General features: G+C 33.2%; 5 protein-coding genes across 18 annotated transcripts in view; 3 read left to right on the top strand and 2 right to left on the bottom strand.

The window, feature by feature from the left end:
- The window catches only part of LOC127241775 (uncharacterized), a 9,074-nt gene extending 2,329 nt beyond the window's left edge, over nt 1-6,745 (top strand). For 2 of the 3 annotated variants that reach the window (XM_051260983.1, XM_051260984.1), the window contains exons 6-11: nt 500-561; nt 1,592-1,655; nt 3,944-4,001; nt 4,095-4,181; nt 5,384-5,477; nt 6,383-6,745. In XM_051260983.1, coding sequence (XP_051116940.1) covers nt 500-561; nt 1,592-1,655; nt 3,944-4,001; nt 4,095-4,181; nt 5,384-5,477; nt 6,383-6,475 — 458 coding nt within the window. In that variant the 3' untranslated portion in view covers nt 6,476-6,745. The remainder of the gene's footprint in view (nt 1-499; nt 562-1,591; nt 1,656-3,943; nt 4,002-4,094; nt 4,182-5,383; nt 5,478-6,382) is intronic. The other variant, XR_007836622.1, reaches the window with a different exon arrangement.
- Nucleotides 6,746-16,357: 9,612 nt separating this feature from the next.
- On the top strand, nt 16,358-46,608 carry LOC127241669 (eIF-2-alpha kinase GCN2). 2 transcript variants are annotated; one of them, XM_051260824.1, is made up of 31 exons: nt 16,358-16,771; nt 17,322-17,390; nt 17,478-17,537; nt 17,621-17,726; nt 18,600-18,704; nt 19,379-19,774; nt 21,439-21,567; nt 21,641-21,727; nt 21,809-21,895; nt 21,985-22,096; nt 28,103-28,220; nt 31,063-31,117; nt 31,268-31,437; nt 32,513-32,697; nt 34,507-34,652; nt 34,752-35,001; nt 36,050-36,332; nt 36,449-36,542; nt 37,408-37,488; nt 37,568-37,624; nt 38,543-38,674; nt 38,747-38,830; nt 39,355-39,463; nt 39,544-39,680; nt 40,703-40,810; nt 41,627-41,712; nt 41,814-41,916; nt 41,998-42,120; nt 43,084-43,213; nt 45,706-45,821; nt 46,136-46,608. In XM_051260824.1, the coding sequence occupies exons 1-29, from the start codon at nt 16,644-16,646 to the stop codon at nt 43,192-43,194; spliced, it is 3,711 nt and encodes a 1,236-aa protein (XP_051116781.1). In that variant the 5' UTR covers nt 16,358-16,643; the 3' UTR covers nt 43,195-43,213; nt 45,706-45,821; nt 46,136-46,608. The 2 variants fall into 2 exon arrangements, with proteins under 2 accessions (XP_051116781.1, XP_051116780.1); XM_051260823.1 differs by having other exon boundaries at nt 16,359-16,771; nt 45,689-45,821.
- Nucleotides 46,609-48,517: 1,909 nt separating this feature from the next.
- On the top strand, nt 48,518-49,709 carry LOC127241830 (uncharacterized). 2 transcript variants are annotated; one of them, XM_051261052.1, is made up of 3 exons: nt 48,518-48,864; nt 49,047-49,340; nt 49,418-49,709. In XM_051261052.1, exons 2-3 carry the CDS (start codon nt 49,101-49,103, stop codon nt 49,706-49,708), a joined length of 531 nt encoding a protein of 176 aa, XP_051117009.1. In that variant the 5' UTR covers nt 48,518-48,864; nt 49,047-49,100; the 3' UTR covers nt 49,709. The 2 variants fall into 2 exon arrangements, with proteins under 2 accessions (XP_051117009.1, XP_051117008.1); XM_051261051.1 differs by having other exon boundaries at nt 48,518-49,340.
- Nucleotides 49,710-51,733: 2,024 nt separating this feature from the next.
- Nucleotides 51,734-53,798, bottom strand: LOC127241610 (pentatricopeptide repeat-containing protein At1g34160). Its single transcript, XM_051260752.1, has one exon. It carries the CDS (start codon nt 53,688-53,690, stop codon nt 51,936-51,938), a length of 1,755 nt encoding a protein of 584 aa, XP_051116709.1. The 5' UTR covers nt 53,691-53,798; the 3' UTR covers nt 51,734-51,935.
- A 7,268-nt stretch (nt 53,799-61,066) lies between these two features.
- Nucleotides 61,067-72,089, bottom strand: part of LOC127241601 (inositol transporter 1) — a 16,652-nt gene continuing 5,629 nt past the window's right edge. For 2 of the 10 annotated variants that reach the window (XM_051260740.1, XM_051260741.1), the window contains exons 2-8: nt 66,870-66,940; nt 66,415-66,540; nt 65,969-66,304; nt 63,926-64,024; nt 63,086-63,193; nt 62,815-63,000; nt 61,067-61,977 (exon numbers count right to left, since the gene is read on the bottom strand). In XM_051260740.1, the coding sequence (XP_051116697.1) occupies nt 61,306-61,977; nt 62,815-63,000; nt 63,086-63,193; nt 63,926-64,024; nt 65,969-66,289 (1,386 nt within the window). In that variant the 5' untranslated portion in view covers nt 66,290-66,304; nt 66,415-66,540; nt 66,870-66,940 and the 3' untranslated portion in view covers nt 61,067-61,305. Of the gene's footprint in view, nt 61,978-62,814; nt 63,001-63,085; nt 63,194-63,925; nt 64,025-65,968; nt 66,305-66,414; nt 66,541-66,869; nt 66,941-67,261; nt 67,402-71,315; nt 71,496-71,762; nt 71,800-72,089 lie in introns of those variants that run through there. The other 8 variants (XM_051260735.1, XM_051260738.1, XM_051260733.1 and 5 more) reach the window with 7 other exon arrangements.

Here is a 72,089-nt window from a genome sequence, read left to right as displayed (position 1 = left end):
AGCTGACAAAAATATTTCTAAGTCAATTACGGTTGTTGTGCTTAACTTGGTTGAATTCTGAGGCAAATTTTTGTCTATTTAAGGTGTGATTACTTGTTATTTTATTGTGTGCGCTTTTTTTTTTTTTTTTTTGTGTGTGTGTGTATGTTTGTGTTATTTTTGTTTTATTTTTATTTGTTTTGTTGATGTTTATTGAAATAAAACAGTTTTTATATCTATGTTTTGAATAAAAAGATTAGTTTTGGATGTGATATTTTTGGAGGGAGATTGCTAAATTTAATAGTAAAAAATTGTGATAAAAATCACAAGCACACACACCCTAAACTATCAACTCTTCATTTATGTATTTAATCTGTCTGTACTATACAGTCTTCCTCCCTCTGAGGTGTAAATGTTCCACTTGATTCTGCATATGCTGGACGCATGTTTACAATATCTTCGTTGTCAGTTTCTAATTGATTGCTCATTAGTATTTACTGAGATGATCTATTCATGACAGGAACCTATGGAAGTATTTTTGATTTTTGTGCTGGCAGGTGTCGCCATAATTCTGAGAGTGTGGTATGCTTTTGTGCTTTCATTCTTAGTTTCTTTGGTGACTCTAATATGAATTAATTAAATTGTTGTAATATAGTAAATGAAATTTTCCATATGTAGAATGAAGTTTGGGAATTTTTTTGTTCGTTGTTGCTTTTGGGAAGGATCTAATCTTATTTTTGACTTAATACGAAGGCTGAATGGCCATTACTAAATATGTTCTTATGAATTAAAAATTAGCAAACAAGATTTACAAATTTTATCTCATAAACAACTTCCTGATAGACAATCTATTTGTGTATAGAAATATTTTGAAATTGTTCTTGTTGAAGTTTAATTTTGTTTATTAGTTTTGGTTTTTTTTTGAATAAAGGTTTGGTGGTGATATTTTATCAGTGGAAATAATATGTTTTTATAGGTAATCGCGATGGTTGCATAAGTAAAAAAAATTGAAACCAGATTCCAAAGTGACAGAGCCTTCTTGTTTCGATGATTGGACTACTAATAATTTGAACAAGTATCATTGTATAAGAAAATGTGATCTGTATATTAGTTCCTCCACAAACTTGCCCATCGCAGTATTTGGTTGAGAATGTATGCATTAGCATTGATCAGGATAAAATATTATAGTATTATGTGAGAGAATGATTTATATTTGCATATACATGACAGCTCACTTCAATATTTCCTTGATGTCTGCTTTGGATATGGATATATCCCAAAATAGTGAGTTTACTGTGCTGCTGCCTGAAAATCTATTGTAACTGTGAAAGGCTATGATATTCAATCTGTTATATATCGTGAATTGCGAGCTATACTATCCATAGTCCAATTTTCCTTGTCTTTGCCAAAGCCTCTCATGTTTTTATATCGATTGTTCAATGGAGCTTTTTGTACTTGCTATTATTGCCTTAATTCAATGTTTCTATAACATGTATTGCCTCAGATCAGTTTTACAACCTTTTATCGATTAAAATATCTTTTATGCTACTGATGTGCATAATGGTGTTTAATATATGTATATATATTTTTTTATTTATTTATTTTTTTTCAGGTTCACGAAAATGCCTATCTAAGTGAATTTCATCATTGTTTTTCCATACCATCTAACACTTCAGGTTAGTGTATGAAAATTTTTGCCACTCATTTGGGTGTAACAATGAACTTAGCTGCTAGTGAGTGGTAGAATTATTGTTCTGTTAACATTAACAGCCCATCTTCTTGGGAAATACTTATTTTAGTTTTTCCATTTGTTCTCTATTTGTAAACATTTTTCTAACAAGTTCCCTCAGAAGATTCCTTTTATTTTACAAAAAAGAAAAAAGAAAAAATCAATTATCCTTTTGGTTTTATCATCGGCACTATATACTTCTCCCTGAAATAGACATGCGTACTAGTAGTAACTAGTAAATTATTCCTGTTTCAGTTAGGAAAATAATCCTGTTTCCACGCAATCATTGCTAAGTTAGGTCACCATCACCATCAAAACTAAGTGTACTTAAATTGCACATGCTTGCCTATGGATTAAAGTTCCCATGCTGGGGCATTAGAAGATATTGTGTTATGACGATTAGAAATCTTCTTCAAATGACCTAACTTGATATATGATGGGTATGTTTCTTTCTTTGTACTGGGAATTAGTGTGTTCGGATTGTAATCAGTTACTTCCAACTTGGAGTTATATATCTGCGTGATTTTCCAGATAAGGCCAATATAATCACGAATGTGCAGTGTCAATCTTTTGTGCTCCATACATGCAGCCATGGCCTCATGAGAAATGCTAATTAACAAAGTTCTGTGTGTTGTATTTGTTTTACCTGTTGAAACATATATATGCAATTTGAGTGCTTGATTCATGTTGTTCTCAAAATCTCTCTGTAGTTAATTTGGTAGTATTAGTAAGTTTAACAAACCAATCCTTGTTTTTAGTTTACTTACTACTACATATGTAGCGTATACTAGTGTCCTTGTGTTGAATTTGCAGGTTGTATAAAATGCTTAATTTGGGTATGCGATAAAAGTAACACAGATTTGCCATCATCACTAGATTAAAGTATCCAATCTAGCTCTAGTAGGGCTTTGAACCATTGACAACATAGCTTTGAGGTCAATCTTGTATTGCCTTTTCCTCCTTGCCATCTGTATTTTCAAGCAAAATTTCACTTTCTCAAACCTCTTGAACACAAAACATAGACTTAGTTGTATCTTGTCTGTACTGTCGTTAGTTGACTCACACGTGCGAGGTTCTGTTCAATTCATTAACAATAATCCTGAATTCTAACTCACCCACTTTGCAAACATGTAAGAATGGCATATAACTCCAAAGTCTATAACTAAGGTATTTGCTTTTACCATTAAACTAATAATTGAAACTCTATTTATTGAGTGTATTACAATGATAAATATGAATAGAATTTATATTCTAACATAATTAGTTTTACATATTCCACCAATTTGATAAGAACCTACTTTTACTTATTTATTTTTTGTAAGAGCCTACTTACTATCTCATTATATATGAAAACATGATATATTATTATTATTATTATTATTTTGAGTTCCTTCTTTAGTTGAACCTAGCAACAACCTAAATTGTTCTATTCGGATCATCCAATTTGTGGTTCTGTGAAAATGACAATCATAATGAATACTAATTGCATTCTAAAACTATGAGAATATCACCAACACCTTTAGTCAATTTCTTCAACTTGAAATCATATAGATACATATTGACCAAAAGTTCCAAGAACGGTGGACTATGGTATCTCTTGGCGGATGCAAAACTACTCTTTGATGCGGATGGTGACATTGATCTCACTATTGCATATGATGGCTTCAACACCTTTATTTTTGTAGTGATTATGGCTTCTCTTCCATCACTGGATGGCCTGCAACAATTGAAAACATCCTGGATTTTAGTTATTTATGTTAGGATAAAAATTTTGTTCCCATAATGAATATTGTAATTACACCATAAAGAAAATGTGAATTTTATTTGTTCAATTAAAAAAAAAAGAAACACATTTGACTTTTACAGTAGTCTTCCTTCACGTGAGATAATAATACTTAAAAGAAACACTTGGGGTACGTTTGTTTATGTTTTTTCTCATTTTTTTAATATTTAATCTTTTATTTTCGTACGGAAAGCATCACAACTTTGCATCATTTGCAATATGTATGTGGAAGAATCAACAACTGAAAACATGTAGAAAATTTGTTTTGTTTTTCAAATTTATCCATACGTGGAAATGGTTATTGATCTATAAAGTTGACAATTGGGATTCAAAGATGCAGAATGAGGAGATATCTTCTTTTAGATCTAGGCCAGACAGTTATATAATATTATTCTTACATAATGGTTCTGATAAACTATAACAGATTTTGCTTAACTGTATTTTGATGACAGGGTCTTCAAGTTCTCTGCTGGAAGCAAGGTTGGCTGGCATCAATGTCACTGTTGGACGGTACATTTTATCCCAAATGTTGTTTAAGTTGAAAGTTTAGAATGCCTGATAGTTGGCAAATGTTAATAAAAATTAATCTTCTCTATGTAATAGACAAGGGGAATCGTGTGACTCAGTTTGCAAGTCAAATGGGCAGTCTTGTGTTCCCAACAAGCTTCAACTGCTTAATCAGTGTGAAATGTAAGATGAATCCACTCTAGTGTAGAGCTCATTATTCTATCATTAGACGTGTATTATCTATGATTTTGCATCATCATAACATTTGTGCTTTGGTGAGTTATTTTCCTACATTGTTTTGGTTTTTCCATATATAAAGCTCTGATATTAGCGTGATTATTGATTAAGCTGATCCATCTACATGCTATAAATATGATATTTTTCAACTATCCATTGTAGTATAATTGGTGTTGTACAGGGTATTGGAACAGCACCTGTAATGTTTCTCCAAACAAATTAAAAATGATGAATTTTTTGAATGAGGTTAAGTAGTTAAATTTGGCTACACTTGGAGCCTATTATTTGTCGGAGAAGACTTGCTGACTTTTGGGGCATGTTTCATGAACAGTATAAACATAATGAAGATGTTTTGTTTATTATCTTTGGAAGTTTTTGTATAATTATTGTGTATGAATCATGTACTCTTAAACTTGGAGAAAAGAGGAGTTGGTCCATTGTAAAGTGTGATGCATATATGTGTGTGTGTGTATATTATATATATTAGGTATTGAGTGGACATACAATCGTTTCTAGTATTAATGCATAAAAATTTGTATGATCTAAGTTTGGATTAAATTAATAACCAATACACACATACATACATATGTGAATATTGGTAATAATTTCATTTTGAATATAGGAAAATTCATTATAAATAATGTATGTGTTTTTAGTACGTATAATATAACAAGAAATATCATTTCAGACCATTTCTGTGTCTTTTATGCTTAGCTTGTGTTTGTGGGTTCTTTTGTGATAAAATAGCTGCATCCTAATGAAACATAAATGTTAATGGCATAAAAAAGCTTGGACTTATGGTATCTGTATTCTAACAAATTGTATTAGAGATAGTAATGATTCAGTTGATCATTATTTCAGAAATATTATATTTTATCTCGAGGTTTTGGTTAATAATAGGGTGCTTTCATGATTGCCCTTCTCAAGTAAGAAATTTCATCTTTTTCTTTTTTTTTTGGTCGTTTTTCTTTGTTAATCTCTGTTACTTCTTTTGTTGTCATACTCACGCATTTTGAGTCTCACATCTGACTGCTTAGAATATTGAGAGTGAATTTTGGTAAAATCTTTCCACTTGGTTAGCACATTTCTGCATGGTTGACTGAACTGTTTCTCTAGACTTAAAACTGATTTACTTCTGCTACAATTAGACTTCAAAAATATATGAGCTGCAAAGGGGGGTGCTTGGCTAGTACCGGATCTGACCAACCTGCTGAAGTTGTTGATGATGCCCCTAAACATCTGGTACGATTTCTATTTTGAGCTCATTACACATTCTCTATTTATAGTTTTTTATATTTAATAGTTGAATTGAATGAAGCATGAGTAGTTGTACATGACAGACTGAGTGAATATATAGTGTTTCTGTATAACTACTACTCAAAGAAAATTTGAATGGCGCTTTCTCTCTTTTAGTAATGTATATCAGTAAGTAAAATCCTTTGGTAATGTATGAAAGAATACAATGTTCACCACCATTATCAGCTAAAGTGTGTACTTATGACATGATCATGTAAGTTATGCCACAACCAATTAGTTATAAAAATAGCATCAAGAACCTTGAATTTCAGTTAGGTATAGATGCAAAATTGGTTACAGGATTCACGAGGCAAAAAATGTCTTTGTATCCTGTTACATACCAAATTTTGAGCCAATTGGCTGAGTTAGACTGTTTGGTGGCTAGGATAACCGTTAGGGATAATTTAATCACTCCACTACAGTAAATAGAAGGAACAAATGCTGTGTAAAATGTATACGTGAGGAAACAAAATCATTACCAGCATATTATTTTCACACAAAAATCACATAAGAGATACTATATAAACTCAAGTTCAAATAAAAGAAATTCAAACACAAATCAAACAAACCTCATTAGGTGCACGAAAATCAACACCTATTTGTAAATTTTACCATCATCTTCCAGTTGACTACCTCTATTATAACCTGTGGGGATTGGAGGGATAGTCGATTCTTTATAGTAGTATAACCCGAGAATCTTGCTTTATTTTTATCCTTATGTTCACTTTTCTTAACTAAGTCGCATGTCTGTATCAGACATGTTCCAGATTTCCTTGTTTAGTGCACTTTCCTAATGTGCAAAATTTTGATTATCTTCTCCACGAATTCTGAATGGCTTTCTGAATGATCAGAACCCCGGTGCGTGCTTGTATACGAAAACACAATCTACACTCTCTTGTGATGGTTCGCACAGGCATACGACAAGACTTTGCCCTTGCGCATAAAGATGGCAAACAAATAAGCCTGCATTGTCTTTGCCCCTCCAATGCTAACACCTCTTTAAATTATCCATAAGATTAATGGTTATATTGTCAAGATTGTGCAAACCTGAATTTCCTTTGTAAGTGTAAGCTAAGGTAATGGAATGTCATTGCGTCATTTAGATTAGGCACATTAATGTAGTCTCTTGACAAACGCGTCATTGATTATTGATTTGTTTGGTTGTGGTTTGAAATTGATTTGAAATGAAATATTTATTTGAGTTTTTGTTTAAATAGTATTTCTGGCGTGATGTTTTGTTAGGTAAAATAGTGTATTTTTATTGAAAACTGTGTCAATTGAATAGTATTATGTTTGGTTTGAAATAGTATGTTACTATGGATAGTTGATAGTTTTGCATAACTCTGAGATCTTTTTAGATATACATATTGGCTTCGTTCACGCAGTGTTTTTTTTTTTTTTTTCTGCTAAATTGCATAAAACCTACATGTGGTTTTATGAAATTTCGCCAAATATCTATACTTTTAAAACTGCATCAAACACTCTTATGTTTCATAAACTCTGCGGTTAATCCTCTCGGCGGTTCTTATTTAACGTTGTTTTTTTTTATCTAAATGCGCCTAAAAGAATAAATTTTAAAATCTCAATTTCTAAATTTCTAAAATTACAAATATATTCAATTTTTTATATGAGACTAAATATAAAAAAAATAAATATATTTGTATTTTAGAGCTTTAGAAATTGAGATTTTAAAATTTATTCGCAGTTTAAGTGAATTTAGGTCAAATAGTTGAGGGGTTAGACTTAGAGGGTGTTTAGGAAACAACGTTTTGAAGAATTTTTAGCTTATTGAGCCGCTTTTAACTGTTTGACCAGTCAAAAACCTAATTTAGGTGTTTGGTAAAGCTTTTTTAACCCAAAAAACTAATTTCTGAAAAGCTCATGACGTTTTTTAATTTTAATTTTGATTATTCCTTATTTACCCTTAAAATTTAATTATTTATTTTATACATAAAAATATATTTTTATAGCAGTATTTATTAATTATTTATAATATATTTAATTTATTAAATTATATTTTTATTTTTGAAAATTTAAAATAATTACTATTATTAATTATTACATATAAATTATTTCATTTGTAAAATATATAAATTTTTAAAACTAAATCAAATAGAAAAAACAAAGTTTATTAATTTATTTATATATATTAAAACAATAATTAACATAATAAAAATATTTATACAAAAGATTTATTATTTTATATTTTACATAAATTTAATAAAAATTTATTATTTTTTAATAAAAATAATTTTTTCAGATCTAAATAATAAAAATAAAAATAAAAATAAATATTTAATAATATTTTTATAATTTTCAATAATTAATAACAAAAATTCTCATAAATTTCAAACTAAAATGAACAAAAATAAATATTTTAAAAAATAACGTATCAATGTCCTTAATAATCATTTTATATATAAACAGCTAATGTCAAATAGTTGTTTTACTGGATACTTTAATACAAACCGCTAATTTTTTTTTAAGATAAAATGATTTTTTATGTTTGGTATTGGGGATTGGGGATTGTGTCAAAATATAAAATATAATTATTTTAGGTTGAATATTTGATTTTTTTACTTTTTGTAATGACCTTTTGACTTTTTATAATTAATTGTTTGACTTTTGTATAGCCTATTTTGAATTTATTATTATTATTTTTGAAAATTACAATTGAAAAATAGTGTTAAAAAACCAAATTGAATATTATTTATGTATGTCTAGAGTTTTTTTTTTTTTTTTTCCTTTTTTTTTTCTGAGTTGTTTGTAGCCAACTTTGAAATATTAATAATAATAAAGAAAAAAAAAAAGAATGATGCAGTAGAAGAAAAAAAAAAAAAAGGTACAATTAAAGAACCCCAGTAAGCGAGACTAGAAAGACTTTGATTGTGCTTGTTTAATGTTTACATAATACACAATTTTTTTAAAATATTATTGAAAAATATAACATATATAAATAGAAGTCACCAAAAATATACTTCTTTCATCACATTTAACATAGTTCATTTTATTTGAGATTTTTTATTTAAGGTAACGGTGTTTAATTAGTTAATAATAATGAGTTATGATATTATTTTATTATGTTTTTATATGAATAGTATTGTTAGTAATTTTAAAATAAGAATTGATATGTAATTAAAAATAAATTTGAAATATGTGTTTAAATATTGTAAATATTATATCCTAATAAAATATATGCAATTGATATCATTTTTTAAATAATAAAATTTTAAATAATACAAATAAAGAAAAAAATATATTTATTTATTTATAATTAAGATAAATTAATTTTATAAAAATGATAGAGTCGTAAATATAGCTAAAAATATTTATTTATTGAGGAGAAATATATAAATAAAGGAGTATGGAGTGGATATGCATGGTGTGTGATGTTATATATTATAAAGTTAATTAAGTTGATTTATATATATTAAATATGTTTAGATTTAGTAAAAAAAAAATTTGAAAAAAAAAAGATAAGGAAGATAATTGAAATGGGACTGAAAGAGTATAAAATAGTCTCTTTATAATATATTATAAAATCAATTAATTTGATTTATATTTGTTAAATATATTTAGATAGAAAACTATCAATTGAAATGAGATTTACAAAAAAAAGATAATGAAGATAATTGAAATGGGACTGAAAGAGTATAAAATAGTCTCTTTGTTATTTAATATGTGCTTATTTTTATTTGTCTTACCTAAAATATTTCCATTTATTTTTTTAGTAAAAATATAAATTTAATTTATTACTAATTTTGACAAAATCAACAAATCAATATGTAACTATTGTATTTTATTCAACATTTATCTATAGCTAATACAACTAACTTTATTATATTCTCTCTTTATTTTATTTAATTTTTAACTAAATTTTCAAAAATATTTCAAACTATTTTTTTTTTTTTTGCTTAAATCAGTTTTTGCAATAAAATATTTATTTTTAAAATTTTTATGTTTGGACCCAAATGTTCTAAATTACATGACAAATAACTTTTTTTTATTATTTTACTATAAAAAACAAAAAATAACCAAAAGTACACGTCCACATTAAAACACATATCCATATGTTTGAACATATTTTTAGGTGAATGAGGGTGTTGGGAATTTGTTCTCCTTATGATCAATGATTCGAGTTGTTCCTAGAATCAAATAATTTTCATCTATAATATTAGTAGATTAGTATCAATTAATTAGAATAATAACTAAAGGAATAAAGAAAAAATAGTGCTATAATCAAGGAACCTGTAATCTCACAAAGAATAATTCGATAGGTTCATATCGCAGTTCACTCTGTGCCAATTCCAAGATTTCCAACGTGGCAACACTACAAAAGGGGAGCAATAAAGAGTGTCGACACCAAGGAACTTGTAATCTCACAAAGAACAAAGGGAGCACAAAGTCTAGGAGGGAGGAGAACTCCAACGAGCACAAAGTAAGAAAAAACACAAATGATCGTCACCAAGAGACTAATCTCTTCCTCTCGGCTCCCACACCCCATCCAATAAATTCACCAACTTATATATACAGCCGATGAAGAAATAGGTAAACCCAAGGATTTAAGAACAAACCTTGACGATCAACCACGAAGAAAGAAAATAGAAACGAAACAAGAGGAAGCCAACCTGGTTGAATCACGGGAAGGAAGGAGCAATGTGGTTGAATCATAAAAGAGGCGGAACCGAAAGATAACCTCAATTTTGGGTGAGATTTGATTAAATCAAATCCGACTTAATTTGTGTTGGAACGACGGGTCGGTTTGGGTCCGAGTTAGGTGGGTTTGAGTCGAACCGGAAACAAATAACCCAACAATCTCCCCCTTATTTTTAGTCGATCATCATGGTTGCTTTGGAGGGCATAACAAGAATGGAAATATGCTTATATCATCGTCTTTATAGTGCAACTTACCACTTAGTTGCACACAAAGCATATAAAAAACACACAGAAAACATATTTGCAAACAAAGTAAACAAGACCAAGTTTTAAAATCAACCCATCGAATTGCCAAAGTTAACATACAACAAAAAACTTTAGACTAACATCATATGTAACAACAAAAACATGCGATATAGAGCTACAAATCAAACACAAACTTCTCAAGAACAATATTAGGTAACCATTCATTTTCCCACATTGGATTAATAGTAGAAACATTATCTCTTATTATAAACACGTTACCTACGACCTCATCATCTATAGTCATATTCACTTCATCACGTTATTGGTTTTTAAAGTTTCCTTTAGGATGTAGACATTGATTTATAAAATAATTTTTATTCCCACAATTATAACACTTCTTATTCCTACATTTCCACTTACCTTTATTCTTTTAATTGTTAATTTTTTTTTGAATTATATGACTTACCCCTAGCTAACAAGACCTCATCAACTACTTGTTATTCTTTCCAATTAACCTGCAAGTCTAATTCCTTACTCTTTAATCCACCCATAACTATTGCAAGTCTAATTCCGTAAGGGATAGCCTGGTGGTGTGGAGGTTGGATTTGTGACCGTGAGGTCATGGTTTAAACCTCCAACGCCTCAGGTCACCTGCCACACATGGTTCACTTAGTGTGACTTGGCTTGTCGGGTCTAATTTGCAGGGTATTAGGTTTGTCCGGGGGTTTACCTAGTATGCACTTTCGGATAGCGGCTGCGGGTTCTCATGTCATAAAAAGAAAAAAAGTTATACTATCTCTACTATACTTAATAGCCTATTTGACATCAGAAAAAATAAAATAAAATAAAATTCATGAATGACATTCAAAAGTACAATAGTGGTGTATTCATCAATATTCTTGTCTCATGTCTGTTTAATATCTTGAACAAGTTCAGTAAAAAAAAGTAAACCTTAAACTCTAAAAGTGTATTTGTTTTGTAAAATAATTTGAATGGATATATATATTTTTTCTTTTATGTGAAGTATGAAAAATTGTATAAGAAATATAAAAATAATGAATGTACGTGGTATATTACTATTTTTAAAAAAAAATATATGTATTTTTTGTTAAAAGAAAACATTTTAAATATATTAAAAAATCATTTACTTGACAAAAAAGACAATTCTAAATTTTAAACATAGACAATAAATTTTAAGAGAAAAAAAAATAAATAAAAAAAAGTGAATAACAAGAGAATTATAATTCTTCTTCTAATTAATTTATGTCAAAGTTAAAATATCAATGTGCTATTGTTCTTACTCAATATAAAATAAATAGAGTGGATGGTAAAAGAAATTCTCACTCCTTTCAATTTCAATAGTCTCTTTTTTTTTTTTTTATTTATCTTATTTCAATTGATACGTTTTTTGGATGAGATTGAGTTCTGATTTTTTATAATCAACGCCCATACTGATTGTATAAAAATTACTTATATTAATCTATTTTATTAAAATATATAATTAATATAATTATATACACTAGTATTTATCCAATAAGCATGAGTGCTGATTCTAAAGTATCGGCATCCAATCTCATCCCCACATTTTGATTATTGATAAGATTTATTGGAATCTAAACTATTTAACAAATACTCCCTTCAACTAGTAACAATTGACATAGTAAAATTTACAAAATCGAAATATACTTAACAAATATAAATCAACTTAATTAACTACATAATATGTAATATTATACATTGTGTAGGACCTAATTAATACCGTTTTATTTCTATCACTCTTCTAAAAAGATAAATATTTAAAACTTCACATCTTTTATATAATTAGTTTATGTTAATTATAAATAAATAAAAGCAATTTATTTATTAATTGTATTATAGAAAAAAAATATTCTTTATAAAATGATATCAATATTGATATATATTTTTTATTACACTATAATTTTTAAAATATTTAATATATATTCTAATTTTTAATCATATATATTAAATTTATTTTAAAACTATAATATTATTAATTACATAAAAAATAATAAAATAATATCATAATTCACTAACTAATTAAACATCGTTACCTTAAATAGCGTGTCTAATGAATTGCGTCAATTATATTGGAATGGAGAGAGTGTAAGTCAATTTAATTAAATTTATGATATATAACATAGTACATCATGTAGATCACTTAAAACTCTTTTATTCCTATGTTTTTTTCAATAAATAAATATTTTTATTTATATTTAAAATTTCTCATTTTTTTATAAAATTAGTTTATCTTAATAATATTTTTTTATAATATTTTTCTAAAAATAGTATTCATATTGTATATATTTTTGTTGAAATATGATATTTAAATATTTAAATACATATTTTAAATTTATTTTAATCATATATTAATTTATTGTAAAACTATAACAATACCATTTACATAAAAAATAGTAATAAAATAATATCTTAATTAAGATTATTAACTAATTATATTACATTACTTCAAATACTACACTAATGAAACAGACCAATTCAATTTGGACATAAAGAGTTCTTTCCACTGCAACAAAAAAAATATAAAGGTGTGTTTGTTTTGTAAAATAGTTTGATAAAAAGAAATTTATGTGAAGTATAAAATTTTTATAGAAAATATAAAAATAATATTATGTCATATATTAAGTTTTTTGAAAAAATATATGTATATATAATTTTAAAAAAAAATGGATAATTTGATTCAAATCTCATTGGTATTTTAATATATAAGTTGCAGTCCCTACACTTTTTTTACACATTGCACTCTTTATTTTTTTTTAAAAAAAATTGGCATTTACTCCCTACCCTAATATCAATTTCAAAATTGTTCTTCCACCCCAAAATGTATTTTATCAGTTATGATATTTCTCTCTCTTTGTTAGGTTCTTTTCGAGCAAGTAGTGCTTCTGACTAGCCTGCGGTTCATTCACGCATGATCGATAGAGAATCTGTGATGGCAAAGACACTGGTAAGGGGAAGTTTCAATTCCAAATTCAAATTCTAATCTTTAGGTTTATTTCAGGAATACACTGGAAATGAAAAGTTTCAATTCTGAATGTTATATTGTTGTGATAGTTTTGTTGATTGAATATGATGGTATTGTTAGGGCTCGCAACCGATCTTGATAAATACTTCACTATTGTTTTACTAATTGTTTCCCTATTAGAGATTATAATTACAGTAGTTGCTAAATATGTTTCATTATAACCTTTTTGAGACAATATGTATACGAGAAAAGCTTTGTGGGGAGAGAGAGTGTTGTTTCGATTTTCTACTAGTATGCGTAGGCATTTTGTCAAGATACTTTTTTCTGGTGTAATATACTTATATTTACTATTTTATACCTTTGTTGTATGATATTGTTAGTTGTATTTGTTTGAAAATACCATAGTTTTTTTTGGTATATACTATGACTACTCATCTATGAACTTTGGTATTTATTTTATGTACTTATATATTGAATAATATTAAAATCGTGTTAGTGTCTACCAAAAATGATAAAATCTCGGAATAGTTTTGCTGGAAGTTAAGATTTTTTCTTCACGTTGATGGTTGATAATTGAAAAAAAAAATATATATATTTTTCAGATAGACATTCGAGATTTCTCAAAGCCCACCACAAATATTGTCTTTGGTATCTAGTCGTCAACTTCTGCACTCAGGTATGTGTAGAATATATTTTTTTATCTATTATAATATGTACAACCGTATTTACATTGTTTATAGGTAATATGAAGATATTTGATGCACAATAAGAAATGATGGACGTTCGTTTTCAACAAAACCGGTTATGCCTCCCTATAGAAAGATTTTGAGCAGCATATAACGTCTAATGTGGAGGTTATGCCACTTTTCCGCAACTTCATTACACAACCACAGATCCAATGTTGGACGAATTCTCTCTTCTAATCGACCCATTGTGGGATAATAATAACAATATAGTCAAGTCGTTGAATAATTGGATGTGCTCAACAATGTCATTGTCCTTTTTCGAGATGTTTGATTTCATCTGGAAACAAGTGGTGTCTTTGTTGAACAAGCATCGTTACGGTTGTCTAGGACACAACTGACAAAGTTGTAGTGAGGCTTTATTGTAGGTATTTTCGATGTGTTTCTCGTGACTGTAATTTTATTTTTATTTTGGAAGATTGTACATTCAATTTAGATATGTTTACAAGACCACTCTAAAATTATTTGGAAATTAGTTTAAACTATTATGTTACTGAGCGTACTCACTATTATATTCGGGTACGTATTAGTTTAAACTAATTTTTCTAAAGTAAAAAATAATGGTATGTGAATTCACAACGAAAGTACGTAAAATTAACAACGAAAGTACGTAGCAAGTTATTGTAGTTACATGAAATATAACTAAGAGTAAAGTTATTAACAACAACAGTACATTACACAAGATATTTGCTTATTAAATTCTACGTAATATTTGAAATCCTTTATATCTCTCAAGTATTCATTATGATATAACATGACTCATAGAGTACCCCTATCATTTATCTAAAATTACATTAACATAAAATTGTATTTAATTTTTTCAATGAAGTTGTTACAATGAAAATATGAGTATGTTGTGACATTCGGAGAATATATTCAGTAATATCTCTCATAGGCCATGTATGTAAGGGTGGATGAGAATATCACTTAGAATAGATATGGCATAATATATCATGTGGTGAACCGTATTAATAGATATTCTAGACTTAATGCATAACTGATGACGTATGATGTTTTATGTATTGTGATTGTCCTTCTATAGAATGTAAACACATAAAAATGAAAATAAGGTACTTCTATAGACAAAAAGATCATTTATAATTTAAACAGATCAAAATAACTAATACTCAACATGACAGTGTGATACAATGTCAAAGTAAAATGACCTGTCACTGAAGTTTCTACAAACCCAATCGAAGCACAAATAAAATAGATCCAAGCACACCATGAATTCAAAATTTCAATCATACCAAAAGTATAAATTTTAACTTATTTTTTCGAACTCCGCCATGGGAGGTCTTTTCCGACATCGCGAATGAAAATGAGTCATAGGCGGTGAATGAGTATACAAAATGAAGAAACTGCAGTTACTGAAGTGAGTAAGTTTACAGAATGAAGAGACCATACGCTTTGGATTTCAACAGATCGTTTCAATCATGATTACGGAAGGAGGCGGAGCAGTGAAAACGCAAGAACAAAAAAGACCGACAAATGGAAACTTCTACGACAGCAAAGGTTCTTGCGGGGAGGCTCAACAACGATTACTTCGGTAGGGGCTTCGACGACGAGGGACAACGTGCAAGGGAAATGGTTTGAAAGAAATATAACATCAACGACTTCAAATGGTGGATTCTATTAGAGTTTTGTCTTTTTTTTTTTTTTTAATTTAAATTTCTGTAACTGATTTTAATATATAAACATAACGGAAGTACTAATTTTCAGGCATATGACTCTGACATTTTTTTGGTAGAACGATATAATTTTAGAGTACATAATTAAATAATATAAATTTATATAAAAATAACGGAAGTACATATAATATTCGTTATTTATATAGTAATTTTAAAGGTAAAATATATATTAGAAAATAAGTATAATTGAAAATAAAAAATAGTAATGTAGTGCTAAAAGGAGAAATTAAACTTAAATATTTTAAGCTCGGACGAATTTAAATTCAAATGTCTTTCTAAACAACACACCCAAACTTTCTCTCTTCAAATAAATTATTAAAAAATAATAATAAAAAAAGTAACACTGTATGGTGTGTACCAAATTTTCCAAATTGCCAAACTGTCAAGTCTGAAGGTACAACTCACATCCACATTCCACATTCCACATCCCACGTCATCTTATGATGGCTTTTCTTTTGAGAACACTGTCCGGGTCCGGGTCAGAGGAGCCCGGCCCGTTTTTGCAATCTCAGTTGTAACATAAGCTAGTCGCTGTGGCCGCCAGCTCGCCTCCGTCGGCGTATTCCCCTTCGCCTCTTCCAGTCCTCCTCTCCTCTCCACTGTACTTCTCAGACTACAGTATCCATAAAACCGCGATTGAAACCTTGTTCTTCCTTGTTATCCTCTCTTCTTCCTAAAATTTCCATGTTTCACCACTCCAATTCAAAGTCGCGCGACATTGTCAGAAGAAAAAGATACTGAAGCGTATTCATATTTTGAAGAACACAGATACATCATGGGTCACAGTTCGAAGAAGAAGAAGAAGCGCGGAGGAGGAGGCGGTGGGCGTCGGTCGCAGTCAAAGGATCATCATTCATCTGCCTCTGATAACTCTGATGTCGTAGCCGAGGAAATCACCGCCTTGTAGGTCCTTCGCTCTCGTATGATACAGTTATTTTTTTTTTTAATTTTTGATCGGAGCGTATGATGACTTTGAGGAATGGTCCATTCTTCCGTTAGTCATCTTCATTGTTGTCTTTGAAGTTGTTATTTTGCCGTGCTTGAATCGTTTGGTGAATAACTTGTGATCACTTGGAAGATAGTTTTACTAGTTAATGCTTTTACGTGGAAAGTAGTACTTGCAATTGCTCGCACTATTGAGTTTCTTCTGTCCTTCTCTTTTTCTGTTTCCGGTGACAAGAGTTTTAGCCTTTTTTGTTAGTGGTCCTTTCTAAATCTATTTTTTCCAGGAATGTTGATTTAATTATGTACAACTAGTTTCTGTTGAAATTTTGCTCCTTGAAATGTCTTTGTATATTGATGCCATTGGGAGCAAAGGCTATCTTTTTATTTTTGTTACCTGCAGTCATGTGCCTTGTGATTTTTATTTTTATTTTGTGAAAAACATGTTCGAACATGTGCTGATATCTGCTTTTACAAGACTAGTACAGTAACTATATGCTTTGAATTATAGGCGTGCAATATTTCAGGAGGATTGCCAAGTTGTTTCTGAAATGCCTCCTCAACTCAGCATCAAGATCAGGTTTCTGAGATATGAATAGCTTTTGTGAAGTTAAATTGTGTGGTTTCAATATTGTTTATACTGAATAATTTATGGTTGACAAAATAGGCCATATGCAAAGGATACAGAATTTGAAGATTCTGATGTTTCTGCATTGCTTTCCGTGAGGTTTGTTGAAGATAGTTGAATTTTACCTAGATTGTGTTCGTGGTGATACCAAACCTTTTGACTAATATATATTATTTTCACAGATATGTAGAAGGCTACCCCTATAAGTGCCCAAAGCTACAGATAGTACCGGATGATGGTTTAGCAAAAACTAATGCTGATAACCTTTTATCTCTACTTTATGATCAGGTAGGAGGAGTTTATATCTAACCTATCTGCTAAAAAGTAAAAACACTCAATATATGATATGTACTAAGTGCTTATACTATTATGGGGCATTTTCTATTGCATCACTCAACGAAATGCAGCATGTAAGAGGACATATAAAACAGTACGGGGGCTCTTCAAGATGTGGCATGGACTTTACTTTACAGGATATGCATTCATGTAGATAATGAGATGAAGTTCTACTAGCATGGCACAATCATGTTGCCTTATCGCATGTTGAGTGATTCCATTATCACAACATTAGGGCAAGAAATATGTTACATAGAAAGTTCAATTACAATGCTATATATTTACATAGTATAATTAATTTAATGTAGACAAAAATAGGTGAAGGTGTGTGTATAATACTAATATTATAATTGTAAAATGGCATAATAATTGAAATCGAATTTGTGAAAGAAAGAAAATCCAATTCTAATTTATTTATTTTTAATATCCATGCATGTTTTTTGAGGGAATGGCATGAGTTTGGATTTGTTTGGGAATATGGAGCATTTTTATGTGATGATATAATTGTCAGAACTTATTCATTCCTTGATTTTCATTTCAAGGAATTCTTGCTGTTAAGGTGATGTTCTTGGCAATTTTGTCCTTGTGAACCTTGTTAAGAGCAACTGTTTAGTTTGAACTCACTTCTTGAAATTGAAAATCGTCAGAGAGAGATTTCTAATGAGACTAGAGATATGTTCAGTATGTGTCATTTTGGTTGTTTGATTTTCCCCCTTCTTTTCTTATGTGCCTATGTATGCTAGTAAAATTTGAAATTTGCTATCCTTCTTTTTCATTCTTTCACCTTGGCTTGAAAGATAGTTTCTTCTTGTCAAACAATGACAGGCCAATTCTAATGCTAGAGAAGGACGAGTGATGATTTACAATTTAGTGGAGGCTGCCCAAGAGTTCTTGTCTGAAATTATTCCCCAACGACTGCCTCAGGAATCTGTAAGCATCATGTCTTATTTGATTCTAGTTTTATTACCCTTTTTTGTTACCTTTCTTTCTCTCTCTAGAAATTGTGGTTAAAAAATGTCATGGAGCACTTCTTCTATAAATATATAACCTAGTAGTCTCCTTCATCTTCATCTTCTTCCTATATTATTATTGTTGTTGTTGTTAAATATTTAATGTTTGAACCAAACAAATATTAACCTAGGAGGACAAGATAGATGGTTTATTCTTTGAGTAAATATGTGACTTCTTTTTCTTCCATCGGCCACATGTAACAAAATTAGTGTATAGGTTCAATATTTTTTTCTTGTGGAATTATCATATTCTTTTGCACAAGTTATGCTATGATTTTACTTATGACTAATGATTTAGTAGATCAATGAAGTAACTATGTCACCACATGAATCTTGCTTTCTGAATTTTGACAGACAAACAAGGATATGTTTCTCAAACTACATTATATTTAATAAATAATCTGTTCCCTTCTAATATTGGATCACCGTACTACTTTTGGTTAGGTTATTACTTCTGCTTTGTCATTTAATATTTTGATGCCATCATCTTTTTGAAATAATAGCTCAATTGTATCATTGAGATCCTCTAGCCTACTTTGAAGTAACATATCAATATCTTCAATTTGCTCATTTTCTGTATTTGGCTTTTTTTAGGTTGAATCCCATGATCCTCTCAAGGGTCAGCTCTCTCAAAAGGTGGTTATTTCCTCGCGTGGAAAGATCTGTTCATTTAGTGGACCCTTTGTATATAGTCATGTAGATCTGTTCAGTGGTTCTGGGGAGTTGTGGCTGTGGAACATGGGAATGCAAGAGAATAGTGAGCTAGTATCTTCTGAAGCATTTGATGGTTTGAAAAATCAAAGTGTCGATTTGGAAAAGCAACAGGACAAACATATGAAGCTATTAGCATTAGAAAGTGGTATGCCCAAGTTTGTACAAAGTGAGTTGGTTGGATTAGGTACGCTTGAAGAAGGAATAGAAGATGGAAGCAAAAGTAATGAATCAAATAGTAGTGAATCAGTGGGTAGTGGTACTATTGCCTCTGCTAAGGTATTGATTTATTTCTTTTAGTTTTTATGTCTTCATTTTTCCTATCTACTTTCTATTTGTTCCTGAGCATAGAGAGGGGTTGCATTGAGTGAACAGATTCGCAAGTGCAGTGTTCTTTATTTTTCTATATCTTAGATAGAAGCATTTTTATAAACATTAGAATCCTTTTGCGAGTTCAGAGGCTGGACTTATGTCTTTACAGAATTTAGAATAAAATTTAAAATTTTATATTATAGGCACTCTGATGCTTTGAATAATCTTATTATATTTAGTTATTCCTTATCCTATTTTTTGTAAGTCTTTTCTTTTAGTTATAATTATATTACAATGGATATGAGTATTTGGATTTGACTTTGCTTTTCAAATTGGGTGTCGTCAAATTGTAATCTGCGGTCAGAAAAAATAAGTAAATTTCTTCTCAATATCAGAGTAATAATAAATCCATGAAGTATCGTCTATTGCCTTGGAAAAAAATAATTTGTGCTTTCAAGGCTGCAAAATAAAAAAAGTTTCAGCTGCGGTTATGCCTACAGACTTGATGATGCTGATGGAGCCAACGATCATCATATGCCAATGGATTTGATTAAGACAAGTTGAGTTGTCATAGTAATTGCTCTATAAAGAAGTTCATCAACATATATTGTTACTGAGTCATGTTCGATCACAATCCCATTACAGCAATATCTCTTATTAGTGAAATGCTTGTGATTTATTCATTTTTTCTTTTTGAGAGGTAAGAAAATAATATAGATAGATGATTGATACATAGGAAGCCTGAACTAGAAACAAGAGATAGAGGGGGAATAGAGCCATGAGACAGTTAAGACTACTCCGAGACCCTCTTTTCACAAAATGCTTTTCCAAAGAGTTCGCACTGCTAGGTATGTAGCAAAGATGAGGACTGGACATCTCAAATATATCCCCTAATGTTTGTGATTCATTCTACCAGGACAAACAGTTTCTTCAGCACTTGGTGCATGGCCTCTCCAATTCTTGGTTGAGTATGCTACTATTATATGTCTGCTTGAAATTGCCTTTTCCCATCGGTCTTAGCATGTCCCAGAGCTAGAGACAATTCTGGGTTTGTTGTGCTGCAAGGAGTTGGCAAGACAGCTTTTATTTTTTCATCATTACATGAAGTTTTGATACTATGCTCTAAAATAAGGGAATTTATTAGATTAGTTACATGAACTAGGAAAAATTTTAAACTAAACCTTTTTGTTGTTACCAGCATTCTTTGTAGTCCACAGTTAGCTGCGCAAGCCTATTTACTTGAAACTCCATAATATTTTTTATTTTTGTTAAGAATCTAAGGGTTTGTTCTTTTGGTATTTGTGTTTTGTATTTTAGATGAAATTGTTGTTGGATATAATGTTTTTTATGGAAAATTGGTATGTTTTTATAGAGAAATATGAGATTATTAAGTAAAGAAATTGAAAAAACAAAATGAAGACTCAAAAGAATAGAGCCTACATTTCTCTACTAATTATTTACAACCAAAATCTTCACAACCAGCATAAATTTTTTTGCTGTTAAATATTCCAATTGTAAGCAATACACGGTTCTATCTCATTATCCTATTGCCTGCTACAATTTCACCTGTTTGTTTTTCTTCTGACATTATCATTCTCTATGTAGTAGGTGACGATTTCTTGATTTGGCAGGATATTTTTTCTGAAGGAAATCTTACAGAAGAAGATCACAGTTATTTAGATAGTGATTCAGCCTTATCTACATTTGAGCCTGTTGATCTTGACCAATCTACTCAGACTGATGAGAGAGATTTGCTCCTGGTTAGTTTGCAGCCTACGCAATCCTACTTTAGGCTTTGTTATTTACCGGCTTATTTATGGTTGATTTTTTAAGGCCCATTTGCTTCGACTTACCTGTGCTCCTAAAGGACCACTTGCTCATGGTCTACCAGAAATAGCATCAGAGCTCCTCAATCTTGGGGTTGGTATATATCATTATTTACTTGCTCAAGAGCCTCTGCATTGTGTTGTTTTAACTAGCTGTTTTCATTGTATTCCTCAGATTGTCTCAAAAGGTGTGCGAGATCTGGCTCTCAAGCCAAGTTCATCCTTTGACAAGACTTTTGATCGTGTGTTTAGGAAGTATATTGTCAGTCAATTTTGCATTTCCTCTCAACACGTAAATTAGATTTTATTTAATAAATGGTGCTACTTCTTTTCTTGATTTGTATGCCATAGGGTTCCTCAGAAATTTCAGCCTTCTGGAAAAGTGCTGCTGATTATGAAGATCAAAGTTCTTCAACTCCGAGTTCGCGTTACTTAAATGACTTTGAGGAGCTTCAAACGCTCGGTGAGAAATATTCTTTGCATGTTTTTATTTGTTGCTTAGCATGCTCTTATTTTCTGTTTTGAATGCAAAAAATAATTTCATTATTATCAGAATCATCATAAAAGATATAGTTTCTAAAGTACTACAAAGTGTTGTCATTCATAGAGGAATGACCTTTCTCAATGCAATTTTCTTAGCTATGGACCTTTCTTCATAATGATTTGGGTATGATGGCTATTACAACTTGAATCCTAAAATTATTTTGAATTATTCAGTTTGGTTCATGAAACTAACTTGCTTGTCTACACATCTGACACTACTTTTTTTTTTTTTTTCTTTTCTAATAATAACCAGGGCTGATCCTAATATTTACGAGGCCCGCTGCTAAAATACATTAAGGGCCCCGATAATTAAATATTTTTATATTAAAAATAAATATAAATTATTTTTTTTTAAAAATTAATAATAATAAGATTAAATATTAATTTTTTAATACATAAAAATATAGTGTTTTTTTATATTTGTTTGATATGTTTTTATGATAGATATACAGAAATGTATTGATAATATAGAAATTAATATTTTGTATTGAATTTGATTTTGGTGAGTTTGTAGAGCAACATATATATATATATTATATTTTTATAATATTAATTGAGAAGCGTGCTCAATTTTTTATTGTGTGAAAATAATAGTTAACATATTAATATGATCTTAATTTTTTTTAATAATCCTAATTTTTAAATCTTAAATTTAGGAAAATATTACGACACTATTACTAAAATACTATTAAAAATAGTTAATGATTACATAATAAACTACATTATTAATAAATTTAAAATTTAAAAGTATTTAAAGTGTATTAACTTGTATTTATATATTAATAAGTGAGATAATTATTTGATGTTATATTGTAATTTATGATGGTTGATTGATTGTATATTTTATTTATAAAAAAAATTATATACTTAATTGTTAGATTCACATCTATATCTTAGATATGATCCTTACTTTATCTATATTTATAATTATATCTATATCTATGATTTAGTTAGATTTAGTTTGTTATGATAGATTTTTTAACATCTATATATATATATATATATGAATATTTCTCTTTCATTTACTCTTGAAATGAAATAATATTTTTCCGTTTCTCTACATGGTATTGGAGACAATTAGAGTTTAGATAAACCTTCATATTTTCTAGCCACTATTACCGCCACCTAAACCCTAGTCTAACCAAAACCCTAAATTTTCTATTGTACCAATTTGAGTTATCTTTTCACCCAAGCAACATTATAATCCAACTCTTTACACTCAGGCGTCTCCAACCACGGTGAGAGAACCGCCGTCCGTTGTTGCATGCGTCTCCATGCTCCACCGCCGGAAGACAATGCCTACTCCGTTTTGGTCGTTTTGCAACCTTTTTCCGGCGTCCTTTTTTGACACGCGCTATATTGGCGTTTCCTCTCTTCATGATGTGTTGGACGACTTCGTTGACCATCGCTTCCGCCACGCATGTATGAGTCACACCGCCATTGTTGCCGAGTTTAGGGCCTTCTATTTTTTCTTCTTTTGCTTCTTATGACCGACTCTTTTTTAAGTCAATTTGTACTAGATGTCTACTTGAGGTGTACCTATTATCATTAGAATGGTCATACCAAAGGATATTGCTATAGCCTTCATGGATACCCTTCTCATACAAATGCAGTTGTTGATAATTTGAATGAATATTCATCCCCTGACTCCATTATTATAAGTCGTGCCGATTATGATGCGTTTATTTAGTTTCAGGCATCTAAGTCATCCTCCATTAGTTTGGACACCTCTTCTAATGCCCAGATCTCATTTGTCAGTATTTCTTGATCTACATTAGGCTTATGGGGTCCTTTTCGTTCTATGTCAAGTCTAGGTTTTCAATATTGTTACTTTTCTTGATGATTTCAGTATGTATACTTAGGTTTATTTATTGACAAATAGGTCTGAATTACTTACTATATTAAAAAAGTTTTGTGTTGAAATTCGTACAATATATCACACCTCTATTAAGATCTTAAGGAGTGATAATAGTAGAGTATATTTCTCCAACTCATTTAGTTGTGTGTTTTTAGGGGATTATTCATCAGTTGTCATGCCCTTCTACCCCCAACAAAATGGAGTGGCTGACCGCAAGAATTGTCATTTAGTAGAAGCAACTCATACCCATCTGTTACATTGTAACGTCCCGTTTCAGTTTTCGGCGATGCTATCCTTACAACATGCTTTCTTATTAATCGTCTTCTACTGCACTAGGTCATAAGATCCCCATAATGTCTCGTGTATTTGATTTTACATACTTTGTTAATGATCATTTTCTTGGTTTGGACATTATGTCTTCAATCAATGAAATGTGTTTTCCTTGAGTACTCTCGGATTAAAAAGGATATAAATGTTATTCTCCTTTTACTTGTCGATATTGCCTTAGTGTAGATGTTACGTTCTTTGAATCATTACCATACTTTACAGTGTCATCAGCTCGTCCTTAATACCTATGACTCCTATTCCAATGGCCTCCATTACTAAGCCTCCACTTTAGGTCTATAGTCGACATATATAGGGACGTCAAACCTACCTATTTCACCATCACCTGGATCCATTGATGAATCATCTCCAGTTTCGTCGCCATCCCGGGTTGTGACTCCACTGTCACTTGTTGTCCTACGTCGAGGTACTCGGTCTACTTATAATTCTAATCATGTCTATAAGTTTCTTAGTAATCACTGTTTATCTCCTTCCATGCGTAGTGTTATGGCTGCTTTAGACTCCATCTATGTTCTTCGCTTTGGGTCATTCAAGGTGGTGTTAGGCCATGGTGGAGGAAATGTTTGCTTTGCATGCTAACATTACTTGGGAGTTAGTTCCATTGCCATCAGGAAAGACACCCGTAGCTTGCCAATGGGCTTATGCAGTGAAGGTTGGCGCTGGAGGTCACATTGATCGACTAAAAACTCGACTTGTTGCAAAGGCTTTACTCAAGTGTATGGAAAGGACTATATAAAAACCTTCTCTTCAGTTGCCAAAATGTCTTTTTTGTTTGTTTGTTTGTTTTGTTTATTTGCTTATTTATTTTTATGGCAGCAATGCGTGGTTGGTACCTTTATCAACTTGGCATTAAAAATGCATTTTTGCATGGTGAGCTTAAAAAAGAGATGTATATGGAGCAACCACCTGATTTTGTTGCTCATAGGGAGTCTGCCTTGTATGTCACCTTTGTTGCTCACTCTATGACTTGAAAGAGTCTCCACGAGCATGGTTTGGACGTTTCAGTTTTGTTATTCAGGAATTTGCTATGACATAATATTCATTTGATCATACCGTATTCATTAAGCATACTTTAGAAGGATGATGTGTTTACTTAATTGTCTATGTTGATGATATTGTCATCACGAGAGATGATATGTGTTGAGATATTTTAAATATTCAATTTTAGATTTAGTAGATTTATATTTAGATTTGGTCTCCGTAGATTAGATTACTTAGATTTGAGTTTATCGAGTCTGTTTTGTCTTGCCTATATATAGGCCTCTTATTTTGATGATCAATAAAACAATTTCATAATTTTTCCCCAAAATTTCTAATATGGTATTAGAGCTTATTTTTCTCATGGCGTAGATATAGCCTACCAACTCGTGTTTCTCCGGGTACATTCAACCTGGATTGTACCCGGAGGTCTAGTGATTTTGAGATCATGCTATCTGTCATATGTCTGTTGCCTGCGTGTGATCTGAAACCTGTCTGCAATCTGCCATTTGTCCACTGCTTGTCTGTTGCTTGCGTGTGATCTGTTTGGTGTTTGCAATTTATCTTTTTCAACTCCGGTGGAGAGTCATCTCGTTTTCCGCTCCGGTGGAGCGTCATCTCGTTTTCGGCTCCGGTGGAGTTCTCTCGTTTCGGCTCTGGTGGAGATTAATTTTGTTTTTAGCTCCGGTGGAGAGTCATCTCGTTTTCGGCTCCGGTGAAGAATCATCTCGTTTTATGCTCTGGTGAAGTTGTCTCGTTTCGGCTTTGGTGGAGATTCATCTTATTTTTAGCTTCGGTGGATGGTCATCTCGTTTTTCGACTCGATCATGCTATCTGTCATATGTATGTTGCCTGCGTGTGATCTGAAATCTGTCTGCAATCTGCCATTTGTCCGCTGCTTGTTTGTTGCCTGCGTGTGATCTGTTTGGTGTTTGCAATTTATCTTTTTCAACTCCGGTGGAGAGTCATCTCGTTTTCCGCTCCGATGGAGCGTCATCTCGTTTTCGGCTCTGGTGGAGTTATCTCGTTTCGGCTCCGGTGGAGATTCATTTTATTTTCAGCTCCGGTGGAGAGTTATCTTGTTTTCGGCTCCGGTAAAGAATCATCTCGTTTTATGCTCTGGTGAAGTTGTCTCGTTTCGGCTTTGGTGGAGATTCATCTTATTTTCAGCTTCGGTGGATAGTCATCTCATTTTTCGACTCCGGTGGAGAGTCATCACGTTTTCAGCTCCGGTGGAGAGTCATTTCATTTTTTGCTCCGGTGGAGAGTCAACTGTTATTTTATTTGTGTTTTTTTTTTTTGCGTTTATATTAAAATTTCTTATCAAACTCAAGTTAGTTTCTATTATACCATTTAAGCTTGAAGGAAGATGTTGAGATATTTTAGATATTCAGTTTTAGATTTAGTAGATTTATATTTATATTTGGTCTTATCCATAGATTATATTACTTAGATTTGAATCTATCGGTCTGTTTTGTCTTGCCTATATATAGACCTCTTATTTTGATGATCAATAAGACAATTTCATAATATTTCCCCAAAATTTCTAACAATATGAATGATATTACAAAGTTAAAGCCTTGAAGGAGTATCTACACAACCATTTTCCGGCCAAAGACTTGGGACCACTATGGTACTCAATAGGAATTGAGATTGCCCAATCAAAGAGAAGTGTTATCCAGTCTCAAAGAATATATATTCTTGATATGTTGCAGGAACGAGTAGGGCTGGTAAATGGATCGGGTCGGTTCGAGTTCGGGTTCGGGTCAGGGTCATCTTTAAACGGGTTACAAAACCCTTGACTTGAACCTAACCCATTTAATTAAATATGCTGATATTTGCAACCTTAACCTGACCTTTAATTAATCGGGTCAACCTGAATCTGATCTGTATAACTCGTTTATGTCTAAAATTTTTAAATTTTAATTTAAAATTACAATTTTTACTAACAAAATTTTCAAATGCTTAATATATATACAAATTAAAACAAAAAATTATTTATTCATATCATGAAACCGATATTCAAGAATCGAATTAACAAACACTACATAATAGTACACAATACAATCCTTTATTTTTTATTGTTTATTTTTATAAAATTGGCCATAAATATTGAATTATATTGATAAAATTTAGAAAATACATTTAAATTTAAAATAATATTAGTTAAACAGGTTAGACTAGTTATTTTCTGGTCGAAAATGTAAACTTTAATTTGACCCATTTAATTAAATGGGTTAAACATGTTTGACCTCATTATTAATTGGGTCAAAAATCTCAACCAAAACCCAACTATTTCAGGTCAAGCTCGGGTCGGGTTATCAGGTCGGATTAATTTTTGCCAGCCCTAGGAACGAGTGATGTAAGATTGTGGGTTCTCCTATGGATCCAAATGCAAAGATGCTTCCGGGATAGGGATGCTATTGACTGATGCTGATGTTGGCCGATATAATTATAGTTTTGGAGGTCTTCGGCCCCTTTACAGAAATGGGACCTAGGTGTGGGATCCTCCCGCCCTTGCCCATGGCCGGCCCTTATAATAGCCTCAATTTTGTTATTTTCTATTACACCATGCAATTGTTTGATTGCATTGTTCAGATTTGCTGAAATTTTTTAAACACTTCTGTGTAGTTAATATTATACTTTTTGTTTACTTTTTCTTTTGTTGGTATTCTTGGTCTACTTAATGCCTTCTGTAATGAAGTAATTTTTTAGTGCAAGGATAATGTCTTTTTTGTCTGACAGGTCATGGAGGATTTGGTCATGTTGTATTATGCAAGAATAAGCTAGATGGTCGCCAGTATGCTGTGAAAAAGATTCGGTTAAAGGACAAGAGTCTACCTGTAAATGATCGTATATTAAGGTGTTCTAGTGTTATATTTTAAACATTTGGTAATTTTTTCTATTAGGGTGTGTTTGTTTGGGGGTTTGGATTTTGAGTTGGGATTTGAATAGTAAAAATTTTGAATTTGAATAGTTGCATGATGTGATATAAATAGGTGTTGATGTGATGTTTTGAATGTAAAAGTGATTTTTAGTATAATATAAAAAATGAAATATAGGTGTTTGATTTGATGTTTTTGGGAAAAAAAAATTGGGTCAATAGTATTTAAAATCCAATCCCCCAAACAAACACACCCTAAGTACCTCATGCCATATTTTTTAATTCCATGAATTTTTGTGCTCTTACCTTAACTGTTAACTTCTATTATCTTGCTGGTCACTCTTGTCTTGCAAAATATTCACGTCAGGCTAATGGAAGTTTTGTACCCAATGGTCTTAGTTCTTATTGCATATCTCAGAGGCAAAGAAATACTCGTGATTCATTTATCATTTGACACATTTATAGCTCAAATATTATGATCCCATGTCAACACATTCATATTTTTAGTAAAGTAAGCTATGATTCTAGTTTTGTCTAATGTGTTCAAACCATAGTATTCAATAGCTGGAGTGAGCACTGTTATTGCTCCACCGCAGAGTGAACTGTAGCTCTATTGCAGTGCATTTATGCATCCGCAGAAACGGCTGCTTCTCTCGGAGAGGTTGTGCCAGCTAAATTGGATTTATACCAATTATCTATCAAGATTAATAGTGAGGAAAGTGAAAATGAGGAAAAAAAAATCTATTAGATTTTGAATTTGATTAATTTTGATTATCTATTTATTAAAGTAGTAGTGATACAATTTTTAATTTTTTTATCTTCTTATATAGTTATCTATGATCGTATATTTGACATTTTGTTTTGTTTAGCATAAAAATAATTGATATTCCCTCCGTCCCACATAATTTGTCCTTTACTTTTTTGGAAAATTAATTATACACTTTAATCATATTTTAAAATTTAAAATTTAAATTTTTTTAATCTTAATTAAACTATTTAGTTATTTTAATCTTAATCTATAATTATTTTTACTAAATAATAATTATTTTTACTAATATATTTCTTAATTGCTTACTAATTATACTTTACCTAAATTCCGGTGTTCACAGTAATAGACCCATATTACATGGGACGGAGGGAGTATTACTTTAGAAAATTTTTATATGTTTTCTGATTGTAAATTTGCATATATAATAATATATATTTTCAAATAGCTGTCATCCCTCACTCTGCTATCACGCTATGACTTTAGGGTTTGACTGATATTTTCTGCTATCCAAACTAATGGCCCATGATGCTGCATAAGCGTATGAGATAAAGGTGAAAAGTACTTAATGGAGCATGTTAGCTTGTTACAGAATCAGGGAAAAGAACTATATCCTTATTGAGTTTTTGAGATTAGTTTCGTTAGTATTGTAATGTTGAAAATATCATTTTAGTAGTCTTGTTTCAAACCTTGCATGCAAAGAATTCATTTTTGTATGGTAATGTACATGAGTTATTGCCTTGGATGCAACCTAGAGTATACTTCTATGTGAAGAATTCTGCATAAGCTTAAAAGGTGATTTCATACAAGGCCTAGAGCATGATTTTAAGGTTAATCATTTTAGTGTCTATGCAGTAGGGACAATGTGGAGTGCTGATCCTTTGTTCATGTGAATTATATATCAATATTTTAGAAGTGAAATTGATTGATAGATGCTCCACTATAGGTCATTGTGTTTTTATTGGGGTAATTCTATTTCATTGAAAAGTAAGAGGCAAAATGTGGTGTCTCAATTTTTTTGGGAATCATAATATAGAGCATGTGTAACCTACAGGATGACCTTAAGGCATCAGCTCTGCCTGGACTCTGGTCTAATTTAAAATCACCTCATATAATAAGGATCGTGATGTCTAAATTATACTCCCTTCGTCTGCTATAATTATGTCATGTTGTCTTTTTGGATGTTCGTTAAACTTATGTATAATCTTTTTATACTCCCTCCGTCCCACATAATTTGTCCCTATTTTCTATTTTCGTCCGTCCCACATAACTTGTCATTTCTATTTTTGGAAATATAATTATGCACTTTAATCGCATTTTAAATTTTAAATTTTATAATTTTCTTAATTTTAATTCAACTATTTACTTATCTTAATCTTAATCTATAATTATTTTTACTAAATAATAATTATTTTTACTATTACACTTCTTAATTACTTACTAATTATACTTTGCCTAAATTCCCGTGTCTACAGTAATATACCCATATTACATGGGACGGAGGGAGTAGTAAATAACTTTATTCACCCACTATTTTATTAGCTATACTTTAACAAATAATAACCAATTTGCTACTATTTTTTCTATTTATCCCATTACCTTTTGTCAGTTCTTTAATAAATTTTCTATAATACCATTACTTTACTTTTTATTTACTCCACTTTAACATTAAAACATCATTATTTCTTAGTCTCAGTGCCCAAACAAAGTGGCTTAATTAGTCTGGACGGAGAGAGTATACCATAATATTAAAATGTGGGAAGAATCAGTTGTTGATTACTAAAAATGTTCTGTATTGATCTAGTCTATCATGTTTCAACCATAATGGTTGAAAAAAAACTCTCACGCCATTTGCACTTTCTTTTATCTTCTTCTCTTGGACTATATGTTTGCAATTTTTAAACTCTCTTGACTGTGCTTATATCTTCCTTGTTTTATTTTTTAATTTTATTTTATGAGTAAGCATATTATTCATTTCGAAATTTGTTCCTATTTCGTACTTTATCCCCTGTTTCTAACATTTATTCATTAACTGCAATGTGATATGGTTCTTAGGGAAGTCGCCACGCTTTCTCGGTTGCAGCATCAACATGTTGTTCGATACTACCAGGTAATAGGATTTCAAAAATATGTGGGCTTGATTTTCAAACTTGTTTCATATGTTCTACTCAATTCTAGGATTTTCTAGCTCGAGTGATTGTTAAATTCTTAGAATTTAAGTTTGTCTTGCATGTTTGTTTCTCACTTCTTTGAATTTCAGGCCTGGTATGAAACTGGGGTTGTGAGTAGCATAGGCAATATGATGTGCGGTTCGAAAACAGGTGCAAGCTCAAGTTTCGGCTACAAAGACACTGTTTCTTCAGATCAGTTTGGAAATGAGAATAAGTCTGAATCAACTTATCTATATATTCAGATGGAGTATTGCCCAAGGTCACAATATATTTTATGAGTTTGTGTTTTCTTCCTAGTTCCTATCTCATCAATCAATTGCATATTGGGGATTTTTAACTTCAGGATTGTTTAGGATCAGAAGATGAAATATTTTCTATTGATCAAAATCTATGTATTTTTAAGTTAATATAAATTGATTAAAAAAAAAATGGAGTGAATACTATGTTATAAATTGAAGGCTTCTTGGTTGGTTTATTGGGTGAAAGAGTACCAGAATTTACATGTGAGTTGACATTTTGCTCCATACTTTGGGAGAGATCAAATTGTGATGAAAAAAGATAGTAAAGGGTTGTGTACTGACTACTGAATTCTTCATGTCTAGTTTGAATGGTGCCAATGATGTTGGCTTGAGGATGAAATTGCATGGCCTTAACTTTAGCCTTCTTTTGTCTGTGTGAGTTTGTGTGTAGAGTAGAGAGATTTTATTAAAGAGTGCAGTTAATAGATACATATGTAAAGTGAAGAAATAAACACATTCTAATCTTTTAGTTGGAATTAAAATTAAGGAAAGTGAGAGCACAAAGAATGGATGGAGTAATGAAATTTATGAAGAAGAAATTTCTGGAATTTAAGGTTACTTTTAACAAGACAACTACAAGAAGACATGCCCTATAAATTGGAATGCTGTGGGCTAAGTGAGCATGAGCAATACATGAAAGTAGTTGAAATAATAATGTTGATATGATTGTGTAGAATAAGTAATGAATGTATGAGAGTAGTGATGTAGCATTAATCACAAGAACCTAAGGTAAATACATTTAGATTGGTTTGTTCATGTGTATATGAAGCTATGTTTGGAAAAATACACATTGTCTTTTTATTGTGGATAGACTTAATAGGATAATTATGGTGATTTTGATATGATTAAGGTGTATGACTACAAGACTACATAATTATCGTACACTTTTAAAGTTATTATCTGTTCATCTTGGAATTGTTTTTGTACAATGGCAGTCCATGACAAGTCGTGACTTTGTAAAATTTGTAAAGTATGCATTCTGTGTTTATATGGTTTGACATTTTCTAACTTAATGTATTATCTGTGCGACTGAAGGACACTGAAACAGATGCTTGAATCTTACTCCCATCTTGATAAAGAACTTGCATGGCATTTATTTCGCCAAATTGTGGAAGGCTTGGCTCATATACATAGCCAGGGAATTATTCATCGTGACCTGACTCCTAATAACATCTTTTTTGATGCCCGTAATGACATCAAAATTGGGGATTTTGGGCTTGGTGAGTCATTATTTCTGTATTGTTGATAAATATTAGTTTACTATTTTACATTTGACATGAGACTGAGGTGTAACCCTTACTTACTGAATACAATCTGTTTAATGTGGTTTTAAAATGAGAATTTACATTAGCTTCTGTAAGATGAATTAAATTGTAACATTTTAGAAGCTTGTAAATAGAATCACTGCTCATATTAATTGGGCATATGTGTGCAACTGCTAAGTGAAGGTGTTGCTTTTGATAAGTGGAACAGGGGCACACACTGTGGCTAGTAGACCACTATGACGTTGCCTCCCACTTTCAAAAAGCAACATACTTTAGTGATCTGTCATATTCTCTACCTGTTTATATGAGCCTTACTCAGAGGGTAAAACACATAACTTGTGTTTTTTATATATATGCATAAACACCTGTGTAAAATGTTCCCAAAATTCTTGTTTTGTTAGGATGTTGTAGACAAAAGTCAGGATTTTATGTTCCATTTTAGCTAACATGATGGGGAATTATGCAATAACTTCTACACAAGTTACTTAAGTCATCATGTAAATCCACCTTGTACGTAAAGGGCGTGTTGGTTGACTACATAATAAATAATGTTGCGTATCCCTTTAAGGTTAAGCTTTTCGGTGAGATGGTCATTAAACAATATTTGAAAGACTAATGGGGGAACTGAGCATTCGAGAGTGATGAACGACCTATCATTAGCAAATTCATGGAAGCTGCACCAGGAGATCCCAAATACAAAGAAGTTCACTTGATCTGAAGATGAACTCGATGGTGGCAATGTCTATAACAAGCAAATGAGATTTGTGTCACAAGATTCCAATTTTGTTCCTTGAAGAAGGATGCTAATTGGGTTGTGTTTGAAGATTAGATTACCAATGGCCTTGCTCTTAATACAACCGCCTAAATCCTTTATATTGATATAAATAATATTCATTGCAAATGCAGAAACTTATTGCAGGCACCTTTTTATCCACTCCATGTGCATGGGTTGGGAGATCATTATAATATTGAGTGTTGTATCATGACAAAATGTAGGTGTTTTAGTCTTTTGGCATTTGTCTTGAACTCTTTGACATGCACATGACAACTGGCTATCTATGTCAGGAGATCTTTAGCATATTTTGATGTTTAGGAGATCATGATTGATTTGATTTACTTTCCTGAAACGTAAATGCATGATAGAGAAAAGTATTGTTCAATGATCATCTCACCTGAAAGCTACAATTAACAAGAAAATGCACACATTAATATATTATATGGTTTTACAACATGTCCCGTCATGTGCAAACCTTGCACATGAACAATTGTGTTTTTTCTTTTCACTAAGGGTGGAGATGGGACTCAAACACGAGATCTTTTTCTATGATACTATGTTCAATGACCATCTCATCTAAAGTTATTTTGAAATTGTTGTGAAATTGCGAATGCCAACTTTGATGTCGTGGCTTTGAAAAACCGATCACTCGACTTGGAGACAACCAATCCTGGCTGTGTGCTGAAGAGATTTGATTGTCATGGCGGGCTAAGACGGGTCTAGGGTGAAAAATGCTCTGATACCATGTTCAACGACCATTTTAGTTAAAAGCCTAAGCCAATAGGAAAATGCATCATTAATTAACTATTATATAGTTTTCCAACAAGTATAACTAAGTATCAAGTATCAAAACAATTTATGCTGGTTTACATGCATGTTTGATCTTCAATTTCAAGATTTCCATTATTGAAATCTTATGCACCATTTTAGATTTCTTCAGAATTTCTTGCAGAAGCTTACTACTTGGTTCTGCCTTTTTTTTAATTCAGCCAAGTTTTTGAAGCTAGAGCAATTGGATCAGGATGTGGAAGCTATTGACTCTGTTGGAGTATCTCTTGATGGTACTGGTCAAGTTGGCACTTACTTGTATACTGCTCCTGAAATAGAGCAAGGGTGGCCAAAGATTGATGAGAAGGTTGCATTTTAAATCCATTTGTAAGGATGTGCTTTAGTCTCTTGTAAGCCAGTGCATTATAATGTGTTTGTGCCTCATCTCATTTGACTCTATATGTAGGCTGATATGTACAGCTTAGGAGTCGTGTTCTTTGAACTGTGGCATCCATTTGAAACAGCTATGGAAAGGCATGTTGTGCTTTCTGAACTGAAACTAAAGGGAAAGCTCCCATCTGATTGGATTACTGAATTACCAGAGCAGGAAGGCTTGCTGCGGCGCTTGATGTCCTCAAGCCCATCAGATCGTCCATCAGCCACAGAGCTTCTTAAGAATGCATTTCCACCTCAAATGGAATATGAATTATTGGATAGTAAGTTCTAAATATTGTTTCGAATACTTCCTCTGTAGGCTGTACAGTAATAATATGCAGGATTAACCATGTAATTGTGGAAGTATATACTTATACTACCTTTGCTTCATTCTTAACTAAAATTTACAAAAGAGTTGTTACAATTAATAGGATAAATCACCTACTCCCTGAATTTGATAGAGGTAGTCTATCATTCTTCTAATCTCTAGAGTTTTTTTTTTTTTTTTTTTTTTTTTTTTTTTTCCTTTGGGAATAATTACTGCTCTCTAAATGAAAATTGGTTGCTTCACTTGTTCTTTATTCTTGGCCTCTTAAGCCTACATTTTTCTGTATTTCAAGAAAGTCAGTATCTTCTGGTAGGGGTTTATTATGAAGTAAGTTCTACATTTAACAATGATGTTCAAATTACTTTTAAGACACTTGTGTAAAAACATAAATCAGATTCTGTTGAGAGAACACTCTCCATGGTGGACTGACAGAGAGGAATGAAGCTATTGACGCTGAAAAACTAAAAACTCACCATCATTTATTGAAAATCTTTTAAGAACTGTTAATCAAAAGTTTGTTGATTCAAAGTGGTTGTAATGGTAAGATATTTTAATGTTAACTGGGTATCTATCATGTGTTCCTTTGGTTAGCATCATTTTCCAATGTACTTTTTTGTGCTAATACAATCTCAATCATGCACAGAGAACAATAATATATTGATAAATGATTTTTTGTAAGTCACATAAGTGATATTTCAAAACTACCCTATTTGCACTGCTTTTGTAATTCTATTTGCTAAACCAGATTTTGAAAATACCAAAGCTGGATGAGATTCAGGAATAAAAAATCAGGAACAATAAGTAACAAATATTATAATGTAACTGAATCTTTTAAGTGTTGTTTTAGTCTTTTAGAATTTATATATTCCCCTTAATGAAACATTTTAATCATAATCTTGTTGTGTTTAAGAATTTATAACCATAGACAGTCTTTTTTGAGTGTATTAGATTTTTTTTTTTTTTTTGTCACCCAACAATTCTCCTTCTAACTTATTTTGCAGATATGTTGCGAACAATGCAAAGTTCTGAAGACACAATTATTTATGAAAAAGTTGTATCTGCAATTTTTGATGACGATATGTTGAGAAAAAAGAACATTCATGAGAGTTTTGGAAGATTGAAATCCCTTCCAGACAATACTTCATCAATTGTTTATACTGATTTGGATACTGCACATCGGGATCTGGTCGTTGATATCACAAAAGAAGTTTGTAGAAAACATTGTGCAAATCATTTGGAGGTCATACCTATGAGAATATTAAGTGATTTCCCACATGTGAAAAGGTATTGCTGCTAGTTTTTCCTAATATTGTTTACATTTTTCCCATGTGGATTTTATCATCTAAACCTTTGATATGGATGCTTAATCCACCCCGTTCCCTGAAACCTCTCTTATATAGGAATACTGTGAAAGTATTAACCGATGGAGGTGACATTGTTGAGTTTTGTCATGAACTACGCTTCCCTTTCGTAAAATGGGTCATTTCAAAGCAGGTATTATTTTTTGTTTTTCTTTCTCTCTTTTAATTTATTTTTTAGTTTTATATATTTATATTTTATTCGTATTTTCGATTTTGGTAGCATTTTGTGATGTGTTGGCTTCAATTCATCAGAGTGCTTATTTCATTGGGCATAGATGCATCATAAAGTCTGATTAAATTAACGCCATTGGGTATTGGCCAGAACATTCTATTTTTAGTAGTTTCTTCTCATCCTTTTTAATGTCTTTGGCTTTCTCTCCTTGTTTGCATTATGCTACATTTATCTACCAATGTTGAAATTAGTATATCCACTTGACTTATTACTATACTGTGTTTTTTTTTTTTTAACTATTTGTTCAACTGTGAAGGATAATTTCCAGGTGAATGATGTACGTTATGAAGTATTACCATTAATTTTCTTTTTTTCCAAGCTACAGAATAGGTCCTCTCTTATTTTAATCTTATAATTTTAATATGCCATTGATTTCATAATCATCGCTAAATAGATGCTGTAATACTTTTTTTTTTTTTTTTGTAATTTTATTTTCCTTTTATATTATTTATTTCCTAGTTGAGTAATGTGAAGGGAGAATCCCAATGATAATATCAGGGAGAGTGCAGCAATACATCTTGACTTGACATAGTTTATATATTTATCTATTTTTTTGGAGTATTAATTCATCGAAATCTACCAGAACAGGTAAATGTAGATTTTTGAAATCCTAGGGAGAGGATTCCTGGTGTGTTGTTTTGAAGGCATATGCTTGCACTTGCTCCATGTAATTGTTTATTAACTGTCAAGATCCAGACATCTGCAATAGTTTCATTGTTGATTCTCTTTCTGGAACTAATGGGAAAGTTAACTTTCTTTTGTATAGAAATCATTTTTCAGGCGCTATGAAATATCATATGTGTACCGAAGATCAATTGGCCATTCACCTCCAAATCGGTATCTCCAGGTTCATCTAACACTTGCAATGATTCTGTTGGTTTTTGTTATGAAAAGTGGTTTTAGTTTCCAACATGCTCTCTTCACAGGGGGATTTTGATATTGTTGGAGGAGAAACTGCATTGACTGAAGCAGAGGTCATAAAGGTCGCTGTCATCATCCCTCTTCTCCTCCATCATCATCATCATCATCATGCTTATGATTATTAATCTCTGTTTCTGTGGTTCTAGACATTTCATGGCTCAAATCCCTATGTATATAAAACCAAATCAAATGTAAACCATGATGCTTGAAACAAACTTCTACTTATTATGAAAGAGAAATATACATTTCATGAAAAATATTTCCATCTTCTCAATACCTGTGCTCAATTTTTTCCATTACCTTACAACCATTATTAGGTCGCATTTGTGTTATGGAGCCTCACCGGAACAATCTCTGTCAGCTCCCTTGCAGTTGCAGGGGAAAAAACTGCCTGGCCTACTCTAGGCATATAGTCTCCCAGGCTTTGGACCTAATCTTTGATTAACCCTAATCCTTAGTATCAAATGAATGCCCCTTAGTAACCATTATTAAGTAAGCTACGGCTTTGACACGACAATCCTGCTATCGTTTCCTTCAATTCAACAGTTTTTCATTCTCTTTTGTAACAGCTCATGAGTATGTTGATTGCTTGAATACTAAGGAGTTCAAACTATTTGAATATCCAAACTTTTCTTAATTTTATTGATCTTAGCTTTCATCTTGGAAACAATTTAATATCTTACCTACTAAATAATTTGACAAAGTTCACTATTTGATTCAAAGTTGTTGCTAGTTCTCTAATTCACCATGTTCCTACCATATAACTTATAGCAGCTAGACTAGATAAACACCTTTTCATTAATTATTGGTCTGAATCTGTATTGACGATTGTGCACGAGTAACTACCTACTCCAAACACATGAACTGCCTAATTACCGAAATGAGCATACTTACATTTGGATTGGCCATGATTAACTATGAATACATGAATTGTCAAACTACTAAAGCAGATTTGTTAATATGCTGTTATACAATTTCAGGTGACAATGGACATAGTTACACGCCTGTTCAATTCAGAAGCATGTCACATTCATTTGAATCATGGGGACTTGTTGGAAGCAATGTGGTCTTGGACAGGGATCAAATCAGAGAATAGGCAGAAAGTAGCAGATGTAGGTTATGTACATTGATGAAGTCATGAATCATGATGGAGTTTTCACTATAACATGCCTTTCTTTTTGCAGCTTCTTTCACTATTGGGCTCTTTGCATCCACAGTCTTCTGAAAGGAAGTCAAAATGGGTGTTAATTAGGCGGCAGCTTCGACAGGTTTTCATCCTCTTTCTTGGCATTGCACTCGGTTTCTCTTCTTCTTTTCGGTTATATGTGCTTTTTTTTTGTATATTCTGTGGTTTTTTAATTTGATCAAACTATTTATGGTTGTTAAAGATTAATACCAGCTTTAAACTGCAAGAGAACTCAGGAGATACCTTGTTCAGCAAAACTGTTACCTTCTTTTCAATACTGTGGGGAGACCATTTATTCAAAACTAAATATACTCTTTGTCTTTGATGTTTCTTTGCAAATTCAAATTGTTTCTGCGACAATACTTGAGTTTGAGTGAGTGTTAAAGACATTTTAGGTATTTAGTTTTAGATTAGAGTTGTTTTAGATTTGATTTTATTCATTAAGTTAGGTTGTTATGATTTGAATCTATCGAGTCAAATGTCATGCCTGTTTTTATAGGCTTCTATTTTTATTATGAATACAATGCAATGTTTTAGTTGTCTACAAAATTTCTTCTCACAACCTTTATGGATCCGTTCCCTTTGTGTTGTGAAATCTTTGTGCAGGAACTTGGCCTAGCTGACGATGCTTTAAATAGGTTACAAACAGTTGGATTGAGGTTCTGTGGAATGGCAGATCAGGTTCTTCCAAGGCTTAGGGGTGCCCTGCCTGCAGGTTTTTTTAACATCAATTTAAGTTGCAGGTTGTTTTTATTTCTCTTTGGTAACTGGCTTTGACGAATTTATGACTTATAGATAAATCCACTCACAAGGCACTTCATGAGTTATCGGAGCTTTTCAACTACCTAAGGGTTTGGAAGATTGATAGACATGTATTTCTTGATGCACTTATGCCGCCAACTGAATTTTATCACAGGAACTTATATTTCCAGGTATCACAACCAATTTTATGCAATTGCATTTTTACTAAACTAATGGAATACCTGGTGCAAATATAGATCATAATAATGTACTTACAGCCTAGATATTCACTTTTTTATATCAAGAGATGTCTTTCATTTTCGCATCAAGGATGTGATAGCTCAGATTGCCCCTAGGTAAACTCTATTTATTATTATTATTTTCTTGGGAAAGTAAAATGATATGTTTACTAATAGATTTGAGAATTACATAGAAAAGAGAGAGCTAAGAAATAAATGAAAAAAAACGGAAAAACTTTAGGAGAAAAAGTTTGGACCATTCCTCCCTGGGATCATGCTAATCTTATCTGTAAGGTTCCACCGCCGCAATAGAGGATTGCTGACATAAAAAACCTTAATTTGACACCACCGCAGCGACAAAGGATTGCTGCCACAACAAAGGATCATGGCCATTGAAAATTTTAATTGGGCCAAAACTTTCATTTATTAAAGTTTACCGATAAAGGATTGCTGCCGCAACAGAGGATCGTGGCTATTAAAAATTTAATTGGGCCAAAACTTTCATTTATTAAAGTTTACCACCATCCTTACGACCGAGGATTGCCAGCGCATTCCCACAACAGAGAATCAATTTGAATGTTTCAAAGATAGATGACCAGTTATGAAGTCCATCTATATTCAAACTCCACCTCGTTTTTCTTCCAAACTCGACTTAGCTTCTACGACACTAACTTAAGTTTGAGGTAGGGTATTGAGAGATATTTTAGATAGATATTTTGGTTAATATTATTTAAATTTGATAGCTATTATTTAGACATATATATTAAATTAACTTGTTATTCTTTAGATATATCGATTATATTAGATTGTTAAATTTGAGTTTATCCCTTTTGCATCAGGTCTTTAGACTTTGATTTCATTATTAATAAACAACATAAAAATTCTCCCAAAATGTAACAAATAATAATGATAATAATCCATGTTTATTGTCAATTTTTCGTCATTTTAGCAGTAGTTCTTCATTTTTTATGCAGATATATTTTAGAAAAGATGATAATCCTGCATCACTGATGGAAGGAACATTGCTTGCTGTTGGCGGTCGTTATGACTACTGGCTTCATCAGATCTCCGGTTCTGAATATGTATGTCGTAGTCATATTTATGTTTCATTGTTTTCATTTTGTTTCTTCAGCTTTATTATGCTTTCAATGTCTATTGTCCCCATGATTGGGCCATGTTCTTTATTTTCTATGGTTTATTCATTATCGTCGTTTCATTAGGATGCCTATATTGGCTTATCCAACTATATTAAATTAAAAAAAAATCTTATAATAATAAGTTGACTAGTGCAGTATAATTGTCATTCTCTATCATTGCTTCATTGGTCATAAACCATGACTCTGAGCATAACTGTACATTTGTTCTTGTGTTGTCCTGTGTTTTGGCATAAAAGATGTGAATTTTTATAGCTTGTTTCGAGCTCCTATTCTCTTTACATATTCGAAGGAATGGCCCAAGATTGAGTCAATCTACTTAGAGCTAATGAAATCACAATATATATTTGATCTTTCATGTTTGAGGCATTGATCCTGAATCTGCTCTGCTTGAACACTTTTCTCCCTTGGTCCTGGATATAGCTTTAGCGATAGTTCATTTTCTGCAAAAGGTATTGAAAGTTGATGTGTTTCTAGTATTGTTGTCAAATAGTATATCCTGAGCTTAGGCGTATCCTATTTGTCGGAATATCACCAACAAAGTCTTATGCATTGAAGTGCTGATTGCTGAAAAACCAAAAGACATCAGGAGATTTTTTCATGAAACTTTGGGGCACTAGCTGTTTCTTTCTTCTCATGTGTGGGTGGTTAGGAGGGGTTTTACATATTTTTTCATCTTATGTGGTGTTCTTGACGTTCTCATAGCAGTCACTGAATGCTTGATTATTTCTCTCATCTTGTCAGAAATGGAATCCTCCTGGGGCAGTTGGTACTAGTATTGCTCTAGAGACTATTTTGCTCCACACTTCAGTTGACAGTAAATTTAGTAGGTAGTTTTCTCTCCTTACCCTAAAGTGCACTTTTTCATTGGAAACAATGCTAATCACCCACCCATCCACTAATAAATGCAACAATATTATAACATGAGCAGAAGTGACATTGGCGCAAATATTCTTGTATGTTCGCGGGGAGGTGGAGGCTTGTTACTTGAACGCATGGAGCTAGTGGCTGAACTCTGGGATGAGAATATTAAGGTTAATGTTTACTCTTTTGTCAAAATTACTTGTTATATGAACAATGCAAATGAATAAATGTACTGAAACCAAGTCATACAGGCAGAATTTGTTCCATTGTGTGATCCAAGCCTTACTGAACAGTATGAATATGCAAGTGAGAATGATATCAAATGCCTAGTTGTCATCACTGACTCAGGTGTATCTCAAAAAGGATCTGTTAAGGTTGGACTCCTAACCTATTTTCATTTCTTGCTTAAATGTTTTTATAGGCTTTTTTAGTTGAATATCATGTAAATAATGTGGATCAGTTGATTGGCATATGTTTTAAGATATATATATATATATATATATTGGAAAGATATGCTTTGATATTGAACTTGCCAATTTTTTTACTTCACAGAGAACTAATTTCACCATATTGTTGTTTAAGCATATACACGATAGTGTTTCCAAATTTAAGATGAAAGACATTCATTGAAACATGTGTGCCAATTCAGTCATCTGGATAGCACACAGCAGGGCCTTTGTTTTAATTAGTATATGAAAATTTACTTTTCTGAACTGTACTATATGGTATTACTATTCATCAAATTCATGGATGACTTTGCAGCTGGGGAAAAAAAATGGAGAAAAAAGTGATGTTTTGGAATAAGATTTATGATTGCTTCAATGAGAGATACAATGGACATATATATACTGGGATGTAAAGACTCTAAAATCAAGCTATGAAGCTACAATTATCTATCGCCACAATTAAGAAATTTTATCTGGTCACAATGAACGATCTCTAGTGAGTTTAGCATTTGAAGAAATATGTGTGATTTGATTTCATTATTAAAAGAAAAAATAGTTGATGTCGTTCAAGGGAATTTAAGGGTGTCCACAGTCATTTATCATGTGGAACATAGACAAACATGTGCCATTTAATAGCGTCTCAATACTTTTGTTGATCGATTTTGAATGCTCCCCCAGCTGCTGTGTTTAGATTTTGAGGATAAGGAAATTTAAAAACACTATTTTGGCCAGGAGTAATTGTTATTATTTTTTTGAAGTATTAATACGGATGATGAAGATATTTTAGCATACTTCCAATTTTCTTCATACGAACTGCTTCGGAGCTAGAAGCAAACTCTATTTGTTATTTAATAATATTCAATATTATTTTACTTGGCAATGTGTTGGTAGGTTCGACATCTAGAGCTCAAGAAAGAAAAAGAAGTTGAGAGAGAAAATCTTGTGAAATTCTTATCAGAGGCAATGGCTAGTCAATTCAGAAATCCATCAATCTGGAATTGAGCAACTTTGAAATTACTGGGTATGTATGCATTCAATTGTTTTTCGCTTGCTTTTCAAAAGTTTCATATTGCTATCATCACTATATAATCTTATATTACTGTTTTATTAATTTGTATAAAGGAAGATTTTATAGCTTTAAGATAAGTAGACATAGGCAGGGATTCAATTGAAGTCCAGGAAATTGACATCTAAATTAAAAGGTAATGCACCTTTCCAATTTAATCCTTATATTTCGTTCCTCCTAGAAAAAGTGTCTTCTCCTCAATAAGTTCCATTCCTCCCTGCCTTCTCAACCCTTCGATAACTGGTCTTCCAACTCACCCCTCAACCCCCCGGGAAGCACTCTTAAGGTTCCCTTCCCCTCCACGACAATGTCTACCACTCTTCACTTCTTTCCAACAACCCTAACATTCAAAAGAGAGCTCCTGAATCAGGCTGAAATCTTATTCTAGCTGCTTCCCAAAAGCATAGACGAGACAACTTTAGAATTGCAATAATACTTGGCCATGTAGCAGGTGATTTAGCGCTGCAATCCAGGGCTGTACTGGGAACGGAAACTGTTCAGGATCTATTGGATATATAAGAGGTGGAATTTAGTGCCGTGCTATTATGTTCGGATGCCAAGAACCTCCCTAACAACCCTGAAAAGGCGCCTGCAATGTGACTAGACTCACCAGAGTTACGTTAGTACTAGAGAAATTTTGTGACATGTTTGGTGAACCTACAGAGCTACCACCTACTCACCACAACGACCATTGAATATCATAGAAACCCCGTGTAGGCCCAATTTTAGTATGTCCCTATCAGTATGGACTAATTTACAAAGATGAGATTGAACATTTAGTACATGGCATGCTTGTCACTGGGATTATCTGCCTCAGCACTAGCAACTTCTTGAGTAGGGATGGCAATTGGGGCGGATCTCGCCCTGGACCTGCCCCAATCCCAGTGTTAATGGAGCGAGTTTGGTTCAAAATTTTATAGCGGGATAGGTTATGGGTTTTGAAATTTTAAACCCGGTTGGGGCTGGGGTGACGGGTTTAATCAAAAACTTGTCCTAAATTTACTTAAATTAATAATTAATATTATATATTTATATAATCACTTTATATTATTTAAATTTATAATTTTATACTTTTATCATATTTATTATTTTTTGATTTTGAATTTTTTACAATTTTTAATTGCGATATATCTTTCAATTTACTAATTTTTTCAACTCACTATTATTCCATTCCTTATTGCTATATCCATGTCACTCCGATTGAAAATATATTATAGTTTCTATTAGTAGATATTTTTAAATTTTAACACTTAATATTTAATGTCTTAATTTTAATTATATTTTATTTGTAACCTATAAATATAAAAATCAATATATAAATATGTTTTACAAAATAAAATGAGTTTTATGGATTGGCCCCAAACCGGGCAAGTTCAAGACAGGGCGGGGCTGAGTCGGGGCCGGGCAGGTTCTAGAATCTACAATTTTCAGGTGGGGCAGCTTTTTTGGGGCCTGCAAACCCCGTGTTCCGAACCTACTCCGTTGCTATCCCTATTCTTGAGTCTTGTTTTATCGGTTAAGAATAAAAAAATAAATAAATAGGAGTAGAAGATTTTGTGCAGGTTACTGGGAGTACAACAAATCCACCTTGGCTGAAATATCTTATCCTTGTGGTTCAACAGAAATTAGATGAGCTTTCCGCACTATAATATTTTCTAAAATCAATCTTCGCTTGGGTTATCACTTATCACCAAATCTTAGTGGCTTTAGATGACATTCATAAAACAGCATTTTGGACTTTATAGCGAGCACTTGAATTTTTAGTAATGCCTTTCGGATTGACCAATGCTCCTGTCACCTTCCAAGCAACGATGACAATCTCTTCTGGCCTTATTTGCATAAATATGTCTTGGTATTCTTTTGTAATATTTGTCCCATCGATATTTGGCCAATTGTAAGAAATGTACATTCGGCAGCCTAGCTGTGGAGTACTTGGGACGTATAATTTCTTCCGATGGGACAAATATTACCAAGATATTTGAAGTTATTCTTACTCCAGACAAGAGGAGGAAAACCATAGATCGGACACAAACAGGAACAATTGAAACTTTTGGGGACCAAGGCAGAAACCAATTGAACGCAGTCTTCCAAACAGTGCGAAGAATAACTTGGACAATTCATATGATTAACAGAATCAAATTCAATATGAAAAGTGTTGACCCATAAGGCCCTAACTTTGCGCTTAAATCCCTAGCTTAGATAGCTTATTTTAGATAAAACATAATTGAATTAGAGAAATGTCATTACAGTGCTATGCAGCATAATTAGATCTACGGTCTTATAATTGATTCGTCTTTTACAGTGAAGGTAGTTGTATGAATGCACAGTTTGAATATTTTTGGTTTGAAATTCAATGCAGAACTATGTGATGTTTATGTTGTAGTCTTATGTAATACATTAAATCAATCAGTGATTAAGCAACGTTTACAGGAAGTCGGATAAAGCAGCAGCTCTTGCTAAAAGGTTTTGTTCCTGCACCTATGATGTGAAGAGATGTTTGAAAATATTACTCGTATCAAGAAGTAACATAATTCAGATCCATCTTGATTCTATGTGGCAAGAGGTTAGTCGAAATCTAGTTAATTTCTCTTGATTTTCCCCTCTCCAGTCTTTTATTTTCTTTTCTTCTGAAAAATGAGATGTTGTCAAGAAGTCAAGAGAAAAAGTCAGTTTTCATAAAATGATTCAATTTACTTTCCATTATATTTTTATTTTATTTATTATTATTATTATTATTATTATTATTATTAGTTTATTTTGGACATTTTACTGAAGGCATGGGTTGCTTTTTCTTTCTTTAAATCATATGAAATATCTGCCTTCATGGGCTTAGATGATGTTGGCTTAAACTGAACCCATTGTTACCTTTTTTCCCAGCTGCAGGTAGTTAAGATTGGTTGCAATTATATTCTGTCTGCTCTTCAATTCCCTCATAAACTGACCAACGATCAACCTGGGTGATGGATGTTAATTTTTTGGGTTTATATCAGTGGATCAACATCTGCACCACGCTCGATCAAACAAAATTTTTGGCATTCCGTTGAATCTTCCTCCTGAGTAAGGATTGATCCTTTCACTAAAATCAAGTGACAGGTATGGTAATGAAATTGCACATATCCTGGCCAGAAATTCTTCTGCAGATTTTCATGAATCCTTTGCCTAAATTTTGTTAGGAACAATTATAAGTGACTTGATACGCCCTTTTGAAATTGGAAAATTTAGAATAGCTCATGTTACTTCAGTTTGTGTGAATTTCCATAAATTGTAGAAGTGTATGCGGTGGTGATTGACTTGAAGTTCCTTCCAAAGGTTAAAAATAAATTTTAGGCATGGTTCCTTTGTTTGGTTAACCGAAAATATTTATAAATAATTCGAATCGAACTGAAATTAATAAAAAGTTATATTAAAATATAATTGAAATTCAATTAAATAAAAATATTTGTAAATATTTCAAACCATTGAACCGAAATCATACCGAATATAATTATTAATATAATTTTTAAGATATGATAATATAAATATATTCGATTCGGTTAAAAAATATCAAAAATCGAAATTGAATCGAACTGAACAAATATAAACTATACAATATTTGTATTCGAATCAAATTTGTCGGTTAGCCGAAAATTTGGTTCAGTTCAATGGTTTGACGGTTTGGTTCGATTTTTTTGTCTGACTCCTATGTGAGAGATTGTATAACACAACAAATATATTTATCCCACTTATTTAAAAATGTAAGTTTATTTTTATTTAAAATGTTATATTGATTCCGTTATAAAATATATTATTTTAAATAGAATATTTAATTTTTTACTTTTTGTAACGAGTATTTAAAGTTTTTTTAGTATTTTGAATAATTAATTTTTTTTTAACTTTTTGACTTTAGTAATATTGTGTTATTATTATTTTTGAGAATAATCAAGTGAGAAATAGCATTGGAAGAATAGAACGATTATGTTAAATAAAAGTATATATTGTCTGCATCATTTACATATATCGATTGGGGTAATTACCATAACCATCCCTTAGAGGTGGAGTGTATTGACATAAGATTGATGCATATATGGGATGAAATTGCCAATGACTTTGGATATAGAGCAATATATGTGTAATAAATTTTGTCTCAAAGTGAGTTTGCCATTTATGATAGGATGAAATTGTTTCATTTTTTATACGTTAATTTACATATTAAGTAAATACATCAACAACAATTAATGAGTTAGAATATGAAATATCATTTTTCTTAGTAAGATAAGAATTTATTCAATCTGCATATTTCTTAAATATGATTATTGTCAAAATAATAAGAATATATATATATATATATAGAGTATGTGCTGTAGCATGTAGACAATAACATATAGCTAATGGTTTTATTGTGATTTATTAAGACTTTACTTTTTCTTTTTGTAATGATTTTATAAATCATATTTGAATATATAAAGTAGAAAAAATAAGTACTAAAAACATCCTAAATAGAAAATATTTGAGATTGTGAGAGTAGAAATTTATAGATTCCATTAACTATCTATATTAAAAAAAAAAAAAAAAAAAAAAAAAAAAAAAAAAAAAGAAGAAGAAGAAGAAGAAGAAAGAAGAAAGAAAATTGAGGGAAGACAAATGGATCTTTAGAAAACAAATCAATTATGGCATAGCGAGGGCCCAAGGTGCCGAGCCGCCGATGGCGATACTCAATAATTCAGGGCAGTTATATTTTGGAAAGTCGAAATAGTGCAATTATGACACTATTTGCTTGTTATTTTGGTATAAAATGGAATTATTCTTAGGTTGAAAGATGTCAAAGTTAAGCTTTTCTAATATCAAGAACTGGGAAAATAGTTGTGATTTTCATTCAAATTATTATTTTAATTGACTTTATCAAATTTAAATTATTAATATTTGAATTTGAATAAACTGGAGAGTTAGTTATTTAATTTAAATTCGAAACTCTTGAAAACTCCAGATTATGTACATTCTCAACGCTTGACCTTTACAGTTTCTTTCTTCTCGTTTATAAGAAAGTGATCATTCTTTTCTTTCAGACATTAATACTCATTGTTAACGCCTATAACAATTGAGTGTAACTTCTTCTTATCCTCGTACTTATTTCGTAATACTTAAGAAGTGAAAATGTCGAAATAAAGTATACGGACAGCGTATCGCGATTTGAAATTTTATCGAGTCATTGTCTTACCATACTATTCATATAGTTGATATAATATTTGTATACTTTAATTTATGTGCACAATGGTTGGAGAAACGATCAACGATATGGTGACCAAATTCGGAAGGCTGTGGAAATTCGAATGAGTTGATTTTAGGCGCTAGCAGAAGAAGATGCATTTTCTCTTGACCTCCCTCAAGGTTATGTATGTGTTGAACACGCTATGTCCAGAAGTGCTTGAGAATCCTAATGATGAACCGCTCGAGCGCACCCGGGCAAGACTGAAATGAGAGAACGACGATTACATCTGTCGTCGCTATATCCTCAAGCTATGGTTGATCATCTGTTCGATATCTACCAAAATGTCTAGTCCTCAAAGGAACTTTGGGAGACGCTCAAAACCAAGTATATGGCAGAAGATGCCTCCTGCAAAAAATTTCTGGTAAGCAATTTCAATAATTATAAAATGGTTGATACGCGTCCTGTGATGGAGCAATATATTGAATTGGTCCGGATTTTGGGCCAATTCAACCAACACGATTTAAAGATGGATAAAGCCATCGCCGTGTCGAGTGTAATTGATAAACTCCCTCACGCGTAAAAAAATGCTCAAATATAAAAAAGAGGACTTGACGATGGTGGAACTTGGGAGTCATTTGCGCATCGAAGAGTCGTTGCATGCGCAAGAAGACGGAAAGGAAAATGAGTATTAAGAAAAACAAAGCCTTAAAGTTGAATGATGAAAGAAACGCAAGCATGATGCTTTCAACAAAGGCTCCAACAAGAAGCCTAAACAAGGTTGCTGGATTTGTGGAGAATCAGGCCATTTCAAGTGCGATTGTCGTGTTGGAAAAGGAAAGAGGAGCGCTAGTGCTAGTAGAACGGGAAAAGGGTCGAAAGACCAATCTCAAAACCAAGGTACAAATTTTCTTGAATCTGAAAATACAATACTTGTTGGTTCAGTAACTTTGACTTCTAATGCGCATTATGTGCAGGATGACGCTTATACGTGGTGGATAAATTCTGGTGCCACTAGACACGTATGTAAAGATAGGTGCTGGTTCAAAGAACTCCAACCGGTGGATGATGGATTGGTGCTATATATGGTAGACTATTATTATGATCCAGTGGAATTTAGTTCTAATAGGAGTATCACCATATGTAATGTATTATATGTTCCTAGGTTGCGTAAGAACTTTGTGTCGGTCCTGTATGAAATAAGTTTGGATACAAACAAGTGTTTGAATTGGACAAATATGTCCTATCGAAACATGGATTATTTGTAGAATTTGGTTATTATTATAATGGAATGTTTAGGCTGAATTTTAATAATATTTTCAGTTCCTATCAAATGTATTTGTTTGGTATCCGAATCAAACAATGACTTTTCTTTGTGGCATACTCGTTTGGATCATGCACATTACAAAAAAATACAAGATATGTCAAAATTAGAATTAATCCCTGCATTTGACATGAACAATTATAAATGCAAAACCTGCATAGTAACTAAAATAACAAGGAAAGCTTTTAAAGATGTAACTAGAAAATCGGAAGTTCTTGAACTTATTCACAGCGACTTGTGCAATTGTCATTATGCGCCCACGTTAGGGATAAGAAGTATGTCATGACATTTATTGATAACGCCACAAGTTCTGTTATGTTTACTTGTTGCATTCAAAAGGTGAGGCCTTGGACAAATTTAAAATTTTTAAGGCTGAAGTTGAACTTCAGCTTGGGGGGGGGGGGGTTCCGTCAGTTACAACCGATTACGCACACGATCCGATAACTGATTTAGAGAACATATAACAAGCAGTTCAGATTCAGCAGAAGACATCTTCAATCAACATCAATTTCAGTAAAAATTCGTTTTGAGGATCATCTTTATTTTCTTTTCAGTATCAATTTGCTTTTATTTTTTCTTACATTTCGTACGATATTTAGGAATCTTCGATTCCAGATATTATTGCAGTCAAATTTGAATTTATTTTGGATTTTACTTTTTATTGTTGGTTGAAAACGACATCATCAACTGCAGTAGAAAATATATATATATATGTATGTGAAATAAATAATACTAACATTTTAAGGCAAATAAAGAATAAAGAAAATTAAATTGAAAAAACTCTTTCGTTGAGTTATATAATTTTTGAGAAATTAGCTTTTTGAAACCAATAAGCTATTTCAAAAAGCTAATTTAACAAACACCTAAATTAGTTTTTTTACTGATCAAATAGCTAAAAAACTGTTAAATAAACTAAAAGCTCAAACACCCCTTAATAACTAACTTTGTAGTTGCAGAATAGTTTATGCTCTTACCTATTATCCGGATATACCAAGAAAGATGTATGATCTATAAAGTCTTGACCAATTAAAGGTGACAATGGGGTTGTTTCCTTGGCAAAACTCGGATAAAGTTGAACCAAAGGATTGCAATTCAAGATAAATTCGCGAAGAAACAGTATGTCTATAGGATCCACTCGAGGATTATAGAGCTCAATTCATTATATTATATACGAATATTCCTTGTCATTTGAATTTTGATATAGTTCCAAGGGGCCTATTCTTTGACTCTCTTAATACATTTTATTATTATTTATTAATTATATATTTAAAAAATTATCGTATTTATAATAACAATAACGTGAACAATTTTTTATTAGGACGGAAGGAGTATATAATTTGATACATTTTATATTATTTATTAAATATATTTAATTTTATCTTCAAAGTTATAAATTAAATTTTAGCAACATTATTTATATCATTCTTATATTTTATTGATAAAAAATTTTAAAAATTAATAAATAATTTAAATGAAATCAAAATATATTAAAAAAAAATTTATTATAGTTATATATAACACTTATAAGTTTCTAAAAGGAATGGTATTTTAAATATTTTATTAAATATGAGGTTAGATTTTATTAATAATCCCGGAAAAATATTATGCATATGATCTGTAATTATATAAGGTCCCAATACATCATAATAAATATAAAATTAGATAAGATTAAATAATCTAATATCTCTTAGTAAATGCACCATATATATATATATATATATATGTGTGTGTGTGTGTGTTTTAAAAAATGATGAAGTAGTTTTAATTGAAACTTATTGTGCATTTTCTTATATAGTCAGTCGTTCATTCATTCATCTGTCTGAAATGACTTGATTTTTGTTGTGAGTGATACGAAGAATTGTGTTAGTAATATAAAAAAAATAATATTTTGTGTTGAATAGTTTATTTTTTATGAGTGTATGATATATATATTATGTATATTTGTATTTTTTTAATAATATTTATCGAGAATTGTTCCATTGAAATATGATGAATGAACAGACCGATTATATTTTAGTATTTCAATATACAATTACAGGTAACCTTCACTTTATCAATCAAGAAAGACACGCTAAACTAACTATACGTGCCAACACAACCTACAGGCGTGGAAAGCTTTAACTCATAACTTTCGCTTCAGCTGAATGAGAAACCGAATTGGAGTTGCCTTCTCACCAATAATCCCTACAAGAACAAACCCCGTCCTTGAATCGATGGAACCGAGTACGATCCCTAACGACAATTTCTCGATCATATAACTTAGAAACAAGCTTAATGACCACGTGACAATCCCCGCATATCCGAAGATTTTTGTTGATGTTTATCGTACTCGCATCATCCATACCGATCAAACCAAATGCCACGGCTAGTTTCTCGCTGTGATACGACAACGCGTTATCCTTCTCTTCTTCTCCTATGTCATGCAAAACATAGTTCGTGCCTGGCTCGTATCCTAACTCCCGGATTTTGAACCTAATCTCCTCTAGTTTCGCGTGAATATCTTTCCATTTAGGATGGCTTTTGTCGCCATTGTAAAACTGGACTATCGCGCCATTCATCTCAATGTAGCTAAATCCGGGCACTTTCTTGACATCCCTCGTCTTCATCGCATCTCTCACCCTCCTTACATCGCTCCACCTCTCATGCGCAGCGTAGACGTTCGATAATAGTACAAAATCGCCACAAGCAGTCGACCCGATCTCCACAAGCTTTCTTGATGCATTCTCGGCCATTTCTAAGTTCCCGTGTATCGTAGATGCACCTAACAAAGTTTGCCAGAGGACAGCATCCGGAAAAATGGGCATCGAATGGATAATATCATATGCCTCGCCTAATCTCCCGGCCCTTCCCAATAGGTCGACCATACAGCCGTAGTGTTTCATGTTCTTCCTCACTCCGTGTCGCCCCATCAATTCAAAAAGCCTCGTCCCTTCATCCACCATACCTCCGTGGTTACACGCACACAATGCAGCTAAGTAAGTGACGCCATCCGGCGCTAGTCGATGCCGATTTTCGACCATGCGGTTAAAAAGTTGCAATGCTTTGTGTCCGTCTCCGTCCATGGCGAAACCCATGATCATAGTGTTCCATGTGACTAAACTCCTCAAACATCTCATGGCCTCGAATACGCCGAACGCCTTCTTCACCAACCCACATTTCGAGTACATATCAATGACGGCATTGCAGACGATCACATTCTTGTCTAATTTTCTTTTCCGGATGTAATCATACACCTTCTCGCCCTCCTTGATAGCGCCGAGCTGCGAGCAAGCCGAGAGAGCGCCGAGGACCGTAACCTCATTCGGCATGAATTCAGAGCCACGCCCTTCCGTCATTCGATTGAACAACTTCAAAGCTTCGTACGGTCGATTCCCCTGCGCCAAACCAGCGATCAAAGCATTCCAACTAGCAATGTCCCTCACAGACATTTCGTCGAACACTTGGCAGGCATAGTCTAAATCCCCACACTTGGCGTACACATCCAGCAACGTGGTTTGGAGCAAAACATCGGCACCGCATCCAGACTTCAGCACCTCCGCGTGCATTTGAAGCGATTCGATTCGAGCCAATGCTCGAGCACAAGCCTGGAGGAAGAAGGAGCAAGTGAGAGCGTCGGGCTTGCAAGGGGCACGCGACATGGCGAGGTACCAATGAAAAGCATTAATTGGATGATCGCTCTTGGCGTGGCCTCGGATGATAGCGTTCCAGTCATTGGTGCGAGGTGACTGGAGGAAGCGGAAGACGGCGATAGCATAGGCGAGACCGGCGGCGGCGGCGGCGGAGGATGTAGCGCAGAAATCGAGAAACTTGGAGCGGGAATGGTGGAATTGGAAAAGGCCGGTGACGAGGAGGTGGGAGTGGATCTGGTGTAGGTGCTCAAGCCCAAATGAGGTGTACTTACGTAGAATTGATTCCACATATCCCATGGGAACGAGGACATGCGTATAATAGAAGCTAGGCTGTTCTTGAAGATGAAGGGAGGGAAGGCACTGCCACTGCACTGCCACCACAGCAGTATCGAATTGGCCAAAATACTGAATTATATATAGCATTAGCAAAACGGTTTGATATCGTCATCTACATTAGAGCACATGCAAAAGGGAAATTTTGAAAGGAAATTGAAAAAAAAAAAAAGCACTATGGCGCACAAATCGCTGCTCACATATATTTTTGAACTAGGGTGTTTGAAAATGTTGGTTATTTTGGTATAATCGAGAATTATTTTTAGGCCAAGAGATGTCAAGGTTAAGACCGTCCGGCACGGGTTGCGTCAAGAACTGAAAAAATAGACTACATAATAAATTGCTGGATTTATTCCAATTTTAAAATTATTATTTTAATTGAGTTTATCAAATTCAATTTATTAATATTTGAATTTGAATAAACTGGGAAAGTTGATTATTTAATTTAAATTTAAAACTCTTGAAAACTCCCAGATTATGTACCTACGCAACGCTTGCCATTTACCGTTTCTTTCTTCTCGTGTATAAGAAAGTGATCATTCTTTTCTTCTAGATATTAATACTCATTGTTAATGCCTACAACAATTGAGTGAAAACTTCTTCTTATTCTCGTACTTATTTCGTAATACCTAAGGCGTGAAAGGGTCGAAATAAAGTATACGGACAACGTTTCGCAATTGGAAGTTCTATCAAGTCATTGTCTTACCCTGCTATTCATATAGTTGATATAACATTCGTATAATTTATTTTATGTGCACAATGGCTGGAGAAACGATCAACGATATGGCGACCAAATTTGGAAAGCTGTGCAAATTCGAAGGAGTTGATTTTAGACTCTGGCAGAAGAAGATGCATTTTTTCTTAACCTCTCTCAAGGTTGTGTATGTGCTGAGCTCGCCATGTCCAGAACTGCCTGAGGATCCTGATGATGAACCGCTGGAGCGCACTCGGGCAAGATTGAAATGGGAGAACGACGATTACATCTGCCGTGGCCATATCCTCAATGCTATGGCTGATCATCTGTTTGATATTTACCAAAATGTCCAATCCTCAATGGAACTTTGGGAGGCGCTCGAAACCAAGTATATGGCAGAAGATGCCTCAAGCAAGAAATTTCTGGTAAGCAATTTCAATAATTATAAAATGGCTGATACACGTCCGGTGATGGAGCAATATAATGAACTGGTCCAGATTTTGGGTCAATTCAACCAACACGATTTAAAGATGGATGAAGCCATCGTTGTATCAAGTGTCATTGATAAACTCCCTCCAGCGTGGAAAGAATTTAAGCATTTGCTTAAACATAAAAAGGAGGAGTTGACAATGGTGGAACTCGGGAGTCATTTGCGCATCGAGGAGTCATTGCGTGCGCAAGAAGACGGGAAGGAAAATGAGTATTCTAGATCCACAATTAATATGGTGGAAGATAAGAAGAAAAACAAAGCCTTAAAGTTGAACGATGAAAAAAAACACAAGCATGATGCTTTCAACAAAGGCTCCAACAAGAAGCCTAAACAAGGTTATTGGATTTGTGGAAAACCAGGCCATTTCAAGCGCGATTGTAGTGTTGGAAAAGGAAAAAGGAGCGCTAGCACTAGCGGAACGGGAAAAGGGTCGAAAGACCAATCCCAAAACCAAGGTACAAATTTGCTTGAATTTGAAAATACAAAAGTTGCTGGTTCAGTAAATTTGATTTGTAATGCGCATTATGTGCAGGATGACGCTTATGCATGGTGGATAGATTCTGGTGCCACTACACACGTATGTAAAGATAGGTGCTGGTTCAAAGAACTCCAACCCGTTGATGATGGATCGGTGTTATATATGGGAGACTATCATTATGATCCAGTCGTAGGACGTGGAAAAGTGACACTGGAATTTAGTTTTAGTAGGAGTATCACATTATGTAATGTATTATATGTTCCTAGGCTGCGTAAAAACCTTGTGTCGGGTCATGTATTAAATAAGTTTGGATACAAACAAGTGTTTGAATCGGACAAGTATGTCCTATCGAAACATGGATAATTTGTAGGATTTGGTTATTATTATAATGGAATGTTTAGGTTGAATTTAATAAATATTCCAATTCATATCAAATCAGTTTGTTTGGTATCCAAATCAAATAATGATTCTTTTTTGTGGCATGCTCGTTTGGGTCATGTACATTACAAGCGGATGCGAGATATGTCAAAATCAGAATTAATCCCTCATTTGACATGAATAATTATAAATGTAAAACCTGCATGATAACTAAAATAACGAGAAAACCTTTTAAAGGTGTAAATAGAAAATCGGAAGTTCTTGAAGTTATTCATAGCGACCTGTGCGATTTTTATTCTGCGTCATCGTTAGGAAATAAGAAGTATGTTGTGACATTTATTGACGACGCCACCAGGTTTTGCTATGTTTACTTGCTACATTAAAAAAGTGAGGCCTTGGATAAATTTAAAATTTTTAAGGCTAAAGTTGATCTTCAACTTGGAGTTAAGATTAAAATTTTACGTACGGATAGAGATTGAGGGTTCTATGATCCACTATATATTCAATTTGTAGGAATCATCCATGAGACAATAACTCCATATACACTGCAACAAAATGGTGTTTCCAAAAGAAAAAATCATACGTTGAAGGAAATGGTGAACTCAATGATGTCTTACGCTAGATTGAGTGAAGGATTTTGGGGCTAAACTATGTTGACAACTTGTTATCTCCTTAATCAAGTTCCCAACAAACGAAACAAACTCATCACCTATGAACTTTGGTTCAAAAAACGCCCACATTTGTCATATTTGCGTGTATGGGGCTGTAGGGCGATTGTGAAAGTTTCGAAGCCTAAAATAAAAATATTGGGAGAAAAGGGAATCAAATGCATATTTATTGGTTATGCTGGACATTCTAAAGCATATAGGTTCTATATTATGGAACCAAATGATTTTGTATCAGTTCGTGTTGTTATAGAATCTCGAGATACAATATTTGATGAGCATCGATTTACCTCAATCCATGGATCATCAAGTAATGTGAAATCCATTAAGTTTGACGAGCGCAAGGACAATTTTTGTCAACCAATGGATATCACATTAGACGGAAGTAATATTCTGAATTCTGGAAATGAATTTGAGAAAGATACGATGGAACAAATTATTGAACCTTGTAGTAGTAAAAGAGCTAGGAAGCCAAAGTCGTTTGGTCCTGACTTTCAGCTTTATTTAGCTGAAAGTGCAGGGAATAAAATTTGATGCGTTGTAGTATTTTTGTTACAATGATGAGGAAGATACTAAGACATTTAGTGAAGCTATAAAATCTAGGGATGCAGCCTTTTGGAATGAGGCAATATACGACAAAATGGATTCTATCATGGAGAATGGCACTTGGGTGCTTTTGGATCTGCCTTCAGGTTGTAAACCTTTAGGTTGCAGATGGATCTTTAAAAAAAAAACTAAAATCTGATGGCACCATCGATAAATTTAAGGCTCGATTAGTGGTTCAAGGTTTTAGGCAAAAAGAAAGCATCGATTATTTTGATACCTATGCACCGGTTGCAAGGAGTGCTACAATCAGATTGTTAATTGCATTGACTGCCATAAAAAATATGTTAATTCACCAAATGGAAGTAAAGACAGTGTTTCTCAATGGAGACTTGGGTGAGGAAGTTTACATGAAGCAGCCGGAGGGATTCATCGAGTCAGGAAACGAAAATAAGATATGTAAACTCATTAAGTCTTTATATGGCTTGAAACAAACTCCAAAACAATGGCATCAAAAGTTTGATAAAATTGTATTGTCCAATGGTTTTGTTTTAAATCAATCGGAATAATGCCGGCGAAGGTGTTAGAATATGTTTGTATGTGGATGACTTGCTGATCTTTGGGACCGATCAAAGTCATGTTGATGCAACAAAATATTTTTTGTCTTCCAAGTTTGCAATGAAGAATATGGGGGAGGCATACGTAATTCTTGGGATTAAAATCAAGCGAGAATCTGCCAAGATTGTAACTACGCAATCGCATTATGTAGAAAAAATTCTTAACAGGTTTCACATGGAGAATTGTAATCCAGTTAATACCCCATTTGATCAGAGTGCAAAACTTATGCCAAATACTAGAGAATCGGTATGCCAACTCAAGTACTCAAGAGCCATAGGTTCTTTGATGTACGCAATGATAAGCACGAGACCGGATATTGCTTATTCCGTTGAAAGGCTAAGTCGATTTACAAGTAAACCAAGTACACACCATTGGCAAGCACTTAGAAGAGTGTTTAAATACTTTAAATCAACAATGAATTATGGTTTGCGTATAGTGGATTTCCTTCGATCATTGAGGGATATTCAGATGCTAGTTGGAAAAATCATATAGAGGATCACTCATCTACAACTGGATAGGTATTTTTTCTTGGAGGTGTTGTTATTTGTTGGGCATCAAAGAAGCAAACATGTATAACTAGCTCGACAATGAAATCTGAATTTATTTCTTTGGCCGCGGCTGGAAAGGAAGCTGAATGACTTCATAACTTGGTTCATGAGATTCCATTGTGGCCAAAACCGGTGTCACCCATTTCTATACGCTGCGATAGTTCTGCAACTATGGAAAAAGCTTATAGTGAAATCTATAATGGCAAGTCTCGACATATAGGCGTGAGACATAGCATGATTCGTGAACTTTTTAATATTGAAGTGATTTCGGTAGAATATGTTCGTTCACAACAGAATTTAGTTGATCACTTAACGAAGGTATTAGGTAGAGAACTTGTGCACAAGTCATCAAGTCCATGAAATTCATCTAAGGATGAGAAACCCAATTCCCTTCTAATATGACGTTAGAAGTTGAATTCAATGTAGAAAGCTTATCTTTAGTTGATTGGAACGTTTCTTAATTCATCATCCCAAGGTAAACGTTCAATCCTGTAAGAAAGTTGGGTTAAGAATTATTCTCTCAATAATTTCTTTGAAAAATTGCATTGCAGGAGCAAGATTTAAAGGAATCAACTATACAAGTATGAAGTTTTGCCGTTTCAAGACATTTAATGACTTTGATATCGATGTACTTGCGAAGGATAGGGACACAGGGCTAGAAAGTGTCAAGATTAATGTTAGGATTTGTAGACACTCATGTACATTACAAACATGTATTCTTATGAGTTGATTGGTTCAATCCCTAGTGATACTTTGATTCTCAAATAAATGTGTTGTTACGTACTAATATGAAAATTCAATCGTTCGGATATTTTCATTTATGCGTTTGATTGATGAGTTTGATTAATTTTATAAATAATTCAAGGGTTACATCAAAATGGGGGAGAAATGTTAGTTATTTTGGTATAATCGGGAATTATTCTTAGGCTAAGGGATGTCAAAGTTAAGACGAGTCCAGGATGGGTCGCGTGGAGTACGTGCTCGGACAAGCTTTCCTGATGTCAAGAGCTGGGAAAATAGATTGCAAAATAAGCTGCTGGATATATTCAAATTAAAATGAAAATTATTATTTTAATTGAGTTTATCAAATTCAATTTATTAATATTTGAATTTGAATAAACCGGAGAGTTGGTTATTTAATTTAAATTCAAAACTCTTGAAAACTTCCAGATTATGTACCTACGCAGCGCTTGGCCTTTACCGTTTCTTTCTTCTCCTGTATAAAGAAAGTGGTCATTATTTTCTTCCAGATATTAATACTGATTGTTAACACCTATAACAATTGAGTAAAAACTTCTTATCCTCGTACTTGTTTCGTGATACCTAAGGCGTAAAAAGGTCGAAATAAAGTATACGGACAACGTTCCGCGATTGGAAGTTCTACAAAGTCATTGTCTTACCCTGCTATTCATATAGTTGATATAAAAGAAACTACACATGCCCGTATTTGATCTCACAATATCCTAGCTCGTAAATGTTAAACATCGCCGTGTTTGTTTGACAACACACGACCATATTTTTAAAATGGAATAGTGCAGGGAATGGATACGGCCATGTACCAGGCCTATATAATAAACATGGCCGTGTGCCTCGCCTATACATGACCATGTTTGTCGCAGGTTATGTTTTTCTAAAACCTAAATTGGTCGAACACAGCATCGCCACAGGACAATAGCAGTTGATGATGGCAGGGGCTGTGGCGAGCAATGTTTGAGGGAGACGAGGGATGAGAGAGAAAAAGTAGCTCTTCCAACGCCCTTGTCGATGCCTCATCAGCACGACACTGTATTCCCTACGCATCGATACAAAAGCCTGAATATTTAGGTCACTACGTCTACGATTTTTGCAAAACACATGACAAGCCCCTCGGATCAGTCCGTGAAACCATTGAAAGTAAGTCAGTGTGCTTGCTTTTGCTAAAAAAGCCTCGTAGTCTTTTAATTTTGGTATTGCACGACAATCAATATATTTTCTTATTCAAATATTCATTTTTCTTTAAAATTGGTCCATCTCAAATCTTCTTTTCTTTCCGAATTTGCTGCAATTGATAGGTGTTCAAGTAGCTTAAATAAGATGACAGGAGGATTCGCCGATGATGTTCCTAGAGCAGCCGCTGGTTCAGAGAAGACGACTGACATGCCTGCAGCTGTTTTAGTGTCTCGATTATGTCCTGTGTATTGTCGAAGTCCACTGGTTTATTATGTCCTCACGGTTGGAAATTGAAACAAATAGAAAAAAAAAATTAAGAAGAAAAGAAGAGAAGAAAACTTGCCTTGCTATTGCCTCTGCTTCACCAAGCTTCCTCCAGGCTTTGTGATAAAGCCTCTAAATATAATCCATTGTGTATTAAGTTATCAATGCTCGGATAAAAGACCTCGAGGCCAAGAGAAAAACCCTTGGAATTAAATCCATTGCACATGCTCTCTAAGCAAAAGGCCCCGGGCGACGACTTCTACACCACGAGTTATTTTATATACTTTGTATATATCAAATAAATTGTATAAATATATAATCAAACTCTATTTGCATTGGTCCTACTCTCTCTCTCCCAAAAGTAAATATTTATTTGCTTTTTTAATAGTTTTAGAAATATTAGTATTATATTGGAATATAGCAGGAATAAAGTAGAAATGACTAAAATAACCTTATTAGTATGTATGATATAAAAGTAATGGCATTTGTGTAATATATTGTAAGTTATAAGGGTATTTGTAATGTTAGGTAGATATTACAGTTACTAAAAAATAAAATGAATATTTTGTTATGGGACGAACTAAAATGAAAAAATGAATATTTTGATATGGGACAGAAATAGTATAATAATTATATATATAACATAAATATATGACCAAGTTCTATTTGCATCCGAGGCCACCCCCTATACCTATTACTAGTTATTGTGTAACATTTTTGTCCATTACAAATATAAAATAAACAAATAATTTTACCCAAGTTGGAAATATTTTGATATTTATACATATATTTCTTAAAGATAGTCATCGACTCAGATAATTTTTCAAATAAATTTTCGAACTGTAGCCAAGTATAAAACCAACCTTAGCTGCACTTACAAATAACTCAAGACTTACTTACATAATCGTAGCAGGAACAAAGAACAGTTTTGAATGAATAGCACTCATCCAGATAGTATTCTTTCTTCGACTTCTATATCAGAGGTTGTGTTGCAGTTCCAGTTCCAGGGCTCCTCCAAGGCCATGGCGCTGCCACTGCCGCCGCACGTTCCCTCCAGATCCCCTCGACTTCTTCGAACGACAGCCCCTTAGTCTCCGGCACAAATATCGCCACAAATGTAAACGCAACCACAGCCACTCCAGCAAGAATCAGGAACGTCGTCCCCGTGCCCACCGCCCCTGCTACAGATAAAAACGTCTGCGCCACTATAAGATTCGATATCCAGTTCACTGTAGCCGACATGCCTCCGCAAATTCCTCTGTATGCTTCCGGATATATCTCCGAGTTCACCGTCCACGGGACAGGTCCCATTCCTGGCGAAAAGAATGCAATGTATAGAGCCAGACCTAATACTGCTAGCCAACCATAGACATTGCCATTCGTCTCCCCGCCACTCTGCGTGAACAGAAATGCTACTGCAAGGATTATTAGAGACGCTGTTACTCCACATAAACTACTCAGCGCCAACTTCCTACGACCCACGTGATCGATCAGGTATATCCCGACGATTGTACCGACAGCATTCATGAACGCGACAATCAGAGATAGGAGAAGGGCTAGTTGGTTGGAGTTGAAGCCAGCCATCTGCACGATCGTCGGGCTGTAATACATTACTGTGTTGATACCGGTGAACTGTTGGAATGCCTGCAAAGACAATAATTTTATGATATCGATACAGTTAAAAGTAATAAATTTTCACGAACATTTGGGTAGTTTTGTAGGGGAAAATAGAGGTTGCTGCACAATGCTGACAGCATACGACACAACATACGAGTCATGGTAATATAATATAAATACAAACATAATAACTTACTGTAAATTATACTACCAGCATACAACATACGATACAATGAAATACAACACATGACTTATGGTAATCTAATACAAATACAACACGTCCACACAACATATACTATCATGGATCTCAAGGGACAAAATATGTTCATACAATATACTCCATAAGTATCAAATGTCAGCACATGATTTCAATTGAAATTGTATGTTATATGCCTGTTTCTTATGTGTGCTAATTTACTACAGTCAGCACAATAACTTCTCCAGAAAATATGTACTTTGTTTACTTGTATTTTCAATCATATTTTCTATTCAAAAGAGTCATATTAAAGCTATCTCATACTAACATTTTATGATTCCCAAAACAATCCAAAACAAAACACATCTAAACACATTAAATTTTGGTGCCCTTCAAAGTTATTCATCCGCACAATTCTCCCGGTATCAGAATAAGGCTGTAGCTACAAATCACAGGTAGTATCAAGTTCAGATAATCACAGGCATCAAAATTGAACTGTCCAAATAGAAGCACAAATGTTTTGAAACACCATAGTTCAAAAACAGACATGAAACAGAAGAAGAGAAGTGACCATTTAAAACAAGTCATTTGCATCTCATACATTTGGCATGATGAACACAATATCGGGGCAATGAGGTAGTTTACTACTATAACTCGAGATACATTACCTGTAATCCAGCTCCAGCGAAAAAAGCAAGCCTCAATTCTTTTATTTTCAAGACGTCATAATAACTGACCCTACTGCGTCTTTGGTGCTCTTCCTCGAGTGCAGTGGTGAGCTGATCAATCTCCAGTTCCAACCGATATGGATCATAGATTTTTGAAAGTACGGCAACAGCTTCAGTCTTATCCTTCTGCAAGAATCATGCTAAACTATAAATGAGCTCAATAAACTCCATCAAAGAAACTTATTAAAAATGCTGATGAAGGAGGAACGACCTTCAGATAAAGCCAGCGTGGAGACTCTGGCAAACATAACATCAAAAAGAACTGAATGACAGCAGGCAAGGCAGAAACCCCAAGCATCCAGCGCCATGTACCTGGAACCTGCTCGCAAATTTACGGTAAGGTTCTCACATAATCCAACTATGTAATGGCTAAGGTTGATCTACTACAGCGTTTACTATATGTTTCTCTATCAGTACACCCAGATAAGAAAAATAATTGCTCTTCTGGAGCGACTTTGAAACTCGAGTATCACTACAGTTTAAGTCACATTTAGCAATAAAATGGATTAACAGAAGATGAGAGAAATAGAACTCTGAATTGAACTATATAATGAAGATAATTAGTGTAAAGTGTTGAAAAGATCATATATAAAGCTTCAGATTTCTACAAGTATCGTAAGGGCACATATGAAGGTTTCGTTATATAATTAATTTCACAAATCTTCATATAGCATGCATTACATAAGCACAAATACTAAATACATTATCTGCACAGTCTTCTCTCTCCTTTCCCCCTATCTCCAAAAAAAAGGAAAAAAAAAAAGAAAATTGCTAGGAACATAATGAATTTCAACCAATAATTTTCACCCATGAAAGTACAAATACGAAATACAGCACTAACTAGGAGCCATTATGTCAATCAATCTAGGGTTTTAAACACAAAGCCAATCTTCACAACTACAAACTCTGCCATCCATGCTTGAAAGTAAGACTAACAAAGGAAGAAATTTTAGCTGCATTGAGCAAAAAGAGAAGGAAAATCGGGAAATCGAGTGCAATTTATGACAAAGATTAAAAACTCTAAAGCCATGAAACTTTTATCGCCTCATACCAGCTTTCTTTGAATCGTGATGGAACTGCTTTTAATGGCAAGATCATCTTGATTACTGCAGCATATGAGTGGTATGCAAAGAACAAACATCTTGCTAGTCTACTGACCCAAATATTGACATCTAGTCAGTATCAACATCAACACTTCAAGACCAAGATAACGAATATTGTAGAAAAGCAATGGACAGTTGAACTTACACATCGTTTGGTATAGAAAATGGAATTGCAGAAAAATGAGAGTAGAGATTGGAATTGAAGGAAAATAGAATTTAGTAGAGAATGATAATTAATTATTTTGTTTCGGTAAAACAAAGAATTTGTAATGTAAAAAAAATACAACTATATGGCCGGATTGATCAAGAATAAATGATAGAATTTTAAAGAGTGAGAATCCATGAACGAATAATTTTGGTGATTTCTTTGCTTAAATAATAAATTAGATACCATGGTTTTTAAAATCAGGTTTTAGTGTAATTTTTTAAAAAATCATAAAGATTAATACTTGAAAAATAAATTAAATGTAATATTTTGTAAGATTGAAATAGTATAATTTTTTTTTAAAAATTATAAAATTTAATTAGTACAAAAAAATTTAAAATATATATACTGTTTTAATATTCATATCTCTCTATTTAGCTGGATAGAAAAGATAAATGAAAACAAGAAAATGAAAATGACTTATTCAGCAAAATTTTTACAAACAAATATTTGCTCTCAATTCCCTGTACCAAACACATTCTTAGTTTTTCACAAATATAAATTAAAGAAAATAAAAATTAAGCTCTATCAGATATCCACTATAAGATGTTGAATATATTTTTTGGAAGAAAAAATTTGTAAGCAGTTCATATAGAATTCTTGACGCGCAAATGATTTAAGGAAATCATGCTATAAATCTCCACAAGAGAAGTCTCAATGGTAAAGTCTTTCAAACATAACCTATATATGATATTTAGCGGCGAGATCCTCCTACAACTAGAAAAAATAGGGCCCATAACATAAAACTAAGGACAGAATGATAGAAACATTCCATGAAATGGAACCTCATGAGCACTAATAAATACACTTGATATTATGTGATTAGACGATCATATTATTTGTTAGAATTAGAAGAATGAGTTCATTATAATTGTATTGATCCTTATCTGTCACAACTATTCAATATAAGTATAAAAGGGTATTTATTGTATTTGTCTAAATTATATGAGCCAACGCTTTTGGACAATATCCGATGGTTGTCAACCTAATTACCTACCTTTACTTGTACCGATGACATTTCAAGTTCTAACACTTATCATCACCATCAATCAGATGCAACTGCTCTAGGGCGTGACCATGGAAATGCTTCAATAGAGTTGGAACTATTTCAGACTAGCTTCAATAAAGAGATACGGAAGAAGATAGGTAATCTAACTCTCATCATCTTCTCTCCTAAATGTCATAGTTAAGCAACACTCAAAAACCTCATGCACATTTTCATGCAACTCCCAAAATACTGAAAGTTAAATAATGTGAAAGCAACTTACTCTCACAGAACCAAACGCGTTCACTGAAACTCCGCCTTTTGAAGTATGAATTGCATAGTGCAGTTGTTCGGTATCTCAGTGAAGAGAGAAAGGGGATTACAAATGCCGTTAATGCCCAAACAAACACCAGAGAATTCAATTCTAAAAAACTTGGAAAAAAACATTGACAAAAGTAGCATAAACAGTGTAAAAGAAAAGAAACACCAAACTCTAGCAGACTTCAATAAACAATTCGAATGGAGAAAGGTTGTTATGGTTATAAGTTACAAAATAAATAAATAAATAAATAATTTTAATGATCTGAGTTGTGTAGAAGTTGGTTCAATGATGTAAAGATCAATAGTTTATTATTTGAATTACCTGCAGGCATTATTTAATATATTATACCTTTTTTATGAATAGAAGTATTTCATTTACTGTAGGAATACAGTGAAATCTCAGTTTTTATTGCAGAAATCAGCTAAAACAACGATTTAAGACAGAGAGCTGCAATCAAATGAATGTGCAAATACACTAACCTCCGTAAATGCAAGGTTCACAAGGTAAGAGAGAAACTGTCCACCAGTAATCATAAGGACATTTGTGCTAACTAGGCCTCCCCTAATTTCTGATGGGGAGGATTCAGCAATATATACAGGAGCAGTGACTGATGCCACCCCCACACCCAGGCCAACCAATAGCCGTCCAAAAATAAGAATGTACGGATGTGGAGCTGCAGCCATGACAATCGATCCTAGTGCAAACACAATGTCAGCATAGAGAGTTGCTTTCTTACGTCCATATGCATCATTAATCCAACCCCCTACAGCAGCTCCAATCATGGCACCAACCAAAGCCATGCTGACGATTGTTTCCTGTAAAGTTTTTTCAAGTCAATCTTTAATGAACTAAGTGCAAAAGCTTGATGAAATAAAAGATCCTAAATGGAGAACTGAGGATGGTAAGCCATCCACTTCACAATTACCTAATTTTGAATCTTCTAAGTTATAACAAATACTGAGAAAATCCCTTCAATTTTTATTGTTACAATGTTGGGGGGATGGAAAAGCAACAGAGCCCGACAGAGTAATCTTTCCAACTTTACATAAAGCTACAACACAAAATAGCCATTACAAAACACATCACTTACATCATTAAACAATATTTGAAAAAATTTAATAACACAACAAGATACAATGATTAAATAATCACCCTTCAAAAAAGAATATTAAAAATTTTCCCAATCATGATTTGGCACTGTAATATCATTTCAACGGTTTCCAGATATCCAAAGCAAATGGATGAAAATACCAGAGAAACATTAAATATAAAAGTTGCTGTTGTCTTATATTCTAATCAAATTCCCAACAACAGTTGATCGTTTTGGTAAAAAGTATAAATACCACCAGATTTGTTAGACATCATTAGATTTACACAAACCTGCAAAAAGCTACTCTGGTTGACCTCTTCAAATTCATCTCGAATATACAGAAGGGCTCCAGAAATAACTCCTGTCATAACATCATAAATTTGAGAAAGATGAATAAAATATATTTACAAATATTAAGATAATTAGTGCACGTCGAAAAAAGAAAATGTGAAAATGGAATTCACTACAAGAAAAACAAAAACAAGCTAAAATAGAGCTAGAAGAAGGCTAAAATCTATACTAATTACATTTAACTAAGTAATGGAAAAGAATACCAAAATGAAATTTCATCACAGTTATAAAATTCTTGAATTAAATAACTAACACTCTAATTACTTGGGTTCTCCAGCGCCTATTTGGGCCTTTTTTTTTTCCTAACATTTAACCAAGATCAGATTCCTACCCTCCGTCCACCAGCACCAGTCATCCACAATTGCCAATCTGCTGTCTGACACCGCAGGTGCCGCCACCCAGACCTGCTTGTTTTTTTATTGCAGCCAATTTCCAGCTCCACCTTCAGTAGCACGCCATACCAGTAGGTTCCTGTCATCATGACACGTAGGTCAGCGTTGCCACCTCCTACTGCTGCCAAATGTTTGCTGGATTTGTTCTCAAGAGATTTTTCAATTGTTGTCTCCATAGCTGACTCATCTGAACTGCCCAGTTTCAGGCAATCACTACTCATAAGTTACTCTATGCATCCAATTATAGATCATGGGTTGTATCTATACGACTCTAGTTCAAAGGCCAGTCCAATTATCTCACATGGAATTGGAAATTACAAAGTTAAGTTCTAAATGTTCTAAAATTAATGCCCAACTATGTGTTCTCCTGTATAACACTTTCAAGCCAACCATACTTCCAACATACAAGTCCTTCGAAACTTGTCATAAAGTGTGGACTAAGGCTGCTCAATTTATAGAAATGATATTCAACACTATAATGATATATTTTCCAGTCTTTTGATTTGCCTATATATGTAAGTAAGCTGGAATCTATTCAGAAAGGGTTTTGTTCTCTTATTTTTACTAGTTCTATGGATCCAGAGGTTGTGTGAAACAAATTCTTCAACGTTATGAAACCTATTCATCTTGGGCCTAATCTTGACCACATTCATGATCAAATGCTTCGAAGTTCCACTACACTTGATGATGCTTTTATTCGTCCAGTGCTCTAGTGGTATTTGTGGTGCTCTATTGGGTTTGTTGTTTTTATTGATGACTCCACTCGGGGGTATATACATCACCCCACCTAGGGCCCGGGTTGATATGGGCCCCGGCAACATATAGGTATAGGGCGCCGCAAGGCATATATATGCATTGTTTGCTCTATTCATTATCATTTCCTAGTTTGGACATATTAAGTCCTTGATCGATCAAATGTGTTTTTTCTTGCATATTCTCATATTCAAAAGAGTTACTAGTGTTATTCACCTTTTACACATTGACATTATTTTAAATGCATATATCCCCTTATTTGAGTTGTCGCCATTCTTTGTAGTGTCAATTTCCTCTTCCCTTTCATTTTCAACCCCCGTAGCTCCAATTCCAATTGTTGATGGCTTGGCTCCTATTCCCAATCCTCTAGTCCAGGTTTGTCGCCAGCAAACATTGCATCATCAAAATCCACCTACTTCATTGCCGTCTTCTCAATCTCTTGCCCCCATTGATGACTCGCCCTTGGTTCCATCGTTTTCCATGCCTGCAAGCCCATCATTACCTATTATTTTTTGTCGAGGTGCTCAGTCCCCTTATAACCTTAATCTTGTTTATCATCTACTTAGTTACACCATTTATCGTCTTCATTTTGTAGTGTTTATATACTTTAGATTTTGTTTTTGTTCTTCCCACTTGCCTTAAGGCTTTGGATCATTCAAGGTACTGTCAAACAATGGTGGTGATAATGTTTTCTTTGTGCACTACTAATACTTAGAAGTTGGTTTCATTGCCTCTGGGCAAGACACTTGTAGTTTGTTGATAACTCTAAATAATAACATATTTATTGCTTGATAAAACTATTTATTTTTTGAATTTTTATATGAAAACCATCATAATATTTGATTTATGGCATACTTTATTAATTTGTTTTGCTTGATAGGATCCAAAGCCTATTTGTGGATATTCTTGATTTTTTTTAGCCTTTTTAAGCGATGCTCTGGCTCCGAAATTGTCTAAGTATGGAAGACTAACGAGGATACAACGAACTATAGCAAGCGACGCTCTTTCCGCTTGCACCCAAGCCAGCGTAGCCAGACATCCACCGCTGAGAGCGAGATCCAAAAATATCAAATTTTGCCTAAGTGTTGATCTTTCAGCGGTCAGCCATTCAGTTACCGGCCAACAACAACAGCACCGCTTGAGTTGTACAATACGCTCCAACTATGCCAAGTCTAGCCAGGCAAACAAGGAAGATTTGTGCCCTGCTGCTCTGTAACCGCTCAACTACTGTCAACTGTCGATACAGAAAGTCTATAAATATGGCCAAATTTCTTTAGTAAAATACACGACATTCAAGTGTTCTTATTGCTTACACTCTACTCAATTTCCGATAGCTCCAATCCTGTAAGAGAATTCTCTTAGTTATAGGAGGTCGGGGGAGTGAAGACTCTCTCCTCCCTTGACTATCTAGTTTAGCTGCTTTCGTAGACAAATTTATTGCTTTGTTACTGCTTTCATTTTATGTTGACGTAATGTAGATTCACTGTTTTTTGTAGCTGTTAATCAAATATCATAATTTCTTCATCTGTAATTTCATCCTCAATTTTAAGTTTATATTTGATTATTCAAGTTTGGAATCTTGATATGTTGTGGAAAGTTCTTCAGAAGAATGGATTATCTAAGCCTAATTCTGCGTCGTATTCATTAACAGATTTTAGGTAGTTCATAGCAGTTAAGTACGCGGGAGCCTTGTCGATAAAAGATGTATCAAAAGGGTAAAGCCACTAATGAATAGGTTTTAGAATGATTATTGGGCATAGACGCTTGTTTATCGGATCTCAGAAATGTCTAGTGACAATAGCTTCTTGATTATTGTCAACTTGTATTTTCTCTCTTATACTTTTTATCTGTGCAGGTCACAGATATATATATACATCAAAGGAGAAATATCTAGAGACACTATTCAATACTCTACAAGTTTCTAAAACATCCTACATTTCCTAGGACAACAAGTACGCTATGCTTTCTATGACAATAAGTACGCTATGCTTTCCCAGACACCCATCATAATTATGCAACATATTCCAATAAAGTTAACACTCCCCTTAAAGTTGGTGCATAGATGTCTGTCATTTGGTGAAGAGGTCTACTAGTTGATCTTCTGTCCGAACAAATTCTGTAGTAATTATATTTTGTTGCATCTTTTCTCGCACAAAGTGACAGTCGACTTTGATGTGTTTCGTGTGCTCATGGAAAACTGGATTAGAGGCGATGTGCATGGCGGCTTGGTTATCACAGTATAGCCTCTATTTTGATTTCTTACAAGAGTTGGATAATCCACATTAATTTGCAAGTACCTTGGGCCATAGCTCGTATTCTGATTCTAAACTTGAGCGGGAAACCACACTTTGCTTTTTGCTTTTCATGTGGACCTTCGATCTTCTTTAGAACCTGCCCAATCAGCATCTATTGTGCACTCTATCCTCATATGTCCATGATTTTGGTACAAGATCCCACGACCTGGAGCACCTTTTAGGTAGCATAGAATGTGTTCCACAGCCGCCCAATGATCGTTAGTAGGAGAAGACATGAACTGACTAATGACACTTACTGGGTAAGCAATATCCGGCCGAGTGATTGTAAGGTAATTTAACTTCCCAACTACCCTTCTGTACTGTTCAGGGTTTTTGAATGGTTTTTCTTCATTTGTCAAGTGAGTGTTTGGAACCATGGGAGTATTGAAGGGTTTTGCGCCTAACTTTCCTGTCTCAGCCAACAAATCTAATACGTATTTTTGTTGAGAGATAGATCTCTTTCGTTGAGAGAGATAGATCTCCTTAGCAAGATCGCCATGCAAAAAGGCATTTTTGACATCAAGTTGATGAAGCGGCCAACCATGTGTAGCAGCCAGAGATAAAAATAGGCGAACTGAAGTAAGTTTGGCCACAGGCGAAAATGTGTCAGAATAGTCAACGCCATAAACCTGTGCATATCCCTTAGCAACCAGACGTGCTTTCAATCATGCAACGGATCCATCCGGGTTCATTTTAATAGCAAACACCCACTTACAACCGATTGGCTTCTTTTCAAAAACTAGATCCACCAAGTCCCACGTCTGGTTTAGATCCAACGCATTCATCTCGTCTATCCTGGCTTGACGCCAACCAGGGTGAGAAAGAGCTTCATAAACGGATTTGGGAAGGGTAATAGAATCAAGTGATGCGACAAAAACAGAGGCAGGACGAGACAACTGATCATAGAAAATGAAATTAAAAATAGGGTAGGTGCAAGAGCGAGTACCTTTACGAAGAGCAATCGGTATGTCATCTAGTGTTGTAGAATCTGGAGACGAAGATGATGCTGCCATCAGGGAAGAGTTAGAGGCTGGAGCTGGATTTGTGTGGATCTCAAGAAGGTGACTTTGTCGCGTCGAGAGTAGACATGGTGAATTGATAGCCGTGTGGCTGGTGGAGACTCCCCCTGTTCTTGAAGGTCAGGGGAAGGTGTTAAAGGGATGTCCTCAAGGAACGTGACATCGACAGACACTATATTTCCCAAGGCTTGGACAAAAACACCTGTATCCCTTTTGGACGTAAGAGTAACCCAAGAAAATACATTTTAATGATTTTGGGTCAAGTTTAGTGACATATGGATGTGTATTTCGAACAAAGCATGTACAACCAAATATTTTTGGAGGCAATGGATAAACAGGCTTATCAGGAAAGCGAATATGAGAAGGTGACTGACCGTTTAGAACAGAGGACGACATCCGATTAATGAGGAAGCAAACGGTGGAGACAACATCAGCCCAAAAATGTTTAGGGACACTCATATGAAATAGAAGAGCTCAGGCTGTTTCAAATAAGTGCCTATTTTTTCTTTCGGCAACACCATTCTGGGTTGGAGTGTCAACATACGAAGTATGGTGTATAATACCTTTTTGTTTCATAAAAGATTTGAAATGAATCAGACAGATGTTCCTTAGCATTGTCACTTCGTAGGATTTTAACTTGGAAACCAAACTGGGTGTGAATTTCAGCACAAAAATTTTGAAAATGTGAAAACAGCTCTGAT

Source organism: Andrographis paniculata, unplaced genomic scaffold (genome assembly GCF_009805555.1).
Source record: "Andrographis paniculata isolate CXL003 unplaced genomic scaffold, ASM980555v1 Contig83END, whole genome shotgun sequence".
NCBI lineage: Eukaryota > Viridiplantae > Streptophyta > Magnoliopsida > Lamiales > Acanthaceae > Andrographis > Andrographis paniculata.
Note: the sequence above shows the minus strand (reverse complement) of the source record. Positions and strands in the feature narration are given on the sequence as shown.

Excerpts from the sequence above, each read along its gene's own strand:
- LOC127241610 (XM_051260752.1), bottom strand. The coding sequence starts at position 53,690 with ATGGGATATGTGGAATCAATTCTACGTAAGTACACCTCATTTGGGCTT.
- LOC127241669 (XM_051260824.1), top strand. The coding sequence starts at position 16,644 with ATGGGTCACAGTTCGAAGAAGAAGAAGAAGCGCGGAGGAGGAGGCGGT. Across the intron at positions 17,727-18,599 it reads TATCTCTACTTTATGATCAG|GCCAATTCTAATGCTAGAGA; the intron begins GTAGGAGGAGTT and ends AAACAATGACAG. Across the intron at positions 18,705-19,378 it reads AACGACTGCCTCAGGAATCT|GTTGAATCCCATGATCCTCT; the intron begins GTAAGCATCATG and ends GGCTTTTTTTAG.
- LOC127241830 (XM_051261052.1), top strand. The coding sequence starts at position 49,101 with ATGCGCAAGAAGACGGAAAGGAAAATGAGTATTAAGAAAAACAAAGCC. Across the intron at positions 49,341-49,417 it reads AGACCAATCTCAAAACCAAG|GATGACGCTTATACGTGGTG; the intron begins GTACAAATTTTC and ends CATTATGTGCAG.